This window comes from Staurois parvus, unplaced genomic scaffold (assembly GCF_062004578.1).
Source record: "Staurois parvus isolate SC_StPar_1 unplaced genomic scaffold, SC_StPar_1.0 ptg001134l, whole genome shotgun sequence".
NCBI classification, from domain to species: Eukaryota; Metazoa; Chordata; class Amphibia; order Anura; family Ranidae; genus Staurois; species Staurois parvus.
Window position 1 is genome coordinate 1255314 of NW_028318930.1, and position 72089 is coordinate 1327402.

The 72089-nt window shown below is 42.8% G+C and overlaps 1 protein-coding gene across 1 annotated transcript; it reads left to right on the forward strand.

The window, feature by feature from the left end:
• The first annotated feature begins 2397 nt into the window (after positions 1 to 2397).
• Positions 2398 to 31421, forward strand: CUNH3orf85 (chromosome unknown C3orf85 homolog). The gene is made up of 4 exons (XM_089659173.1): positions 2398 to 2595; positions 3095 to 3228; positions 9146 to 9237; positions 29694 to 31421. The coding sequence occupies exons 1-4, from the start codon at positions 2547 to 2549 to the stop codon at positions 29752 to 29754; spliced, it is 336 nt and encodes a 111-aa protein (XP_089515299.1). The 5' UTR covers positions 2398 to 2546; the 3' UTR covers positions 29755 to 31421.
• The last annotated feature ends 40668 nt before the right edge of the window (positions 31422 to 72089 follow it).

The window sequence follows — 72089 nt, forward strand, 5'->3', positions numbered from 1 at the left end:
CTGCTCCTATGTTCAGATTGTTAGACTCATGGGACACCTTTCTAACTGTCATTAGCAGCTCGAGCTACTCCACTCTGTACTCCTACAGCACGCACTAGGGCTTACTGTCAACATGGTTGAATTTGCACTCTGCCCAGACTGATTCTTGGCAATCATCACACCAACAAAGATTGAGTATAAGCAAAAGAAGGTAAAAGTCCAACTGCAAATGGAAGTTGGAAGGGAAAAGTCCCTTCCTTACACTCTCCAATTGCCAGCACTGAATTATTTGACTTGTGCACACTCTTTTTTAATCAGTAGCATGACTTTTTCATACTATTAAGCTTACCATACATTATATAATTTTCTTATTCAATTTCCTTTAGATTTACCTTCAACTACGTAGTGCAGGGGCCTGTCCGACTGCATACAAATTGAAAATATTTAGGTTTGACCTCATATTATACGGTTTTGGTAAATCTAAAGGAAAATTGTGCAGTGTATTGCCAGTCTTAGTGGGGTGAGGCAAGGATGAGTCTTAGGACCCTAACGTTCTTCTTCAGTCTGACATACTGTAGCTATGGTATTAACCCCTTCATGCCTAAGGGTAAAACAAATCTTAAAGCCTATGTAAAAGTTTACAAATTTGACATGTGTTAGTAAAACCGTACATATCATCACAACTACTTTGTACATCCAGGTGAATTATACCATATTTTTTTCAGGACAAATTAGGCTTTCATTTGGTGGTAAATGGTAATGGATGTCTCCTGATTTTTTTTTTTTAACCAAAGCAAAACTAGCCCAAAATAGTAAAAAAAAATATATATTTTTTAAATTTAGCTGTGTGTTTCTTGTTACTACCATAACCTACCACCAAGGAACAACCAAAAATAAATTTTCCAGCTCTTGACGATCGCAGAGATACCACATATGTGTATATTTGTTGTTTGTACCTGTACTACAGTCCAGAAACAATAGTACACATATTGTTTTTTTTGTTTTTTTTTTTACTTAAAACACACTGACACTGACACTAACTGACACTGATACCAATTTAACCTCTTGGCGCTGACCACACGCAAATGTGCAGTCTCCCGGTGTCTGGGCCTTGACGCTGAGTGGACGCACATTTGTGTGCAATTAAGAAAAACATATGTGCTGATAGCGCGCACCTGCGTGCTCTCAGTACACATGTCCAGTACTCATGGAAAGGTCCCGATCTCCTTTTGCAATCGGGACTTTTCCCGATCATGTGACCGCCGTGACAGCAAATCACGGCTGTCACATGACCCTAAAACCCTGCTCGCCTCCCTGCTTCTGAAACCCTTAAAAGGCAGGGAGGTGCCGTAGCCAAGTGGTTAAAAAACAACAACTGACCTTCGACCCTGACCTTTGACCTTGACTCAAACACTAACCCTGACACTGAACTAGATCAAACCTTGATCTAGGTATTTTTTCTTTATTTTGTTCTTTTATTTTTTAATATTTCTTTATCTTTTTTTTTTTTTTTTTTTACAAACAGTTGTTTTTTTTTTCTCTGCAAGGAGAGAGAGATACAATGTAACTCTCTATTCCATTCAGAGAGAAAACAACCAAGGGGGGTGGGCTTCATAGTGACTGATCACTGTGATAGCCAATCAGAGGCTATCACAGCAATCATGTGACCCAGGAGTCCCAGGTCCCGATTGTTAGAACGGGACCTAGGGCTCTCAGTAACACCGCGGTCCCAGCACAAAGAGCAGAAAAGGACAGACTAGGGTTTGCATTCATTATTATGAGTTTGAATGCTGTTGAATACATGAATATTATTCCCCGGGTTAATTAGAAATTGCAAAGCTTTAATGTTGTCTGAAATTGTCACAAACATTGTGCAAACTGCAGTAACAGGGAAGATGGCTTTTCCCCCTTATGATATAATGCTATTAATCTCATTATGCTACACCAATATTTCTGAATTACACTTGACATCTTCCCTAAAACTGTACAGATAAAGGGGGGGATTTACTAAAACTGGAGAGTGCAAAATCTGGTACAGCTCTGCATGGCAGCCAATCAGCTTCTAGCTTCAACTTTGTTCAATTAAGCTTTGACAAAAAACCTGGAAACTGATTGGTTTCTATGCACAGCTGCACCAGATTTTGCACTCTCCAGTTTTATAAATCAACCCCAAAGTTTCTACAGTATACTCAGCATTGATTCTAGAAACAATTCTCTTAAAATACCAAAGTACAGATTAGAATTGCAAATTTCCATTACTTCCTAGATGTAAGTGTATTTGTTTGGCTCTTGACGTCCTTTTTATCTGCTTTATTTTTTTCTGTGATCGTCCAGCGTGGCATCTCTATAATCTCTGGTGTAAAGTACAAAAAAGGCTTGGCAGTTTCAGCATATATAACGTGAACACACATTCGTGTTATTCAGTACATAGGCACAGCGTCACAGGATCAAAGTTTACAGAAAGTGAGTTAAGGACAGTGAGTAATCCTAACAAACGCTAGGACTTCAGTTCATTGAATACATATTTATTGAAATTGTAATTTGGAGAAAAAAAACTTTGGATCATTATGGGACATGCAGTAATTATGCTTCTACAGTTTTATATTTTAATACAAGGTAAGACAATATGTAATATTATTTTTAATTGTAAATTTAATAAATGTTATTCAATTTTTAAAATCAATTTAATTAATTATAATCACAAACAAAAGTTACTAGTACAGTAAAGTGTAAATGTATAATTGTCCAGCAGTATTAATGGAATATATCAGTCTTGAACTAATATTTATGTATATGGCTACAATTATCACAACTAAAAAAACTATTACTGGTAATTTAAACCAGCCACGTGTGGCTTTTTGAAATGTTAAATCCCATAAAAATAGTATTCAGCATATTATATTTTATACTTGAATGTACCAGTATGAAATTTTACAATATTTAGAAATATTTGACTATGCAAACTTAATGATATTATCAGTATGTGCAAATGTTATAACACAAAACATTAAAAAAAAATTTATTTTGATTTTGTCTTCTGTCTTTTTTCAGTATTTTTTTATTTACATAGATTAAATCTAGTTTTAAGTAATTTTTTTTTCTATTTACTTATTAGGTAGTCTAGGATATTCATTTTTTTCAGAAGAAGCGCAAAATCAGTTTTTGAAACTTAAAAGACAGGCGTTTTCTAAGCACTTTTGGGAACCCAATCACTCAGAGATTTCATGGAGTTCAAAAATTACAGAAAAGGTAACATATTATCAAGCAAAAACTGGAAATGTAAAATTATTTTTATGTGTTTTTTGTTAGCTTTTGTTGTCCTTTTATTACCTTTAAAAATCTGACAGAAATACTTAAGTTTGCTATTTATTATAAGTAACATGTTTTGCCAAGTCTGTCAAGGCCTGGATCGATGTTAATACAAAATTCTCAGTGCTGAATAATTCTATATAGCATCCTGGCACAGAGGAGTGTCAAACGTTCTTACTCTGCAAATTCTACATCAGCAAAAATGTCAGAGATTTAAATAAAAACACTGATGTTCTAGGTTTGATTATTTAGCAATGATACCATTAATTTAAAAAGTAAACAGAATTTATTCTCTGCCTATTCTGCACTACAGTCAGAGACTGGCTTTTCTTTATTTGATTTTGAATTTCTTACCATCTAACTTTCCTATAAACATGTATGAAGGTTATTATCCCACATTTGAATTATTTATAAATTTAAAGTATATAAGTGTGCTGTTAAAATTCCACAAAATCTAAGAAAAGCTCATCCAGCCATATTTCACTAAGTCTCTTAACATTTATGCAGTAAAAACTGTAAGCATAATAAAATAAATGCCAGATTTTAAGTTAAATCTACTTGTCAGATCAGTACACTTGTTAGCTGTTAGAATTGCATCAGACGGAATATTTGAATGCCATTGTAATCTATTTAAAATGCACAAATGATGGCTTGCTTTTACAGTGCTAAGTTTTTATTCATGGTCCTGAAATCGACCTTTCAAATATGTATGACCAGATATCGATACATCATGTTAAAATAAAAAGAGCACTTTCAAAAATAAGTTTATGATAGTTCCTCCTTTACTCTTTTGAGGACAGTTATTTTACCTACTGCACAGCCTAGATACAGACATGCTTGGACAAAATGTGAATATATATTCAGCAATCTATGTCTCTTGACCTTTTGATCAATGTTTCATGTTGCTTTAAAAAAGGTGTAATCTGCTTGTGTATTGTTCTGCCATGTGTTTTAGCTGGAATTGCTTATGATTGTAATTATTTTATTCAAAGCGATACTAACATTTATTTTGTAAAATAACAAACATGATATACTTACCTGCTGTGTGTAGTGAGTTTGCACAGAGCAGCCTGGATCATCCTCTTCTCGGGTCCCCCGCAGGCTCTCCTGGCCCCTCCCTCCTGTCGGATGCCCCCACAGCAAGCAGCTTGCTATGGGGGCACTTGCTGCTCCGTGTGTCCATGCACACATGGAGCCATGGCTTGGCTCCTTCCCCTATCTCTCCTCATTGGCTGTGACCAATGGTTCCCGCTTGCTGTCTCAGGCAATGAGGAGGCAGAGACCCAGGATAGCCGAGCCTGTCATTCACATCGTGGATCGTGATGAGGCTCAGGAAAGTATTGAGGGGGCTGGGGGCACTGCAGGTTTTTTACCTTCATGCATAGAATGGATGAAGGTAAAAAAAACCTTGAGCTTTTACAACTGCTTTAAATAATTGTTGTATAGTCACACATTTGCCTAATAGACAGTATCTAGATTTTCATTGCAGATTGTTGAATAAAGTAAGAAGTAAGATCAAGGACATCTAAAGTTGCCAAAAAAATGCTAAGGGGTCTACATCTCTTGTAACAAAAAACACCTTCCATGTTTAGTGCTTGAGCATTAATTCATTTCAATGGCCAGAATAAACTGACGACTGTAAACTTGCCTAAACACTTGGAAAAGCAGTAAACGCTTTTACAAGTGTCAGGTGTTTTTTCTGCCAAAATACTGCTGCCAAGAAGAGGAGCGTTTTTAAAATGTTCTATTTGCAAAAGGCCTTTTTTCTGATATTGTTATTGCAGAATAAATGTAATGTGCTTAAATGGGTTTTTTTTCAAGTAATGTGAGCACAACAGTGCATAGGGCATAGAACACAATGACTTTGATTTACTAAAGGAGTAGAGCATGTTCACTTTGCAAAGCAAAGTTTCAATTAGCTTTGTGAATTTGGGAAAGCTGTGCTGCCAGCAATCATTCAATAGTAAGCAATATTCTTTTTATTTTCTTTGCATGTGATCCCTTGTAATCTTGAAGCCTCTCCCTGGGTTGACCCCATACATAGGAGTAAACTACCTTAGCTCCAGGGGTGGCGCCAAGAGGTGCTTGCACCCCCAAAATTTGCCATAGCAATAGCATCCCCGTAGCACCCTCATCAGCAGCTGCCCTGGACACTGGGCACTTTGGAGTCCAGACAGGATCTTATGCTTGTCAGTTCTGACACTTGGCCCCAGTGATGTGCACGGCAGGGGTGTGGTAGCTTTGGCACCAGAAGGGCTTTTCTTTTAGCTGGCAAGTTCTGCCACCTCCGGCACTGCTTCCTTTTTCTCTCTGCTTACTACTTTCACTTGTAAATACAGAAGTGCTGCTTACATATTGTGACAGTGCTACTCTTCCAACGTCCATACAGAACCCCCCTGCACATCTCTAAAGGACAGCAGAGGAGGGAGGGGGTGGGGAATCAGCAAGGGCCGCAACCGTTGTCAGCCCTCCTTCTGATACCAGTGGCAGCAGCCTGCATAGATATGCTTCAAGTTGTTGCTGCTCCTTTGCAGCAGCCCTACTGTTTCATGAATTCTGGGGAGAGGATTTGTGGGGAACAGAGCTCTGTACTGGAAAGGGGGGGTCAGCTCTGTACTGGGGGAGAACTCAGAAGTACACAGCACACCCCTCAACACTGGACTCAGTACATAAAGAACCCCTCAACACTGGACTTAGTACATAAAGCACCCCTCAACACTGGACTCAGTACATAAAGCACCCCTCAACACAACACTGAGTAAATAGCGCACCCCTCAACACTGCACTCAGTACATAAAGCACCCCTCAACTCTGCACTCAGTACATAAAGCACCCCTCAACACAACACTCAGTACATAAAGCACCTCCTAACACTACACTCAGTACATAGCGCACCCCTCAACACTGCACTCAGTACATAAAGCACCCCTCAAAACAACACTCAGTACATAAAGCACCTCCTAACACTACACTCAGTACATAGCGCACCCCTCAACACTGCACTCAGTACATAAAGCACCTCTTAACACTACACTCAGTATATAGCGCACCCCTCAACACTGCACTCAGTACATAAAGCACCTCTTAACACTACACTCAGTACATAGCGCACCCCTCAACACTGCACTCAGTACATAAAGCACCTCCTAACACTACACTCAGTAAATAGCGCACCCCTCAACACTGCACTCAGTACATAAAGTCCCCCTCAACACTGCACTCAGTACATAAAGCACCCCTCAAAACAACACTCAGTACATAAAGCACCTCCTAACACTACACTCAGTACATAGCGCACCCCTCAACACTGCACTCAGTACATAAAGCACCTCTTAACACTACACTCAGTATATAGCGCACCCCTCAACACTGCACTCAGTACATAAAGCACCTCTTAACACTACACTCAGTACATAGCGCACCCCTCAACACTGCACTCAGTACATAAAGCACCTCCTAACACTACACTCAGTAAATAGCGCACCCCTCAACACTGCACTCAGTACATAAAGTCCCCCTCAACACTACACTCAGTACATAAAGCACCTCTTAACACTGCACTCAGTACATAGCACATTCCTCAACACCACACTCAGTACATAAAGCACCCCTCAACACTGCACTCAGTACATAAAGCACCCCTCAACACTGCACTCAGTACATAAAGCACCCCTCAACACTGCACTCAGTACATAAAGCACCTCTTAACACTACACTCAGTACATAGCACACCCCTCAACACTGCACTCAGTACATAAAGCACCCCTCAACACTGCACTCAGTACATAGCACATTCCTCAACATTGCACTCAGTACATAAAGCACCCCTCAACCCTGCACTCAGTACATAGTGAACCCCTCAATACTGCACTCTGTACATAGCACATCCCTCAACACTGCATTCAGTACATAAAGCACGCCTCAACCCTGCACTCTGTATGTAGCGCACTCCTCAACTCTGCACTTTGGCTGTAGCATGCTCCTCAATGCTATATTCTGTATGTAAATGATAATAGTGGTGCAGCATCTAATCCAACATATACAATGTGCTCTCACATCACCAAAAAAATATGCATAAAATAAATGTGCCACTAAGAATAGTCCCAATAGGAACATTAGCACCAGAGCCTCAGTGCTGTAAATATATATGTCCTTTTAAACAATACATTTCATGCAAAACATAAATTATTGTGACGTAAAAACATATGCCATCCTATATCCCAAATACTTAAAATCTTAAACATATGAAACACAAAAAAGACCACATTCAAAAATTATGAGAATAATTCCACAATATCATCAAGACCTATTTAGTCTATACAAAGGGAGAAAGCTGGCACACTACGATCTATAGCCTGGGAAGAAACACGTCTTTAGGCCACGCCCATATTGGGACACACCCACATTTTCACCTCGCTGGGTGCGCAAAGCAGCATGGTGCGCTACACGTACTGCATCAGCTCCCCCACTTATGCTTCCAGCACCTGCACAGCACCCCCTGCTTATCTCCCTTTCTTACACACCAATTACTTCCCTTATAGGACAAAACTGTCTCTATTTTTTGGGAACCCAGACATCCCCCCTGCTTTGATGGAATTAAATTTCAGGCCTGGGAAAAGACCCCCCCCCCCCCCCACAGGTTGTCCTAGATTCTATGACACAAACTCTGTCCTTCCAGACCAACCTACCATGCAAATTCCTGACCACATTGCAATGACTGGCATACCAGCAGGTTGCCTTTTATATAAACTCCTTTTCCTACAAATGAGAACTGTCCTCCTACCTCCATTAAAGTGTTTCATCCTTCAAGAATTCCAGTCACACTGATTTGTTAACCTATGCTATCCTCCACTCCTGCACCCACCCCTCAAAGATCCGTGGTCTATTGAACTTAACATATCTTTTTCATCTGAAGATGGGGACAAAGCTTTTATCCTCACGCACTATCGTTAGCAAATATGGCTCAGAATAACAGCTTTAAAATGCTCTCCTTCTGGTACTGATGATACATTCCATCAAATCTACCCGTCAGTATCAGATCGATGTTGGAGATGTCAAAATCACCCAGGAATCATTTTACACATCTGATGATCCTATACCCCTATCAAAAATGCTGAAAAGGCCATTCTTCAGCATTTCCTTATTGCAGCCCGAACTGTGATCCCTTTTCATTTGCGCTCAACACAGACACCAAGAACTTTAGACTAGTTGTATGAACTAGATCTAATTTCTAGAATGAAGCTTTGCCTGGCAAAAAAATTACTATCTTTTAATTTAATTGACCATTTACCTAATACTCTTTCCGGGGAGATACTTGGGAGACAGCCCCTAATCCCTGCTCCCCCTTCTTGACCCTATTATATTTTGTCCCTCATCCTTCCCCCTTCTTTCCTCTTTTCCCCCCCTCTCTTCTTCCCCTTCCTACCCACTTCCCGTATTCCCCTGGTACACTTTTGTTATTTACATGTACTACCTTTTTTCTCTTAGGAACCACCCCTTTTATAATATATGTCATGCATGCAATCCCTCCGTTAGTCTGATCTGTACAAACTGAAAATACATTCACCCCTTTTATTTGGCAACCACACTATTTTCTGGTGACAAAATGGGGACCTTTCTGTATGTATTTCTCTGTTGATGATGTACAGTATACCTACTTAATATATCTACCCCTCTCCCTCTTTATATGTTTACCCAACTTTTTTCCTTTCTTCATGTTGAAAATCAATAAATTCAGATTGAAAACAAAATGAAAATTCAAATGAACATGCTAAATTCCTAAATCAGGGTCATTGTCACAAAATGATGCATAGACAATTGATGAATTATTAATACATTTGATAATATTTTTTTTAAGGCAAGTGATACATGGAGGTCTTTGGTAAACTTGGCGCGGTATTACCTGAATATGGAATCAACCTATTCATCCCACTATCCTTCTAGCATTGGGTAAGTGTGGTATTCATATTTTTTATTTCTTCATCCCCTTCCAACAACTTCTACATATAGTATTTGCAGCTTTACAAAATAGATACAAGGAAAAAATATGAATATTATCTGTTTATTTTTAAAATGCCATCTTCAATTGACAGAGATATGTTTTTAGGTAGAAAAACTAGCCAGGTTTGCAGTGTTTCAAAAACCATATTATTAGGATACCACAAGCTCAGGCTGGATTCAAAATTAAATAAAAAAAAAAACGATGTTGAGCAAACAACATAGATGAGAAACAACCTAAGCACAGCATACTATATAACACCATTGAACAAACATGCAAAGTACAGCTCATATAACTATCAAACTTTATACAAACTATATACAAAGAGAAAGTGAGGTAAAACAGGGGGGTACAAGGAGTAGTGGGTAAAGCAGGTCAGGAACATTGCCAGAATTGGAATTAGGCTCACAGGGAGCAGGGACAGATGTAAGAATTAATATCAAGAGTTTTACAGGGAGAAGGTACAAATGGCAGGATAAGGATCACAAGATGCAAGAAACAACAAGTAGAAAGCATAGGCACACAGGTAAGATACAGAAGCACTGAGAGATTCTTGAGCTGGAGCCAAATACCCTCCCAGCAGCCAGTATCAGATGAAGACTTCCTAGGACATGCTGACAGCTGGACACACCCATTGGTGGACATTGGAACTGTATTCTTGAGGTTCATGAACCACAGGGCAACTATCAGTTGTTCTAGCAACATACAATGCCCCACTAGATAGAGTGGGTAGGAAAAAACAGTTTGGCTTTGGATACTGGATCTGTTCTGCTGGTTATCAGCTAACGTTCAGGTTGTTTTGTTGACAGAAAAGTCAAAGGACCACAGTGCCACCAGCAGGTGCTCCAGCTCCTAACTCACATGTTTGGATATCAGCTTAACCACTTAAAAGCCACCCCATAGCAGATATACTAGTACAGGGCTGCTCCACTATGCAAATGCACGTAAAAATATGTGATTTCGCATTTCCAGGTAGCGGGCACATGCGCCGCACTACCTGCGCTGCTATTTACTGCTATGTCAATACTGCTATGTTATATGTCAATCACTGGGTCCCGGCCGGCTATTGCCTGCCAGGACTTGGTGATCGATGGCAGGGCTGATAGGGGAGAGATCTGTGTGTAAATAACACATATCTCAATCCTGTTAGCACAGATATGCTGCTCTGTATCTCTCTGCACAGCAGAGAGATACAAAGCAGCATGTATACCAAGTAAAACACACACAGCACACTGTTAACCCTTTGAACCCTTTGATCCTTTTTATTAGCACTGATCACTGTATTAGTGTCACTGGAGATGTCAGTGGCAGTTAGTCAGTTACCACCCAGTGTCAGAATGCCCATAGTCCTGCTATAAGTCGCTGCTCGCCACCATTATTAGTACAAATAAAAATACAAATTGCAGTATATATACCGCCATTTGTAGACACTACAACTTTCACGTAAACCAATTAATATACACTTTTTGAGATTTTTTTTTTAGCAAAGACGTGTAGCAGAATACATTTTGGCCTAAATTTATGAAAAAATGTATTGCTGTATATGTTTTATAGCAAAAAGTAAAAAACTATAGTTTTTTTACAAAATTGTTGGACATTTTTGTTTATAGCGCAAACAATAAAAAATGCAGAGGTGATCAAATACCACCAAATGAAAGCTCTATTTGTGGGAGAAAAAGGACATAAATTCCATTTGGGCACAGCATTGCATGACCGTGCAATTGTCAGTTAAAATAACGCAGCATCGTATCGCAAAAAATGGCCTGGTCAGGAAGGGGGGTGAATCTTTTGGAGGGCAAGTGGCTAAAGTAGAACTGTGCTCACCTTCTATCCAGTGGTGCAGTGTCCCTGAGCTCCCTGCTGGCCACTGACATCTTTATCCGGTCTGCTTCTGGGTATTGATCTCTGGCCAATTGTATTAGCCAGACCCAGATGATATCACTTCTTCACCTCAGCATTGCCAAAACTGTACAATGCTCAGAAGAGGTAAGAAACTTTAACGCAGAAATTCATTGTGGCGTTGATCTATTAAATTGGAGAGTGCAAAATCTGGTGAAGCCGTGCATGGTAGCCAATCAGCTTCTAACATCAGCTTGTTCAATTAAGCTTTGACAAAAAAAACTGGAAGCTGATTGGTTTCTTTGCAGAGCTGCTCTACATTTTGCACTCTAGATTTAGCAAATAAATGCCAGTATTTCTCTAATGCATTAAAAATGTGGACTTTTATCAACTAAAGTTCCATTTTAACTACCCAGTTTATGGTGTAAATGTCACATATGTTTTTTCAAAAGGAAAAATGTTCCCTATTGAATTCTCACATACCTCACCTCTCTGTGACTTTAACATACATCTATAAATGTTACTTTTACTAATGCCATTAGCGTAAATTCATTTTTTTCTTTATAGTTAACAGCATAAGCATCATTACAGACCAAGCAGGGAGACTGATGATGAAAATAGAGATAAGGAAATGATGATGGTCTATATAAAATATGACCTGTCAAATTATGGAAACATCAAGTGACAGTGAATGTCGATACAAATGATGCTGTAGACCATGTGGCTCACTGCTCATGCATCTACCAAGTGACAATGGCAAACAAATAGCTCGAAACATTTGATAATCGCTGGAGCTGCTGGACATTTGAGAATGAGTAATTACTAATAAAATGATGTGGATGAAGAATAGAGTAAGGTTGCTGGTGGCCACTGGGCTGAAATATAACAGTAGAGTGCAGCTGGGTAAAGATTTGTACATCATCTGCCCAGGGGCGGACTGACAACTCATGGGGCCCCCGGGCAATAGGGGATCACGGGGCCCGTGTCCTTGCCCACACTCAAACCACACCCAAAAAAGCCTATGAAATGTACCAGGGGCATCTCATGGGGCCCCCTGCTGACCCTGGGCCCTCGGGCAGTGCCCGAGTTCCCGAATGGTCAGTCCGCCCCTGCATCTGCCTTGCTACAACATAGTCTGTATCTACAAACATTGCCTTTATACCATTTGCAAATGACAATCCATATAGCACTGCACGCAGAACTCTTGAGAGTGAAACCACAAGCAGTAGTATTGCTGCTAGAGTCCCAGAGTCTTAAGGTGGGAATACACAATTAGAAAATCGACCGATCCGTCATCTGACGACTGAGAGGAGTTCATTCGTTGGTCGAAATCGTGGCCCACATTAACCAATCTAGAAAAATCGTTTGTTGGGCAATACGTAGTGGAAGTGATGCAGTGTGCGTGTGACCTTGTAGCCACGCCCTTCCAGCCAGAACAAGCGATATACACAACAATTAACAGCAATGAGTATAATATAGTTTATTACATTACCTATATACATAAATAGTGATACATAAAATATAATCTGCATCATTCTGGTTTCATAATCTCATTAGGCCAATCTACTTTTAACATTTCGGTTTTTCTTTCGTGTTTACGAAGATTCCTTGGACATATATATCCGGGTCATCTTCTGTTTCCGCTCATGCGTGATAGCGCTTGATAGATTTTTTTTGTACGACCGTCATACCACCACATAGGAAATCGGTCATTCGTATGCGAAACAACAACATTTTTCACTGTTGTTCAACCGGATTTTTTCATTCACAATATCGTATTCAAAACATCCTGCTTATCAACGAAGAGAAAATCGTTTGATCAGTGGTTCCGCAAAATTTTTCATTCGATTTTCTTATCGTGTGTACAGGGCATTAGTCCTCATGCACACTTGACACTTTTACAGCTGCTATTTTTGGCTTTGATGATTTTTTCTACAGCTAGTAAACCCCCCATCATGTTATCCTATGTGTCCATACACACATAGACTGTAATCAGCGTTTTTTGGCAGGGACATTTTTTGGCTGGAAAAAAAACCCAGGACTAGTGGGTTTCTAGAGGAGTTTTTTAGCTGTAAAAATGATCTAATGCTGAAAAACGTGAGAAAACGTCGCAAAACTCTGCTAAACTCTAATGTAAAAACGCTAAAAAAAAGATGAAAAACTCACGTTTTTAACGTGACTTTACACAGCTAATGTTACCAGCATTATATGAAATGTCCCGTATGCATGAAGATATTACGGACAATGTCATCTGTTCCCTAATATGGCATGGCTGGTCAGCCCCAGCTACCATATACTCTATCTCTTCTCAACAGCAGCGTGACTTATGAACCCAAATCATTATTTGACCCACAGATGAACACACCATAGTTAGTATCAAAATATAGATTGTGAAACTGTTTATTTACTTTTTTCTACATCCACTATCTGCAAAAAGTAACACACTGCATGGTTGGAAATGGTATGTTAACCACTTGCCCTCCAGAGGATTTACCCCCTCCCCTTCCTGACCAGGCCATCGTTTGCATTACGGCTCAACATTATTTTAACTGACAATTGCGCAGTCATACAATGCTGCACCCAAATGAAATTTACGTCCTTTTTTCCCCCACGAATAGAGCTTTCTTTTGGTGGTATTTGATCACCTGTGCAGTTTTTATTTTTTGCACTGTAAAAAAAAAGGTTGACAATTTTGAGAAAAAAACAATATTTTTGACTTATAAAGGTAAATATATATGCTCATGCAAGCTGCTAACACCTTTTCCTTATACCAAAGGATGCACAATTATATTTGAGATGATGGTGAAGCGCTATGCATATAAAACAATTAATTTAATAAATAAACCGTGATTAAATAATTATATTATATTCTACTAAAAATATATAACCATACATATGCATAAATTAATAAATCAATTCACAGTGATTATTGCTAAAAACACACTTAAAATCTCTGGTGATTATGTGCAAAACCCCAGGTCACACAATGACCTAAACTGTGCCAAAAGGAACCCCCCAATTCCGATTGGGAGATATAAATATGGTGTGTCTCTCAATATCCTCAATATAAAGTGACTGGTGCTCAAAACAATACATATAAACATATATCAATATGGCAGAAAAAAGATATATAAAAGGGATATGTCACTCAATATAATCCATTCAAAGTGACTAGTGCTCAAAACAATGGATATATACACATATCAAAATAACAGAAAAAATAAAAGTAAAATAAAGTCCACAATGTAGTGCAAACCAATATGTGCAAAAATTGGTGTGCAAATATAAAGTGCTTCACTTGTTCACTACAACCATATGTGCTCGTGCAACACTCTGGTGTATCTCAATCCTAAAATGGCTAGAGTGCCTCCTCACCTCCTTAACTCGACCCCTAGGGGACACAACTCTTTAATCAGCAGGTACTCCACAGCATAAGCAGGTACTCCACACCATAATGACAAACAGCTGGCTCCAATGGCTCCCCTTAGTCTCCACTGACAGATCAGGTTCCCCCTCAAATACTGGTCCCCGTAGTCCAGCTCAAGGATGCATAATATAAAACTGGGCCATAAAGGAGTAGACAAAAAAGCCCTCCATAGTGTGATACTATTTATTTAAATAGTAACAGAAATAGCCAAATGAACACTCATTGTTAGGCAGGTACAAACTAGCGGTTTCCAATGTGCTATGGGTGTACTGTGGGACACTGAGTGTACTAAAATGGCGTCTACCGGAAGTACGTCAACCGGAAATGCGTCACTGCGCTCTACGCATTACTCTGCGATTATCACGTGGCTTCTTTAGGTGGAGTAACACGTAGAGCGCAGTGACGCATTACCGGTTGACGTACATTCGGTAGACGCCATTTTAGTACACTCAGTGTCCCACAGCACACCCATAACACATTGGAAACTGCTAGTTTGTACCTGCCTAACCGCGAGTGTTCATTTGGCTATTTCTGTTACCATTTAAATAAATAGTATCACACTATGGAGGGCTTTTTTGTCTACTCCTTTATGGCCCAGTTTTATATTATGCATCCTTGAGTTGGACTACGGGGACCAGTATTTGAGGGGGAACCTGATCTCTCAATAGATTATATTGAGTGACATTATCACTTTTATATATCTGTTATATTGATATATGTTTATATGTATTGTTTTGAGCACCAGTCACTTTATAGTGAGGATATTGAGAGACACACCATATTTATATCTCCCAATCGGAATTGGGGGGTTCCTTTTGGCACAGTTTAGGTCATTGTGTGACCTGGGGTTTTGCACATAATCACCAGAGATTTTAAGTGTGTTTTTAGCACTAATCACTGTGAATTGATTTATTAATTTATGCATATTTATGGTTATATATTTTTAGTAGAATATAATATAATTCTTTAATCACTGTTTATTTATTAAATTAATTGTTTTATATGCATAGCACTTCACCATCATCTCAAATATAATATTTTTTGCTTTTTGCTATTAAACATGTCCAGTAGAGGACAAACGGCGGTCCCATCACGCTAAGCTTCTTATCTTGCCTTCTGTTTTATTGTAAAAAAGAGATCTTGATTAAGTGGACTTCCCTGGCCGCTGCGGAGTTATCGGCTTGGGAGGTGCGGGTGGACGCCGCCAGGGGCGGACTGACAACTCATGGGGACCCGGGCAATAGGGGATCATGGGGCCCCTGTGTCCTTGCCCACACTCAAAAAAAGCCTATAAAAGGTACCAGGGGCATTTCATGGGGCCCCATACTGACCCTGGGCCCTCGGGCAGTGCCTGAGTGCTCGAATGGTCAGACCGCCCCTGGACACCGCTTTATCCATGTATAGACTTACGTATATTAATCGGGGTTGTCCTTGGAAGTATGACAAGGTGTGGGCTCGATTGTTAGCTGGGTAGTGCCTTTTCTCCTCTTCCTCTGTATCCCCCCTTCCCTCCTCTTTATCCTTTTTCCCTTTTTTTCTTCTCTCTCACTCCCCCCCACCCTTCTTTTCTTTTCTTTTTTTTTCTTTCTCTCCCCTTTTTTTTTTGTTGGGATTTGCCATTGCTTTTGGTTGTTGTATGTGTTCTCTACAATGCTCATGTGTGACATCCTACTCGCGTGTGCCTCCTTCCCGTAAATGCGAAGTGATTTTGCACACCCATTCCGCCCTGTAGCAGTACTTCTACTATAGGGTGGACAGAAGGCGGTTAAACTACTAGTACTTGTAAATGGGATTTTTTTTAAAACTGAGACCATGGATTATCAACACAATCAAAGAAATATGGGGGGAAATTAAGCGAGATGCAAGGTTGCTAAAATCTGTAAACTACTTGACATAAACCATCAAATGTTTTAATATATAAGCATTGCATTCATTTCTGTGATTCAGGTTTAATTCTGTTTTTTAGATCAGATCACTATGCATTTAGTTTTAAATAGAAAGTAATAAGGAAGTAAAGCTGATCCAGGGAATATCTGATTGCCTCTTGGGGGATCAGAAAGGGATTTTTTTCTCCTGCAGGAGCAAATTGGATCATGTTTTGCTGGAGTTTTTTTTGCCTTCCTCTGGATGAATTGTAGGTAAAGGATTATAACTTGTTTTTCTTTTTTTTGGTTGAACTAGGTGGATTTTTGTCTTTTTTCAGCCAGACTATGTAACTATGTAAGGATACCATTGCTACTGTGAAACCTTTGGACAGCTCTGGTGTCCATTAGGGCCCTCTTAATTAATTTTTCATTTCATTGCCTTTCTCAACTATTTTCTTCACTTGTCCTAATATATCTTTGTGTTTGACTGACACTTTACAAGTTCCCCCAATTATACGTGTAGCTGTAACAGGGACAATAGATTGTAAGCTCACTTGGTGCAAGGTGCAATTTGAATTGTCCGTTTTATAATAACATTCAGAAAACATTATACATGTGACCTATATATGAAAATACATTTGATAGAAGTCCTTCCTTTCCCTTTATTGAGTTAAATCAGCAAAATATATTTGACTTACAATTTTAAAAATAGATTTAATCATTAGAAGGAAGCCTGGTAGTTTAAATACTTCATAAGCCATTTTAATTATTTGCCTTGTTGGAAAATATCAATTATTTACAAGAGTTATCAGTTCCTATGAGCGAAGTGCATAAAATATGTAGAGGCTTTTTAATTTTCCTTCAGAACTTCAACATGCAGTTACACTTTGATTTAGAATATATGCCTGACTCATGGTAAATAAGCAAGTGATGTATACAATTAATTTATTAATACTTTGGACAATATTTTACAATTCAACTTGATCCCTAATGGTTTTTGAAAATTGAACTATCAATTTCGATTCATATTTAAGATCACTTTTTAAGAAACATAAGCAAATGTACTGCAATTACATGTAGTAACATATGGGTACATCTTAAAAAAGCTGTCTTTATAAAAAAAAAAAAAAGGAATAGTATATGCAGTGTATGCTATGTATTTGCAACAATAAACTTGCATCGGTTGTTTCTGGAATGTTAATGTAAGACCCTTCTATTTGCAATCCATATTCTAATGAACTCTGTAGCAGCTGCTCACTTTGAATATAAATGAAGAGAATTGATCACAGTTTGCAGAAAAATATGCTTAGTTTCATTCTGAAAGCTGCCATGTTAAGAGACATGGTAGACAGCTTAACATACACCCCAAATATGTGATAGGATTACATTATTACAACTAAAGCAGCAGTGTTGCTGAATTTCATTGTGTTCTGAAAGCATTTCTAAAATATATTTAATGCCGACTACACATCAGAGTGTTTTCAGCAAGTTTTAATATTATGAGTTATTTTCTGAAAATAAAAGTGCAACTGGGTCACATAAATATAGTGGGGGGACAATAATAAGTATTAAGACTTTATTCTCAGAGAGGTGAGCAATGGCAGTCTTTAGGGTTTCCTTAACCGCTTGACCCCTGGAAGGTTTTACCCCCTTCATGACCAGGGCATTTTTTTTTGCTATTCAGCACTGTGCTACTTTAACTGGCAATTGCTCGGTCATTCAAAACTGTATCCAAATGAAATGTATATCTATTTTCACACAAATAGAGCTTTCGTTTTGGTGTTTTTTGATCACCACTGAATTTTTCATTTTTTATTATATAAATGAAAAAAGACTGAAAAATGTGAACAAAACAATATTTGTAAAATCATCATAAACAGCGCAAATAATAAAAACAAATAAAGAGATAAATAGTCCCACTCCAAAAATCATGTAAAATAAAGTGTCACAAAAAAAAAAAAAAAAAAAAAAATATATATATATATATATATATATATATATATATATATATATGTATATAATTAAAACAAAACACACCAAAAGAAAGTCTTTGTTCAAAAGAAGTGTGCTTCCACCACGAACCAGTGCTCCAACCAACATATATGTATATGTATATGGTATACCGCACTCACCAGATTCTGGTGAAGTGAACGCCTTTTAGGTATTTTAGGGATCCTAGACCTTTCTTTTCAGCCTTCAGAACTCCACTCTACCTCATGAGACCTTTAATCCACCTTCTAATATCTCAAAACTTCCCCTCCCAAACAGGCTCCAAATTAGTGTAGGAAAACACCCAACATGCAATAATGTCAAAGCACCAGGCCATTCACATTTGATAGAATAAAAACCAGCATTATTTATTGCCTCCAAAAGGCTATCACAGCTTTCAATACATCCAGGACAGCATCAGAAATCCCACAGCTTGGCAGAAGATGACAGATTGTCTATCCACAGACCTGCAATTCCTTCACATTATGTAGCACCAAACATGTATCCCAAAACCAATTACTACAGACATTAATTCTATAGGAAATTTGGGCCACAGTGTCATATTTCAAAAATCTGATTGGTGCAAAACAATGATTATATCCCCAGACTATATAGACAATTTGAGAAACATGCCAATTACTCCCCCATAACCCTCAATAAAATTCTTTATTAGAATAAAACGTAATATATATTAAACCCAAAATAAAAAATAAAAGTAAAAATAAAAATAGAAACAGAAAAATATAAATGCAAAATATATATATATAAAATAAAAAATATAAATAAAAATATAAAAAATAATAAAAATAAAAATGTATAAAGTTCCAAAATTTGCACTCAGATAAGCTGTGGGATTTCTGATCTGTCCTGGATGTATTGAAAGCTGTGATAGCCTTTTGGGGGCAATAAATAATGCTGGTTTTTTTTTTATCAAATGTGAGTGGCCTGGTGCTTTGACATTATTGCATGTTGGGTGTTGCAGTATTACACTATAAGTGTTTATATTTTTTTCCTACACTAATTTGGAGCCTGTTTGGGAGGAGAAGTTTGGAGATATTAGAAGGTGGATTAAAGGTCTCATGAGCTGGAGTGGAATTCTGGAGGCTGAAAAGAAGGGTCTAGGATCCCTGAAATACCTAAAAGGCGTTCACTTCACCAGAATCGGGTGAGTGCGGTATATGTTGGTTGGAACACTGGTTTGTGGTGGAAGCACACTTCTTTTGAACAAAGACTTTCTTTTTGGTGCTTTTTGTTTTTATTATATATATTTTTTGTTTTTTTTATATATTTTACATGATTTTTGGAGTGGGACTATTTATTTGTTTTTATTATTTGCGTTGTTTATGATAATTTAAAATTTTTTTGTGTTTATCACACTTGTGTACAGCAGCATTTAATTTATTTATTAATTGGGTATGCACAATATTTTGGCGCCAGGGATTTATGGTTATAAAACAATATTTGCTACTTTCTGTTATAAAACATATCCAATTAAAAAAAATCAAATTTCTTTATAAATTTAGGCCAAACTTTATTCTTTTATGTATCTCTTGTAAAAAAAAAATCCCAATACGTTTATATTAATTGGTTTGTGTGAAAGTTATAGCTTTTACAAACTATGGTATATATACTGGAATTAATGCAGCTATACTGTAGATGCTATAATAGTAATGGCGGTGATCAGCGAATTATATTGGGACTGTGATAGTAGGGTGGGCAATCTGAATTGGAGGGACACTAATGCTTGGTTCACACTGAATGCGATTTAAAATCATGCATTTTGTTTCCGATTTCACCGCGTTTTCTGAAGATTTCCCAATGATTTCTTACATTTCTCATTGTGTTTTGCAGTGCGATGTCTATTGTAGTCTAGATGTGAAATCACAACAAACTGCAGAAAAAGTAATACAAGAACTACTTTTGAAATCACAGTGCAGCAAATCACTTATGTTAAGACATTCACATTCATTAGATCCAATTTCAGGTACGATGTCAATTCCCGAATCGCACCTTAAATCGCGACGGTGTAAACCAGGGTTAACTGACACTTATATGTCAGTGATAATACTGTGCACTGTACACCGTAATAAAAACACTGGCTGGGAAGGGGTCATCATCTAGGGGCAATCAAGGGTTTCAGGGCTCATGTACACGGGACATTTGGAAAACACTTCTGAATGATGGAAACTGACTGCTGGAAAACGTAGGTTAAAAAACGTCTGTTTAGCCGCGTTTGCATACCGCATTTATGCACTTTTGCGTTTAGAAGCGTTTTTTACAGATAATATCAGGAGACCTTCCAAAATGCCCAGAATGCACTGAAAAACAGTAAAAAATTAACTATTTCAGACATTTTGAGAGAAATAGAGCAGAAGCAGAGAGAGCAGTATGTGTTGAGATGACCTGTCTTTTCTGGTTGTATTCACTATGGATCCCATCATGAGCATAATGCAGCATGTTCTACCATTTTTTCACGAAACCTGGAACTGACTGCGCTGGTGTGCTAGGTCCATTTGAATACATGGAAACCGCTTTGCATGCTTTTCCGATGATGAAAAAAGGACAGCATTTGGATATGGAACAGTTAAAAAACACTTCTAAACACAAACGCTTATAAACGCGGTTAGCATTTGGCATTTGAAACGCTGGTAAAATCTACTCCTGAACGCCAGTTTGGTGCGTTCAACAAAAGACTGTAAACTCAACTGCCTGTATACGGCTGTAAACGACATAGTGTACATGGACACATAGGAAAACATTAGGGAGAGTTCAGGGGCTGCTGAAAAAAATGCAGAAAAACGTTTATCAGCTGCCGTGTACATGGAGCCCTAACTCTGTGCCTAACAAGTGTGATGTGTGCTGATTTTACTAACACAGCAGGCTGTTTTTTCTCCCTGCTTTTCAGGGAGAGAAAACAGCCACATAGCTATTCTGTTTACACAGAGTTTTGTGTGTATGTAAACACAGAACTCTCTGGGCTGTGATTGGACACAGCCAATCAGCAGGTTTCAGACAAAATCATGTGTCTAATCACAATATGGGTAAGCAGGGGGCACACACATGCATGCCCAAAACCCAGAAGTCTGGTGGCGATGTACCCATACGTCACCTGGCCTGGCTGTCCCCTCACATAGTTAACCCTTTGATTGTTTCCTAAAGTTAACCCCTTCCTCCACAGTGCCATTATTACAGTGTCAGTGGTTTTTTTTGCACTGATCACTGTATTGGTGTCACTGGGGATGTCAGTGACCCCAAGTCAGTTCCCCCCCAGTGTCAAAATGTCGGCCGCAATCCCGTAGTCCCGCCATAAGTCACTGATTGCCGCCATAAATCGCTGATCGTCACTATTATTAGTATAAACAAAATGTAAAATCCAGTATCTTTACCGCCATTTGTAAATGCTATAACTTTCACATAAACCAATTAATTTACACGTATTGGGATTTTTTTTTAGCAAAGACATGTCGCAGAATACATTTTGGCCGAAATTTATGACGAAATTTGATTTTTACATTTTTTTACTGAACATGATTAATAGCAAAAAGTCCAAAATATTGGTTTTTTTCTCAAAATTGTCTGTCTTTTTTTTTATAGCGCAAAAAAATAAAAACTGCACCTGCGTTTAGCCCCTACTCTTACCCCCCCTTCTCCCCCAGCAAGTGCAGTGCCAGTAGGTCACTGTAACTTTATCTGTTGCACTCAAAACCGCAGTGTTCACAGAATCAGGCCTGATTCTGTTAGCACTTGCCGGAAAATTTTGATGACTCTCATATGCAGCAGAGTGCCAGTACTAGTGCCATGCTACCTATTACAAATAATTGGCCAATATATTGTGTTTTCGTGCATTAAAATTAAAAAAAGTGTATTTTTGGTAAAAAACTATGTGACATAAAAAATTGCAGCACCCACCATTTTGTTCACTAGGGTGTTTGCTTTAAAAATATATATATAATGTTTGGGGTTTAAATTAATTTCCTAGCAAAAAATACTGATTTTTTTCATGTGAACAAAAAGAAAAGGCTTGGTCTTCAGGTGTTTAGAAGAGTGAACGATGTGTGGCATAAAATGCCCCCACCCCCAAAACAACCCCTTTTTGGAAAGTAGACACCCCAAACTATTTGCTGAGAAGCATGTTGAATCAATAGAAGAATTTATTTTTTTACCACAAGCTTTTGGAAAATGGCAAACAAAAAAAATTTTTTTTTTTACACAAAATTGTCACTTGGAATTTGATCAGAAGCATGGTGAGTATTTTGCAGATCTCGTTTGTTGCCACAAGTTTTTTGAAAATGAAGAAAAAAAACAAACATTTTTTCTTTTCCTTTTTTATATTTCAAAACCTTGTGAGAAAAAATGAGATCTGCAAAATACTCACCATGCCTCTTTTTAAATTCCATGGGGTGTCTATTTTCCAAAAAGGGGTCATTTGGGGGGGTGCTATCCTGGCATTTCAAGGCCTTCAAAACTGTCATAGGTAGTGAGGAAGTGAAATGAGGAAGTTTTTCAGATTTCAGGCTCCTGTATGTGGCTAGGCTCCCAAAAAGTCTCACATGTGGTATCCTCATGCTCGGAAGAAGTAGCAGAATGTGTATTGTTGTGTAATTCCGCATATGCCCATGGCTTGTGCGAGAAATATATAATTTAAATGACAACTTTGTGTAAAAAAAAAAAAGTTTTTGTCATTTTCCAGAAACTTGTAGAAAAAAAATCAATCTTCCATGGACTCAATATGCCTCTCAGCAGATATCTTAGGGTGTCTACTTTCTGAAAAGGGTCATTTGGTGGTGTTTGTACTATCCTGGTATTTTAGCACCTCAAGAAATGTGATGAGCAGTCAGAATGTAAAAGCTGTGTAAATTCCATTATCTATACCATAGTTTGTAGATGCTATAACTTTCACACAAAGCAATAAATATACACTTATTGGGATTTTTTTAACCAAAAACATGTACCAGAATACATTTTGGCCTAAATTTATGATGAAATTTTAGGGGTTTTTTTGGATATTTTTTATGACGGAAATGACTGTTTTAAGAAAAAAAAACAAAATTCTCAAAACTTTTTTGTTTATAGCGCCAAAAATAAAAAGCGCACCGGTGATCAAATACCACCAAAAGAAAGCTCTCTTTGTGTGAAAAAAGGACATCAATTTCATTTATGTACCATATTCCATGACTGCACAATTGTCCGTTAAACTAGTGCAGCGCTGTATAGCAAAAAAATGGCGTAAATTCCAATATCTATACCATAGTTTGTAGGCGCTATAACTTTCACAAAAAGCAATCAATGTACACTTATTGGGATTTTTTTTCCAAAAAAATGTATAACTAACTTTAAGTTTACTATATATTTTTTATAGCCGAAAGTAAAAAAAATTGTTTTTCTTCCAAATTTTCAGTCTTTTTTTGTTTATAGCGTGAAAAATAAAAATTATACAGGTGATCAAATACCACCCAAAGAAAGCTCTATTTGTGTGAAAAAAAGGACGTACATTTTGTTTGGGTGCAGCATTGCATGACAGCACAATTATCAGTTAGTTATCAGTTAGTGTAGCACCGAGTAGCAAAAAGAGGCCTGGTCATTAAGGGGGGTAAATCCGCTAGAGGGCAAGTGGTTAACGGATCTAAATAGCTGATCATACGTTTACATCCACTAGTCCATAGACATACATGGGTGTCCATTTTCCATCTGTAACCGGACAGATGAAAAACAGACATATGGAATGCCCGTGTGAAAGGGGCCTTAGACTAGTCATACATTGAGACAAAATTGGCCAGTCCAGGAGGGACTAGATTAATTTCGATCAGTTTGCAGCCTCACCCAATTGACAGAAGTCTTGATATGTAGGAACATTTTTTGACATTTGGTGTCACAGCCACTGATTAGCAAATTCAGGCAGCAGCAGATGCCACAACAGTAAAATCAGTCTGTATATGCAGGAAAGCATGCTTGTTATACTCACTGTGGAACCTAATGTATTAATCCTCTGCACTGTGTAAAAAGGATGTTTGATTCTGTCTTCTCTGATCCTCCCCTTCTTCCAGTGCACCCCTCTTATCTCTTGATAAGAAATATCGTGTGGAGACAGTCTGCACATGCTCAGTTTGGTGTGTATTGCTAGAGAGGTTTTTTTTTTCCTTTAAAAGGTGCATCTGGTCAGCACAACGGCCAATCAGCACTGTCCAGACAGAGGTCAGGGGTTCTGCATCCTCCTAGAGCAGAATGAAAACTCCTCCTACAAGCTTTACCTGTGCTCGGCTGGACATTGATAGAAGTCACAACTGCTTTAACTGCTGATGAGAAAAGGAATGTAGCTGTTTATATTTACTAAAATAATTGCATTCCATGTTGTGTGTACTGCAGGAGAACAGATATAGTGGATGTAGGGTCCTTGGTTTAGTAACACTTTAAAAAACATTAGGACCACTAGATGGAGCTGATAATCATAGAAAAAAAACCTAGTAGGCAAAATACAGGGCATCCTGCAAATCTACAATTTTAGAAATTAATCAAGACCCTTTAATGTTGTTTTTTGTAGCAGCTATAATTCCTTTCTGTGGGTTACAATGTATTTATTTTGTAAAACTAAAGTAATATTTCAAACAAACTTAGTACAACATTTGCACATTTTAAATTTATTTTATTATTAATCTTTATTTCCTAGCACATTACAATTGTAACAAACATATAAGCGTGCTGCAAAAATTAATAGAACTTGTACAGAAAAAAAAAAATCAATTTTGTATTCTGCAAAGAGACCACTTATAATGAATGCAGGGTCCTGGGTTTAGTAACACTTTAAGCCCGCTGGCCAAATGAAAAAAAACTGTCTATGGCCATCCTTAGACTCAAACACAGCATGCTTTCAGCCACATTAAAGAAGAAAAGGTTGGTGTTTGGATGAGTTTTAAATACTTTTAGAATAAATTTAAGTTGTATTCATATTACCTTGAATGGAAACAAAACAAACAATACACTGGGGTTGATAAAAGAAAAGAGTAGAGCACGTTCACTCTTTAACCACTTAAGCTATGAAAGATTTTACCCCCTTTCATAGCGATGCAATTTTTTGCTATTTGGCACTGAGCTGCTTTGACTGGCAATCACGTGGTCATGCAACAATGTATGCAAATGAAATTTGTATATTTTTGTTTCACACAAATACAAATTTGATCACCATTGGGTTTTTTGTATTTTTTGCAATATAAACTAAAAAAGTTTTTTTTTAAAATTAAATTTTCTATTTTGTGTCATAAAACATATCCAATTAAAAATAAAAAAATCTAATTTCTTCATACATATAGGCTAAAATGTACTCTGCTACATGTCTTTGGTAAAAAAAAATCCCAATAAGTGTATATTAGTTGGTTTGTACAAAAGCTATATACAAACTATTGTATATATACTGAAGTTCACCTAGTTCACTAAGGGGAGCTAGACTCCTGATTGATAGAAAGGAGGGCTGAGTGGCAGACTGGGTATAATAGCCAGAAAGACAAATTGTGGTCAAGAGCTGAGAGGCTTTGCAGACCAGCCCCTCTGGAACTTCCCCCTGCTTAAGGGCTTTGGAGGAAGACCTAGAGGCAGGGGGTATATCTGAGGAGTGGCTGGCTTGCACTCTTGAGGGATCCTAACCAATCCTCAACAGAAGGCTTGTCAGGGGGCTGGGCGTCCTTAAAAATGTTGGAGTCTACTCAGCTGGAGGAGAGTTCAGGTGGAAGACAGTTAGGAAGATGTGAGGCTGAAGGCAGGAGGCTGCAAGGAGGCCCAGTGGGATGGGGTCTACCTGCAGACCTGGAGCTCCAAAGGAGGAAAGCTCAGAATTTCACTGGCCCCCAGAGCAAGGACCACCTGTATGGCAGGGAAGGAGTGGCCCAGCTGATAGGCCTGGTAGCAGCCACCAACCCACCAGTGGTACAGGTGAGAATCTGAGTGAGTACCCCTGCACCCCCTGGGCGGATAGGGGAAGGAGAACTCTGATGGGAAACCAGATTCGCTGCCTATTTGGGACTTTCCACTGTTAAAGTAACAGACACAATATCCCCTATTCAAGGATACCTTCAGATTGCTGGGCGAGGAAGAGGAGTCCATCTAGGGTATGGGGTGGTAAATTAAGGAGATGCTGGCTAGCTCTCCAACACAGACTGTGCTGAAGGGAAGGCTTGTAAATAGTTCCATGAAGTTGACCTCAGTTTATTAGTTTCCTTGGGAATCCTGTATACCTCTAACCCTATCTCAGTTCAAATCCCCTAAATAAAAACAACAAAACCAAAGATCAAGGACTGATGTCTGACTCTGGATGCAAGCCTGTGTGGAGATGCGTGTTGCCTGGCTGTGCAGGACTATAGGGGGACTCAAATCTTCAAGTGACTCCTAAGGGGGTAGTGCTACATAGCTATAGACACTATACTGTAATGGTGGTGATCAGTAACTTACAGTGTGACCATGAAAGGGTGGTGGGCAAACTAACGCTAACAGACACTATCTGGGAGGGTCACTAACTGACACTGACATCACTAGTGACACTAATACAGTGATCAGTGATAATTCTGTATACTGACACTGTACTAATGATACTGGCTGGGAAGGGGTTAACATCTAGGGGCAATCAAGGGGTTAATTATGTGCCTAACGATGTGTAATGTGTGCTGCTTTATTTTTCTATCTAGCACTTTTTTTTCTCCCTGATTTTCAGAAAAAAGAAACATCCGGTTTGCTGATCAATGGATGGTTAGGTAGGAAGGTTAGGATGGACCCCTCAGTATAAGTGTTTTTTTTAAGTGTGTGGGGCTCCCCTTAAAAGCCATACCAGGCCCTTTAGGCCTGCTCAGACTTAAGGGGAATCCCACCTCCTAAAAATCGGGGGGGAGGGGGGAGTGCGTAGGGTTCCCCCTAAAAGCCATACCAGGCCCTTAGGCCTGGCATGATTTTAAGGGGACCCCCAAAAAATGGGGGGGGAGTGTGGGGTCCCCTTACATTCCTACCAGACCCTTGATTTGAGCACAGGCCTGGCAGGCCAGGAAAGGGGGAAGATGATTGAGTGCCCACCCTCCCTGTGGCTTACCAGGTCACGTGCCCTTGGCATGGAGGTGGTGTCCCCTTACCCGGTGGTTGTGGGGGTCTGAGGGCAGAGGGGCTCATTAGTATCAGGGTACCCCTTTAAATAAGTGGGCCTGATGCTGCCCCCCTTTGTGAATGAGTAAGGGGTACGGGTGCCCCATAGTAAACTGCTTGCTCTGGGGGCACTCAGCAGGAGTAAGGGGCCAGGATCGCAAGCGGGGGACCCAAGAAGAGGAGGATTGGGGCTGCTCTGTGCAAAACCACTGCACACAGCAGGTAAGTATAGACATGTTTGTTATTTTTTCTTATTCAAAATAAAATTGCCTTTAAAATCACTTGAACCTCTGACAAGGGCAGCCTAGCCACACTCTGAAAACCAATCCGCCATGGATCACTTTTCAGAGCAATGACATTGTGTGAACCTACCCTAAATGTGTGGAGATCTTTGCAAAGTCAGTTTACAAACTTCAGAATAATAGGAGCAGAGTGGGAATGACTGAAATCCAGTGTGGAAATCAACGTATGCTTTGAGGCCAGACCACAGAAGCCAAGAGTTACCCCACAGAGATGAAGGCAGCGCCCCCCATCAGGGCCCCCCTTACCTGCACTCAGTCAGGCCCAGTACACTCCATGCAGACAGGTGACCTGCCGCCAATCCCATGCCCTGTCCACTGACACTCACCCTGTCACTGCTGTTGTCGTGCTCGGGCTCCCCCGGAGCTCAGACATGTCGCTGTGTGTGGGGATGAGGGCTCCGGATTAGCAGCAGGTAAGTAGATGGAGGGATCATTGGGGAGGGTGCAGGTCCTGGCACTCCCAGAAGAAGTGCAGGCTCCTCTACTCCCAGCCCATTACCAAGGGACACCAAGGGCTTCACTGCTAGCGCAGGCTGTCCTGGAGGTGACAGTGAGCTGCACCTTCCCCTCCTATCCCCTCTGACAGCACGGCGGGGCGAGCTCAGTGAGGAAGGGCCACTGTCCATTCACATCGTACTGGGAGTGGCTGTGTGCGGACCGCACCCCCAGCACCTGCCTTGGGACGCCACTGCTCACCTGCTTGCCACACAGTGATTTCCCCTCGCATTTGGCGAGCGAGCAAGCAGCTTTTTCAAGCCTTGTGCTAGACCATCTAACAGGGGCGGACTGATAACTCATGGGGCCCCTGGGCAATAGGGGATCATGGGGCCCCTGTGTCCTTGCCCAAACTACAAAAAGCCTATGAAAAAGGTACCAGGGGTATCTCATGGGGCCCCCTACTGACCCCGGGCCCTTGGGCAGTGCCCGAGTTTCCAAATGGTCAGTCCACCCCTGCCATCTAACACTCCCCTCCCCCCCAGACTGACGATTCTGCTGTCCAGATGTGCCCCCTAGTGCTCCCTCTTTCAGAGTGGGGGCACTCTAATACAGGAGGAGTGTTATTGGCCAAATCACCAGGTGAAAACAGAGGGGAAAAAAGGCCTAAAAAAAGATAACTAACCACACTGTATGATTGGTAAGCTGTAATATATTACATTTTTGGTTTTGGGTTTAATACTGCTTTATATCATTGCCGCATGGCAAATATGAGCACCAATTTAGGTGAAAATTGGCAATTATGCAGGAAAATCAAGTATGCCTGACAAACTAAACTACTCATCCCCTACAACTGACAAGCTGGTAAGATGGCTTAATACACAAGAGCATTCAATATTCCCTCCCTAAGTCATTTTTGTGCTTTCTAGATTTCCAGGGTCATCTACCAATTCTTCTTCTGCTTCAATGCACAATGGTTTATATACTTCTCTCACAAGCATTTACAGGATTTTTAACCCTCTGCCCTCCAGGCGTCCACAATTAGGTCCCCCTTAGAGTTCTCTATCCTGTATCTATAAGCAAGACAATCTGTCTCTCTGCCCATAGTTGATCAGGTTCTGCTTTGACTCCACTTTTTCTGCACAATGTATGATTACACTTGGCCAAATATTACGTAAACAGCTAAAATATTTTCTTCTTGGGCTGCAATGGATATCCGTATGTTATGAATCACTTTTGCAAAATACAAATACATTTGCCTAAAATGTAATTATGTTTAACTATGTTTCCATTCTACTGTGAAACCTATTACAGAAACTTCATTGTAATTTGTTTGGCAATGGCAATAAAGTATTTATCTATTATCTTAACAATGGGTAGTAAAAACAACAACAAAAAATCAAAAACCTAAGCTTTTTATTCTGTTTTTGCCACAGGAACCAAGTGAAAGATTACATGAGTGTGCTCTGGCCTTTTGAAAACAAGCATCGGGATTAGATACACAAACAGGATGAATCTGCTAAATATGAAAGATGCATGTGTTATCCATTGTGCTTTAATGGTGCTAAGTTATAATAAATAATAGCATTATGAGTGCATGTGTAAATTATTTGTATTGGGCACTGAACCCATTGTTGAGCCCTTAAAGGCTAAGTTCACCTTTAGCCTGGATTCACATATATGCGGTGCGGTATATTGCATGTGATTCGCACAGGAACCACATCGCATTCCTGTACAAATCACATGCGATTTGTGTGCAGTGCGATTGGAGCCATACATTTTATATAATTGGATTGGAGCCATATATTTTATAAACATGCAGGACCCTTTTTTGGGTCGCACTAGAATCAGATCGCATGGGTATTCACACCCATGCAACCTGATTCTGCAAATCGCACTGCGTTTTGCGGACTGCTTTCAGGGTGTTGTTAACATACACACCCACAGCGGTTCGCATGAACGAGGTGCAATTCTGATGCGGTGCAGAATTTGCACAGAAAACACTGCGAATTCCGCACCGCATCAGTGTGAACCAGGGCCTAAAAGAAATAATATGGGCACATGATTTTGAAGGTATAAAAAGTACATTAATGACTTTTTACACTGTAGATTGACACCTAAATACGAGTGTCAAATATATCAGATTACAGAATGTGAACTTATAATTTAATGCAGGTGAAAAAATGTGTTCAGTTCTTATGAAGATAGTGAAGTTTGTCCTTATATTTTTCTTTTCAATCGTTTTTATTATAGTTTAAATCAATATTGACAAGCATTCAAGCAAATGAACGGAGAAAGTACGTCATTTGATATTACAATCAGATCAGCACTGTATAGGTGTGTAGGGGCAGGTGTACGGTCCAGAACGCAGACTTTGCGCTTCAGGCTGCATCCACCATCCACATGCCTGTCAAACTCCCATGTGTAGCTTCTGTATTTCCATTTACTAACATAAACTGCCTGCACACACCTCCAAATGGGTCCAGACATGTAAACAAAAAACCCATTAATACTGTACTAGCCTCAGTGCCCGTGTGAATGAGGCCTTAAGATGGCAACACATAGGCCAAAATTTGTCAGAAAATAGCCACCTTGGCAGGAACCAGATGACTTTTGGCCCATGTGTGCAGCTTCCTGTCCAATCTCATGACCGGCTTCTGATAAAGGAGCATGCTGGAAAACCAGCATCCAATCAGCATTCATAGGCAATGGGAGCGCTGATCAGTGTGTTCTGCCGAGGGGGACAATGTCAAAACACAGTAGTTCGATGGGGGAGATCACTTAGTATGGTGACCTCTCAGCCCAGCCCATTGGCTTGAATGAATAAACACCTTTCTTTATGTGTACTCAGCATCAGTGTGTTGATTTACTAAATGAGCAGGAAATATGAATGAATACCTCCAACTGATCCTGAGTGTTTGCCTGCCACCCGAAGGTTTGTTCTGTTATTTACTGTATCCATGTGTATTGATGATTGTTATTTGCTGTACCTTTACCCTGGATCTCCTGCCTGTTCTAATGAAAATGTATATGATGCTTGTAGCTGAGAGTTTGCCTTTGTATAGATAGAGGAACTGTGGGGAGATCTTGTGCATGTGCTACAATTTATTGCTATGTCTTTATATGATGTTTCCTTACATAAATATAAGAAACTTGAAAAATTAGCTGCCTGGAGTTCTGCCTTTTATTTATTTAGACTCATTTACACTCCACCCCTCTTAAACCTGCTAAATAAAACAAATTTGTAGAGTATACAAAGGGCTCTGGCAGCATTTGAAAGATCCAACATGAGGTGTTGTCCTCATCTTCAGGCACCAGATAGTGAGTCGCATGATTTCACAGAGGGACCAAGGACCTGAAATGGTCCTGAATGGTATTAGCAGGGTCAGTAACTGAATGGTATCAGCAGGGTCTGAATAGTATCAGCAGGGTCAGTAACTTCTCCAGGGAGGTACTTGTAGAAGAACAAGAGGTAGAACCAATTGACTTTTGACAGTCAGCACACCTTTGGAGAGGTTGTGTATGACATCTCTCATCAGCCTCTGCAAGATTTTTGATGGGCTTGAGGAGCCTACGGTATAGGTGTCTCAGTTTGCTTTAAGCACCAGAAGTCATAGGCTGGTATGTCCAGAATAGATTGCTGTAAGGCGATTCCTGGGACTTCTTCCCACAGTGTCTGTAACTACCTGATGTGCACCTTTGCACCAATCTAGAAACCTATCACCAGAGTGCAGGTCAAAGTTCCATATTCCGGACCTGACTTGTTCCACCCATTACTGAACTTTTAACAATTTTTTGAACATCCGACAGACAGCATTTGTCCTCCTGAATCCAGAACTTCCAAGTGTGATCTACATATCCAGTGGGCACAATACCCAAAAGGATGGCCCCGGAGAGTATATTTGAACATGACAAGGTAGAGTGAGTGACCTGTCATGGAATACACTGTGTGCTTGTATTTCCAGGCCCCTAGATGTTCCTCGAAGTTGGTGGAGAATACATCATGTATATAAATCAGAATTAAAAACAAGCAAAATGAGTTAGCGCACAAAATCAAAACAAATAAGCCGCTAAGATAAAACCCCTTAATCCTCAAATAAACCATAAAACAAATATGTAGCGCTGTAAATAAAGTGACTTAGTGCAAAAGACGCAAAGAATTGACTGCGCAATAAAGTGAAATCCAAGAAATATTGTCAGCAAGGTGACGAGTGCAGATGTGAATGGATGAGTATAAAACAAATGAATCAGTGACAAAAGTAGGTAGTGATCAACAGTATGGTTATATACCATAAAATTGACTATAAAATGAATCAATATCCTGTGATTTAAAATAACATGTAAAATGATTGACTCAATAAAGTGCTCCAAATACAAGTCCAATGAATTTGTGAATGGATGGGGTCAGAAGATAAACAATATGTTGCTCCAAATCATTTCAGATTCAAATGCCTATGAAGCATGCAAAAACAGAGTGTGCCATTCTTCCTCTTCACTCTCTCTGTAAGAGAACTGGAGCCACCTGTGGGCTCTTATTCTCTTTCATCATCCCCTGTTGTATCATTTGTTTTATCATCTGCTTTACTGCTTGGTAGAGGTGAGAAGATATGCTTTGGTACCACTCCTGAATGGAAGAACACTCTCCTGTTGGTAGCTCATGTTTGATGGAGTTGCTACAGCCTAGGTGATGGTCGCTTTGTTAAAACACTTCTGACTCCTTATCCATTAATCACCTTAATGCCTTTAACTTAGTGATTGAAAGTTCCTTAGTGGTCAGTTGTAGGAACAGGAGTATGTGCATGCTGTGTACAGTAAGAAATCAGTTTCTGTTTTCAGCTTGTTTAGTTAAAGTGTTACTAAACCCACAACAGTAAAATCAGTCTGTATATGCAGTAAAGCATGCTTGTTATACTCACTGTGGAACCTAAGGGTCAATCCCCTGTATTGTGTAAAAAGGCTGCTTGATCCTGTCTTCTCTGATCCCCCCCTTCTTCTACTGTCCCCAATCCATCTGCCATAGTACAGAGCCCTAGGAGACCCTCTGCACATGTTCAGTTTAGTGTGTATTGCTAGAGTTTTTTTTCCTTTGAGAGGGTGCATGTGATCAGCACAGAGCCAATCAGCACTGTCCAGACAGAGGTCAGGGGCTATGAAGCCTCATAGGACAGTCAGAGAAGAATGAAAACTCCTCCTACAGAATTAACCAGTGCTCAGCTGGACACTGATAGAAGTCATAAGACTGCTATATACTGCTGATGAGAAAAGATATTTAGCAGTTTATATTTACTAAAATAATTTAATTTCCATGTTCTGTGTACTGTGAGAGACCATATATGGTGAATGCAGGGCCATGGTTTAGTAACACTTTAAACTTTGAAAATGAAAGATAGAAACTGACTGATTGACATGCATGGCTGGTTCAAGTTTGATAAATTCCCCTCTATGTTTACATTTGTTGTGGCTGCGGTCAAGAGCAGTTCTCCCTCACACAGCTGTAGCTGTCATTTTACTTTGCCTTTGTGGATGAAGCATACCATGATCCCAGTCTCATCTCTTCTTATTTTATATCTTCAGGGAAAAAAGGATCAATTACAAAGACTACATTTATTCATTTATTCAAGGGCCAATCACAGTGGTCCTTTACCATGTGATCACTGTCTAATCACCAGCAATCACAATGTAAACAAAGAGGGGTCATTGGGAGTTTAGAGCTCTCCTTCCCCCACACAGACACAGTGTGAGGGAAGGAGTCAGATTGATTCCAGCAAAGTGAAATTCTATATTTAATAATTCCCTACAGTTCTCATCAGTGCCCTATAGTGCTGCCTCATCACTGCAGCTTATCAGTACACATCAGTGCCACTACATCAGTACAGCCTCATCAGTGGATCCTCATCAGCGCCCATCAGTGCTGAATTATCAGTGCACATCAGTGTAGCCTCATCAGTGCAGCCTTGGTGCAGTGCATTAGTGCATGTCAATGCAACCTCATCAGTGCACATCAGTGCCCATCAATTCAGCCTGATCAGTGCCCATCAGCGCAGCGTCATCAATGCGCACATCAGAGCAGCATAATCAGCACCCATCAGAGCAGCCTCATCACCACCCATCAGTGCAGCCTCATCAGCAACCATCAGTGCAGCCTCATCACCACCCATCAGTGCAGCCTCATCAGAGCAGCTTCAGCAGCACCATCAGTGCAGCCTCATCAGCACCCATCAGTGTAGTCTCATTAACACCCATCATTGCAGCCTCACCAGCACCCATCAGTGCCAATCAATGCAGCCTCATCAGTGAATATCAGTGCAGCCTCATCAGAGCAGCCTCATCAGCACCCATCAGTGCAGCCTCATCAGAGCAGCCTCATCAGCAGCCTCATCAGTGCAGCCTCAATAGTGCACCTCAAGGCATTGTCATCAGAGCAGCCACATCTGTGCCAGTGTCCACATCACAGCAGTGTGTCACCATAGTCACCACTATGTCTAAAAAAGTCTTTAGCAGAGAGAAGACATACCAAATCCTCAGTATGACCGACAAGAGCAGCAGGGAGCTCTCTCTGTCTGATTCTGATTCGGAATACAAACCAATTTTAAGTAGTGGGACTGTAACAGAATCAGAGGAGGTGGAAAGTGTGCCCGCTAACTATTATTATTATTATTATACAGTATTTATAAAGCGCCAATAGTTCGCTCAGCGCTGTACATAACAGAGGGGGACAGAACATGTGACAGAACAATACTAATACAATGCAAAACATGAGGGGATTGAGGGCCCTGCTCTTTCGAGCTTACAATCTAGGAGGGAGGGGATGGTGGCACAGGAGAAGATACCTGTGGGGGATGGAGTGGTAGGAAGAGTGGAGGAGGTCAGCAAGTTAGCAGGGGGTGGGGCAGGCTTCCCTGAAGAGATGGGTTTTCAGGGTGCGCCTAAAGGAGAGGAGAGTAGGTGATAATCTGATGGGTTGGGGCAGGGAGTTCCAGAGGATGGGTGACACCCTGGAGAAGTCCTGGAGGCGGGCATGGGAGGAGGAGACCAGGGAACTAGAGAGAAGGAGGTCTTGTGAGGAGCGGAGTGTGCGTGCTGGGCGGTACTTGGATATTAGGTCAGTGATGTAGTTCGGGGCAGTATGGTGGACAGCTTTGTACGTCAGCGTTAGGATTTTGAATTTGATCCGTTGCGCAATCGGAAGCCAGTGGAGGGATTGGCAGAGGGGGGTGGCAGAGACAGAGCGGTTGGAAAGGTGAATGAGTCTGGCAGCCGTATTCAGGATCTGAAGCGGGGATAGCCAGCGGCGAGGCAGGCCAGTGAGGAGGGAGTTGCAGTAGTTGAGTCGTGATATGATGAGGGAGTGGATGAGCTGTTTAGTGGTTTCTGGGGTTAGGAATGTGCGGATTTTGGCGATGTTGCGGAGGTGGAGTCTGCACGAGTTTGTTAAAGATTGGACTTGGGGCTGAAAGGATAGGTTGGAGTCCAGAATGACATCAAGTACTCTGACTTGCAGGGCGGGTTTGATGGTAGCATTGTTCGATGTGATAGAGAAGTCAATGGGGGGTGGTGTCCGGGCTGGGGGGAAGACAAGAAACTCGGTTTTGGAGAGGTTCAGGTTAAGGAAGTGGAGCGACATCCAGTCTGATATGTCACTCAGCAGGTGTGTGATTCGGGCGGAGACCGAGGGGGTGAGGTGGGGGGTTGAGAGATAGATTTGTGTGTCGTCGGCATAGAGGTGGTAGTTGAAGCCGTGAGAGTGTTGAGTTGGCCAAGGGAGGAGGTGTAGATGGAGAAGAAAAGGGGCCCGAGGACAGAGCCTTGAGGAACCCCAACAGAGAGGGGGAGTGAGGGGGAGGTGGTAGCATTATAGGTAACGCTGAAAGAGCGTTGTGACAGGTAGGATGAGAGCAAGGAGAGAGCAGAATCTCTGAGGCCGAGGGAGTGTAGTTTTTTGAGGAGGAGGGGGTGGTCGACTGTGTCGAAGGCTGCAGAGAGGTCAAGGAGTAGGAGCACTGAATAGTGGCCATTAGCTTTGGCGGTTAGCAGGTCGTTGGAGAGTTTGAGTAAGGCAGTTTCGGTGGAGTGTTGGGGACGGAAGCCGGACTGTAGGGGATCAAGGAGGTTGTTGTCGTTGAGGTGAGAGCATAGGCGGGTGTAGACTAGGCGCTCGAGGAGTTTAGATGTAAAGGGGAGCAGGGAGATGGGTCTGAGGTTGTTCGGGTCATTGGGGTCCAGGGAGGGCTTTTTAAGTATGGGGGTGATGTGTGCATGTGTCAGAGGGGAGGGGAAAGTGCCAGAGGAAAGGGAGAGATTGAAGATGTGGGTGAGGGAGCGTAGGATGGAGGGGGAGGGAGGTCGTAGGAGTTGTGAGGGGATAGGGTCGAGGGAGCAGGTGGTGAGGCAGGCATCAGAGAGGATCTTGGAGACTTCCTCGATGGTAGTAAGGTCAAAGGTGCGGAGTGTTGGGGGAGCTTCAGTATGAGGAATATAGGGTGGGGTGGAAGAGGAGGTCAGAGCAGTGGTAGGGCCGTGGGAGAGGGGTGATGAGGGGGTAGCTGAGTGAGGGGGAAGGGGGTTGGAGAGAGTTTGAGCAGCGACGAAGTCCCTGTGGGTTATGTCGAGGGGGAGGGGGGATGAGGGGGTAGCTGTGTGAGAGGGGACGGGGTTGAGAGGGCGTGTGAGTTGCGGCAATGTCCTTGCGAATTGTGTCAGTCTTGTTTTTGAAGTGATTGGCAATCTCAAGGGCAGTGAGTGAGGTGCTGGGTGGAGGTGGGGGTGGCGAGAGTAGAGAGTTGAAGGCGGAGAAGAGTTGGCGAGGATTGGAGGAGAGGGCCTTGATGAGGGTCAGGAAGTAGGCTTGTTTGGCAGCATGGAGGGAGGAGGTGTAGGTGTGGAAGGCAGATTTGTAGCGGGTGAAGGCTTGTTGGGATTTTGTTTTGCGCCATAGTCGCTCCAGGGCACGCCTGTGTCGTTTGAGGGTTTTGGTGTGATCAGTCTGCCAGGGCTGGAGTGGTCGGGGTCTGATGTTGCGTGTGGTTAAAGGCGCTAGTGAGTCAAGGGCTGTTGAGAGCGCATTGTTGTAGGCGGTCAAAGCCAAGTTGGGGCAGGACAGGGGGAGGATGCTGTCATGGAGTTGATCAGCTGCAGAGTGGAGGGGGGCAGGGTTAAGGTTGCGGAGGTTACGGCTGGTAGTAGTTTGACATTTGGAGGGGTAGGCGTTGGAGGACGAGGAGATAGAGAAGGTAATCAGGTTGTGGTCAGAGAGAGGAAAGGGGGTGTTAGTGAGGTTGTGGGGAGCGCAGCGGTTGGAGAAGACAAGATCAAGGATATTACCGTCAGAGTGGGTGGTGGATTGTATGCACTGTGCAAGTGCAAAGGAGGAGGTTAAGTGGAGGAGACGGGCTGTGTCCGGGTTGTCGAGGTTGACAGGGATGTTGAAATCCAAAAGGATGATGGTGGGTAGCTCAGAGGAGAGGAGGAAGGGTAGCCAGGAGGAGAAGTCTTCCAGGAAGCGGGTTATGGATCCAGGAGGCCGGTATCTCACAGCAATCTTCAAGGGGGTTGGGGAGAATAGTCGGACGCAGTGGGCCTCGAAGGAGGAGAAGGATAGGGAGGGGGGGTTTGGGAGGACTCGAAAGGTGCTCTGCGGTGACAGGAGCAGACCAACCCCACCACCTTTACGACCGAAATAAAGACGTTCTGGCGAGGAACAGGCTACCACAAGTAGTGCAGTGGCAACTGCAATGTTCATGTGTACCTGGCACCCAAATAGCTGTGTGGGTAGCAGCCATTTTGTTCACATCACAAGTCTCGTTAGCCATTTTGTCATAAGAATGCATAGCACAGTGACCTTTTCCTCTCTCCCAGTCCCTCCTTCTTTCAGCTCATACAATCCACAAACTCTTAGCTGCCGCCAGAAAAACCCTTATCAATCTGTTATAGGTCTAGCAGGATTTAACCACCAATACACATCACCAGGCCCATAAAAATGTCTGACTTGTCACTACAGTGACTAGGAAGTTAAATAGACATTGGGTCATAAGTACGTATTAAGTTCGAAGTCGGCAGAATATACATTCCTAATAAAATGGTTATCAGCAAGACTCTAAAACTACAGCATATTTCATAACTCATGAAATAATGACAGCACAGCCAGAATATAGACATATTTACCTCCCTCAGTTATTGGGTAGCATTTTGAACCCAAACACCTTTATGCTAGGAGGTACCAGAATGGATTTGGCCTCCACATCCCTCCTATGAGAAATAGTTATCTGAGACCTGTCATATCTATGACCATTTCGAAGCTCATTTCATGCTGGACAATAATCTGCAGGTTAGCAGACAGTAGGTATTCAGAAATATGAATACTTACAGAAAACTGCATTTGGGACTTGGTCATAAATGAGGTGACCTCCCAGCAGCCACTCCTTACACCGAAGGATTGGTCAGATGGCCTCTGTCAACTCCCTTTGATACTACAGAAAAGGGGAATGCCAGGATCCTTTGACAGCCCTTGTTGTGACATCAAACCAGGGAACACCTAACAGGACTTGTGAGAGCCACTGTACCATTTTTGCTTATTCAGTGGACTCTGCTAAAATCAAGATTTGCAAGTATTCTTCCTTTTCAACTCCTTTTTATTTCTCTGTTGCTTTATTGTTTTTTTGTTTCCTTGCAATACCCTTTTTCTGTAAATATTTTATTTGCACCATTTTGACCTTTTCATTATTAAACCTTATTTTGAAAAGTTTTGAAATTGTCTCTAAATTGTCTGTAAACTAAAAGAATCCCTTTTTCTGGAAGAGTGCAACTGCATATGATAAATCTCTGAATATTCCTGTCCGTGGTGACAGTGGGGTTGATTTACTAAAGGCAGATAGACAGTTAATTTTGCAAGGAGATTTTTCCTAGAACTTAGTGAATGAGGTACAGCTCTGTTGACATGTATCATGGTCAAGCACAAATGCTGTTTTTTCCCTGCACATGATTGAGTATTCTTTGCAAAGTAAATTTTTTCCTCATAAAATTGTATAATTAATTAAGCTTCACTTTGAAAAGTGAACAGCCTAGTTGCCTTTGGTAAATCAACCCCATTGTGTGTACAGATGTTTATTTTTCATATTTGTTCTTGCTAATATTGTGAAGGGTTGATAGGCCCAAAGCTATCTGGTGGCAGTTTGGAGTTAAAAGGGTTAATTGCTTAGGTAACCCAGGGACAATCACTCTCAGGCTTCTGGCACCTAGATTGTGGTCCAGTGAGCTGGGAAATCTTTGTGCAGGGTGCAGCTGAGAGTGACATTGTTATGTGATAGCAGGATGTGGGATTCACCAGTCATTTGTTATGAGTTGGTGAGAAGAGCAGGGATCGGGCACCGCGTTCGGGCAACCACCAGTAGAGCAGTGGTAATCTCCAGAAACAGAGTACTTCTGCAAGAAAGTCCAGATACAGTGGGTTGTCACATCACCCCTAAGGGCTAGGGCCTGTCAGGAATGGACTTGCCAGTAATGGTGGGACTCACCTGCCTTGTAGGCTGCAGTACCAGGGCCGGCCAGCGGGTGCTCCCAGCAATCAGAGACTCAACCCTGCAGCCAGCCAAACACCTGAAGCTGATCATGCAGGTGTATTTAAGGGATGGCCAGACCTGCAGTCTCTGCCTTGGTGTGTGTTTTTCCTGGGCCCCTGTATCTTGTTACCTGCATTCCTGTTCCTGTTCCTGTCCGACTGATTCGTTGCCGACCCTGCCTGATCTGGACCTCTGCTGACTTCTCCTGTTTGATCCCTGGCTTGTGACCCCGACCATTCTCTGCCTGACCCTCTGTACCTACCTGCCCGTTAGTTGCTATACCCGGCTCATGACCTGACTACTCTCTGCCTGCTCCTCCTGTTCCTACCTGCCCGATTGTTATTAACCCGGCCTGCCTGATGACGCTTGCATTATATGTATTGTTATCTGTGGGTGGTTTGGTTTGGTTCGTTTGCACTGTGTTATGTTTTAGTATTGCACTGCGTTTATGTTTGTATTGTTAGTCTTTAATAAATTGTCTTATTGTTTATAACATATCTGAAGCCTGCGTTTCCCTGCGTCAGTTCACATACCTCTGGTCATACCCGGGAGCCCTGACAGGGCCCATGCCAGTCTACCATGTTCACTTCTAAACCTTCTATGGCTTCCCCCTAGCTCAGGAGCAGCTAATATCCCTCTTTTTACTGCACTTCCAGGTGTTAAGACCAACACAGAAAATTTTGCACCCATTGATTTTTTAAATCAATTTTCACTGATGACTTATTGCGTTCAGTTGTGGACCAGTGCACCCTTTTGCCCAACAATTTATGCTGTCCGTATGAAGGGAAACAGTTAACAGTGGAGGAATTTAAAATCTTTTTGGGCCTCACATTTAATATGGAACTCCCAAAAAAATTAATTATACTCTTACTGGTCCACCCACCCCATCCATCGCATGACTATTTATTCATCCATTGTGCCAAGAACAAAATATTTAATGATCATGCGGTTCCTTCATTTCAGTGATAACACACAGTGCCCTCTTCGAAATGACCCTGGATATGATAAACTTTATAAAATTTGACCACTTCTTAATTTTTTCTTTGAGAAATTTTCACAATTGTATATCCTGGACAAGAACCTCTGTGTGGATGAGTTGCTTATCCACTGCATTGGCAGGCTGGGCATCAAGCAGTTCATCCCTAGTAAAAAGGCCCATTAGGGGGTGAAATTGTACAAGATATGCGACAGAGCCACAGGGTACACGTATGCCTTTGGAGTGTACGAAGGAAAGGACACCTAGCTGCATCCCCCTGACTGCTTAGACTAAATTGGAACAAGTAATTTGGGACCTTGTATTCCTACTCTCCGAAAAGGGTTATCATCTATATGCTGATAACTATCATACCAGCCTGCCCCTTTTCCGCAACCTTTACCGAAAGAAAACACTAGCATGTGGCACAGTAAGAGCTAATAGGAAGGGCTTCCCACAAAGGCTGGTAAATACAAGACTACAAAGAGGGGGGTTGGTGAGTTTGCAGAACAAAGAAGTATTGGCTATGAAGTGGAAGGACAAACTATATATATATATAAATATATATATATATATATATATATATATATATATACACTGTATGTGCATGAGTACAATATGTTGGGGGGAATAGATTATTACGATCAGATGATCCAGCCCTATCTTGCAAAGAAATGAACCTACCATTGGTAAAGTCTACATTTATATTTTCAATTGGTAATTTATTTCTTCCTATGTAATCTACCGTAAATCCACAGAGAGACCCAAACACCATTTTCCAGATAAAGTCCCTCCCAAAGAACAAGGCCAAAGAAGTAAAAACAAATTCTGGGTGTGCTCCAGAGGGGGAGATAGACGAGACACCAATTATTATTGTCCCCAATGTCCTTCCCAACCAAGCCTCTGCATAGGTGACTGCTTCCGCCATTACCATACAATATTAGTAAAACAAAGTGATGGCGGAAGCAGTCACCTATGCAGAGGCTTGGCTGGGAAGGACACTGGGGACAATAATACTTGGTGTCAGTTTTATGTTCACCTTATTTCACTTATATTGTAATATTGTATCATTACAAAATTTGTGAAAAATGGTGAACATAACATGAATGTAATACTGACTTCCTGCTATTTGCATTCACACTCCTCATGCCTCTTACTGCTCCTGACCCTGGCCTGTTATTAGACCATGCCTCTGCCTGCCGCCTAAACTGTCCATACCTCTGCCTGCTCTGGAACTGACCCTGGCCTGTTTATATTGACGATGCCTCTGCTTGCACCCTTAAATATCGACCACGTCTCTGCCTTCCACCTGAACTGACCTTGGCCTGTTAACTGACCACATTTTTTGGCTGTTGCTTGGACTGATCTTTTGCCCTGCTACTGTAGTAGTGGGATTCAAGATAACACAGGGGGTCTCACATATGTGAGGGGCTCCAAAGTAGTTTTTCATAGTGGAAAAAACTAAGTTTTCGGTTTTCTCCGGGTTTTGTAATTCCTGGATTAGGGTCTTGAGACCGGAGGCTTTGAAGAGATTTGAGTGGGAAAAAGCCTCTATTCGCGTGCCTAGTTCTTATCTGACCAAAGCCCTAAGCCTGATATTTCTGCCTAATGTCAACTTACTCTGGCCTGTTAATTGATCATGCCTCTACATGCCACCTGAACTGACCACATCTCTGCCTGCTGCCTGGAGGAATGCTTTGGCTGCGCTGATAATATCTCTGCCTGCTGCCTGTACTGACTATGGACAGTATTTCTGCCTGCTGCCTGGATGATTCTTTTCACTGTCGCTGACCGCATTCCTGCCTGCTGCCTGGACCAATGCCCTCCTCCGTGGACAACTGCACTACTAAAACTACATGCAATCTTGTGTTTAGCCTTTGCTCAGATGTGTAATTATTGGCATGTACCTGCTATGTGTTAGAAATATTTTATAAATTGATAACTTTATATATAAAAAAAATGTTTTTATTTTCTTTCCACATTTTCCAAAAACTTGAGGAAAAAAATGATATGTTCAAAAGACTCATTGGCCCTGATTCACTAAGATGTGAGTGTAATAGCAGAGACTGACCATTCAGGCAGACTCCGGTCAATCAATCAGTCGTCTGACCAGCGTCTAGCAAGCTCATTGACGAGCGTCTATTGACTACTTTGCTATCACTGGCACATTTTTAGGTGCAATACCGGATATGTTCGCTAGATGGCGCACAAGCGCGGGCTTTATTAACATTGGCGTTTTCATGATGGCAAAAGAATTCGTAGAATGTAATAAATACACCTGTATTAGAATTTTCTATTTTCTTCTATTTATTTTCTTGCTGTGTCTCCAAAATGATCAGGAAACTAATGCATTTACTAATGAATGTCATACATTCTGTACTCAAATATTAAACATTTACACACTTATATCTCAAATAATTTATATACTTCTAATTTCCTAATATAATTATATATCTTCATTCTCTTTAATCACGTAACTATTCCATGGTAAAGACAAGTGCAGCGCTATAAATGCATGTGATCAATAATGAACGCATGTAAAAACCAAAAAGTGCAAAGAATTGCAACAATGATGTAATATTGTAAATGGTGCTAAAATAAGTTCATAGAATCATTCCTGAATAATGGAATGTCCTTTGTGTGAGAGTACCAACTCAGAGAGTGCCTATGAATGGCACGTGTGGTCTCTCCGTGACGGACAGTAGTGCATGAACTCGTGAAAGGTAAACCACCCTTGGGACTGGTCTACACTCACCAGAACAAAAGTATTAATGTGCATGGGTTATACACATCACACATCTGGGGGTGCAGCGGTATGCTGGCAGTTATGGGTTAGTCATCCAGCTCCATCCATCCATCCATCCATCCATCAGGGTGGGTGCCCAAATGGTCCTGGGGAGGAATTAGCTCAGCCACAGGAGCCAGAAAGGTGCTCAATAGTGTAGTACACTGTCACAGGGGTGGATGACCTTTCACGAGTTCATGCACTACTGTTCGTGGTTATATTTATCTTGTGTAATACCATTTTACTAGTCTATATCATTTGACCAGCGCTCGCTTTATCATTTTCAAACAATGGAACTATTCTACATTACAACTCAAACTGTGTCTCCCACAGTGGTTGAGTGGTTAGAGCTCAGAACTTACAGCACTTGGGTCATGGGTTCTAATCCCAGTCATGGCTACATCCTAAAAAATGGAGATCAATTTTCTGGGTTGTGTCAGGAATATTGATCAAACAATTATGATTTTGCCTAATGACTAGAAAGTGGATGAATGTACTCTTCTGCCAATTAGGAAATGTGCAAGTTTCATGCCGTGTATATTTCATTGTAACATTTTTCTCTTTTAAATCTGTCTCCTTATACAACTTGACCCCCTCCCCCACCCCGTCATCACCTGTCCCATATGCAAATCTATGGATCACCGCCCCACTCTTTAACTATCTATTTACTGATCAAGTGAATGTGTCTCATTTTCTATCAGCTACAGCTCAGATCTCACATTATTATACAATTGCTGATTGTATCTCACCACTAGTCTGATTGAATTCACAATTCCTGGTCAGTCCCGTTCCCTGACCTCTAATAAACTTTAGGGCCAGTTCACACTACATGTGTTTCAGTTGCTTTTTTCGGCATCACAAACGCACAGAAAGAAGGTTATGTGGTTGTCAATGTCATAGTTCACATCAGCGCTTGCATTTTCAGTGCATTGCAGGTGCTGTAAACAAAGTTGACCACGCTGCATTGTTTCTGCACAGAACTGTACTGGAACACATTGAAACGTCCTTGAATGTACTAAAACGCACATGTCCCTAACTACATTGAATACAAAGAAAATAGAAAAAAATAAGTGGAAGGGATATAAAAATGCAATGTAAACATGTCCAAAACGCATTCAAAATGTACTGGAACACACTAAACATGCATGCCAAAAGGGCATGAAAAAAACCCATCAGGAACACATCTAGGCTGTTTCTATAGTGTGAACCAGCCCTTGGGACTTGTTCACACCATTGGTGGTGCAGAAACGCATGCAAGAACACACATTTTCCAGCACAGCAAAGAAATGCAATGCCCTATGTAGATGTGCGCAGGTACCATGATGAAAACGTTGTTGCACCTACACACGTCTATTAAAAACAGCCCCATTCCCAGCCACAAATACGCATGGCACCACACTACTTTGCGGTTAGGTGCGACACACTTGGAAAATAACATAAAAATAAGCCAACATGGCTAAAACATATCTTGAAAATATGGGGACTCTGATATCCGGCGACAGTCCGTTCACGAACGAGAAGCAATTCTGCACCCCTAAAACCAACATAGAGGAAAAGGATGGTCAAACTGCTGTGCTGCTTCCAAACCACCTCTGGCATGCCAGGGTCATTATGCAGGTCCTCGATGCCAGTTCTTGCCTGGGGCCACAAAATATCCACTGGCCACGAGTGAAGGTGAGTGGAGGACGTGAAGGTGGATTTCTACCAGCTTCAACCGCAAGCAGTACCACTCCTGAAAAATGAGAGCAAATAATCATTGACACGTCATCATGACAGTCAATTCTCAGTGCAGGCTATCTAGAGGGTCTTTCCTTTTTAACCATTTCAAGAGTTCAAGGAAACATTCTTGGAGCATCTACTGTGTTTGGAAAGGCCAAAGGTCCCCCCCTCCCCCAGGCACACTAATGCTTATGCAGGCCATAGACGGGGAGAAAAACGGCCGATTTTTCTTTTAAAAAATGAAAAATTGGTTGTTCAAGCGGCCGACGTTACCAGCAATGGTAAAAAAAAAAATCGGCCGATTTTCATCCCGTCTACAGCCGGCAAAAAGTGTCTCTGCAGAGAGCTCCGCTATTTCTTTGACAGTTCCTTGACATTTACAGCGGTTGCAACAATGTATCTATTTGTATCCATTTAGGATACAGATGTTTTTATTTGGAAACAAATAGATACAATGTTGCAACCGCTGTAAATGTCAAGGAACTGTCAAAGAAATAGCGGAGCTCTCTGCAGGGACACTTTTTGCCATACTGGAATTCCTCTCATTTTTCATCCTTCTTCTTCTTCTTCATCATCATCCTCTTCTTCTTCTTCATCATCATCCTCTTCTTCTTCTTCATCATCATCCTCTTCTTCTTTTTCATCATCATCCTCTTCTTCTTCATCCTCTTCTTCATCATCTTCATCCTCTTCTTCTTCATCATCTTGATCATCATCATCCTCTTCTTCTTCTTCTTCATCATCATCCTCTTATTTTTCTTCATCATCATCCTCTTCTTCTTCTTCTTCATCATCATCTTCTTCTTCTTCATCTTCTTCTTCTTCTTCATCATCATCCTCTTCATCATCCTCTTCATCATCATCCTCTTCTTCATCATCTTCTTCTTCATCATCATCATCATCCTCTTCTTCATCATCTTCTTATTCTTCATCATCATCCTCCTCTTCATCATCATCCTCTTCTTCTTCATCATCATCCTCTTCATCATCATCATCATCCTCTTCTTCTTCTTCTTCTTCTTCTTCATCATCCTCTTCTTCTTCTTCATCATCATCATCCTCTTCTTCTTCTTCTTCATCATCATCATCCTCTTCTTCTTCATCATCATCATCATCTTCTTCATCCTCTTCTTCATCATCATCATCATCCTCTTCTTCTTCATCATCATCATCATCATCATCCTCTTCTTCTTCTTCATCATCATCCTCTTCTTCTTCTTCATCATCATCATCCTCTTCTTCTTCATCATCATCATCCTCTTCTTCTTCATCCTCTTCTTCATCATCTTCATCCTCTTCATCATCATCATCATCATCATCCTCTTCTTCATCATCATCATCCTCTTCTTCATCATCATCCTCTTCTTCATCCTCTTCTTCTTTTTCTTCTTTTTGTCTTCCTCTTGCAGGTCACTGCTCATGTGCAGATTTTTTATCAGTAAAAAATCGGCCAATTTGCCCATCATTGCCGCGAAAATCGGCCGATTGGCAAATTCGGCCGTTTTTTTTTCCAACTTTACCGAAAAAAAAATCTGCCAAAATACCGAAAAACGGCCGAACAAATAGCCCACTAACGATCCGAAAATCGGCCGATTTTATTTTCGGCCGAAAAATCGGCCAATTTTCGACCCATCTATGGCCTGCATAAGATATGGTGTGGCCCTAGGGTCAATGTGTGTTTAGAATACTTCCAAAATGCACATACAAAAACACTACATCCAAATGCATGTTGCATTTCTATAGCATGTTAAACAGAAGAAAAATGCACTTCCATAATGTTAACATACGCAAGCAAAAATAGACAAAATCCACATCCTTTTATTCTGGCTTCACATACATGCATTGTGGTCTAACACCGCACTCCTGGGCAAATCACATGCAATTTGTGTGCGTTGCAATTAGAGACAAACATTTTGCACACCTCAAATTGCACCGCATCCGGGCCAAAAATGTGCAGGACCCTTTTTCAGGGTATGCACATGTATTGTACTGTCCAAGGCATTGCACACTAACGCATTGCACACTAAAAATGTCAAATGCGTTAGTGTGTACAGTGCATGAGTGTAAAATGCTTTAGTGTGTACAGTGCATGAGTGTAAAATGCTTTAGTGTGTACAGTGCATGAGTGTAAAATGCTTTAGTGCACACTGCAGTGTACAACGCATTGCACACTGTAATACACTGTAATACCGTGTACACCCACACATTGTAGACTGTAATGCACTGTACACTGTCATGCAGGATAGAGCTACGCATTGCACACTGTGATACCGTGTACACCCACACATTGTAGACTGTAATGCACTGTACACTGTCATGCAGGATGGAGCAACGCATTGCACACTGTAATACCGTGTACACCCACACATTGTAGACTGTAATACACTGTACAATGTAATACCGTGTACACCCACACATTGTAGACTGTAATGCACTGTACACTGTCATGCAGGCTGGAGCTACGCATTGCACACTGTGATACGCTGTCCACTGTCATGCAGAATCCAGCAACGCATTGCACACTGTAATACCATGTACACCAACACATTGTAGAATGTAATGCATTATACGCAGTATACATGTCCAGATATTCAAAGATTAGCCATGAAGGCCTAGCTGGTTACCTATTGGGCGACCACAGATAGCCGAATAACGCTACACTGCATCCAGGCAGCTCTGGGAGGGCGTCATATGACATCCTGGCAGAACGCGCTCTCCGTGATTGCTGTGTCTTAAGGACACAGCTGATCACGTGATGTGGTAAAGGCCAATCACAGCGGCTTTTTACCATGTGATCAGCCATGTCCAATGACACGCTGATCACCGGGAAATGCATTTGCCGGGTCTTGGCTGCACTTTCATCACGCTATCAGAATGTGTGGAAAGTACTGCCGAGAACCAGCAGTTATCAAAGCAGGGGTCGGCCCCGATGATCAGTGCCCACCAGTGCCACCCAACAGTTCCGCCCACCTGTGGCCAGCAGTGCCACCCACCAGTGCTGCCTCATCAACGCACATCAGTGTTGCTAAATTACCAGTTTACCAAATGTTATAATATAAACAGACTTTTATTCATTATGAGCTATTTTGTGGTTTATCGAGCAAAAAGTAAAACTCACAGCAGCAAGTCAATACCACCCAAAGAAAGCTCTATTTGTCTGAAAAAAACTGATATAAATTTAAGATGGGTACAATGTGGCATGACCGCACAATTGTCATTCAAAGGGTAACAGTGCAGAAAGATGAAAATTGGCCAGGACAGGAAGGGGGTAGGAGTACCCAGTAGGCAAGTGGTTAATATCATTGACCCATCAATACCCAGGAGCTAATGTACAGATAAGTAGCATGTGCACCAAGTGAGATTCTGCTAGGCTCCACCCACAAAATTGCAATTACCTGTCCCTCACATGTTATAAACATGTTTGCAATGGCCACACTTACTTTACATATAAGGATCATCTCCTCAGTTGAGAACTGTGCTCTCGCCATGTCCAAATGCCAATAAAGTTATCAAAATTTTCAACCAACACAAAACCTCCAACCACTTGTCATCCACTTACACTCCCCACAACCACTTCCGGGTGCGCGCACGTGATGACGGACTTCCAGGATAGCCGTTCATGCGCCATGCGGACACCTGTTTGGTGCTTATTTGTTTGCAATCGCGCATTTTTATGTGCGGCTATGATAGCTTTCGCAAATGTGTGTTTCTTATTGATTTGTTTTTTTTAACCTTGGCTAATATTTGTTGCCAAAGGCCAAAAATCAACAAAGTGTGGACTATTTTATTACTGTAAATCGAATTGTAGAAAACCTGTAGCTGGCTGCACAGTGAATGTGACATATTCATTAGTACATAACAATATTGTGGTGCAAGTGGGTTTTTTTTTTTGGTTTTGAAAAAGCCAGTTTGCACCCACTTGCATATTCACGCTCTTACAAGATCATTTGAGCAGATTATATAAGTATACAAAGTAACTATTAAGGTTGTTCATATATTGAACATAAAATAAACACAAAAACATCGGTCAAATATTTATTGATCAAATATATCGTCATTTATTTGGTCAGCAGGAACAAGTAGGTACAGTCAATATCTTGGTGAGTCACAAAAATAGGATTGATGTGGCAAAAATAAAACACTCCTGCTCATAAGAGCTTACAATCTAAAGATACTTCTAGTGAACTGTGTGTGCTCAGGTTATAGCAGGAAACAAAGGGGAAGATGAATCAAGTAACATTTTCATGCACATAGGATTTACTTACACAATCACTTAGTATGAAGATCCATTCACAAAAAAAAGTCTTCAGATCAAAATATCAAGAAAACAAAGCATGTGAAAAAAAACCCTCCCACCTCTACAAATCCCCTCCCACCTCTACAAATCCCCTACACATACATTTGTCAGCAGGTTTGTCAGAAAAATGCATTGGAGTCTAAATAAGCAAGCAAAATTAAAACAAGGGCAGATTTTAAACAAAACGATTGACATGTGTGAGGCTTTCAATGCAAAGAGAAAAAACACAATCATTGTGCAATAACACACAAACACACTTTACAAGGCCAAAAATATGCAAACATTTCCAGCCCACTTCCAAACACAGCCTGAGTGGTGTCTGGGGCAATTCAGCACAAAATCTCTTCTTCCCCCAAACCACTACAAGCAAGGACTTAGTCACAAACCACCCGGCCTAGTAACAGGCCAAATCACTCCCTACTGCACATCTTTATATAAGCTAGGTTGTATTTGGAGCACGCCAAACAAGGCCCCACACCCAATGAAGCCACACCCACCACTGACCTTAATTTGGTCAGTGAAAGTGTTTTCACCTGATGAATCCGCTTCCTACCTGCATTAACCCTTGGTATACAGGCCCCACAAATCAGAACGATATATACAGTGAAATGTACGTGTGCAGCATACCACAGAACATTGAGCAGGGATGTGAAAGGGAACCCCAATTGGAACCGTTATTGCTACTATGGTCACAATTCCCTCCAGATTCTCGCATGAGTTAAGACAGTCACATGACCACATCTTGTATGCAATACTGAAAATGACAAATCGATTTGACTAGTATGGTGAATTTCCCATCAATTGGCAAAACACTCCAGAAATCAAACATCACCAAACATTACACTCTGGGCAAAGCTGATTTACAAATCCTGCGACTTCCAGTAAAGTTGACCATTTTAATGCAATTTTCAAGACATCTGACACAGATCTCTATGCAAATTGCCACTAAAGTAGTACATGTACTACTATAGAAATCAGTGTTTGAAACGCACCCATGTGGTCACTCTAATAGCAGACAATAGGGTGCGACTTTGCAGACGATTTACAACTTGCATGTTGTGCAAATCACATGCCAAGTCCCACTCAATGAGCACGCTATTGGAGCGTTCATATTGTTGTGGTTCAAACTTGGTTGGAGCCGCAAGTAATAATAGAGTAATGAATACACTACTTTTCATGCAATTTGCTGAGAGATCGGTGTTGATTGTCTTGCAAATTGCAGTTGAAATCACCATGTACCCTAACTTTGAAATCATGCAACTTCTATGCAAGTCACATGATGTGACTGTGGTGTCAATAACACCACTTAAAAATCTGCTTTAATGTGACCGGGTAGCCCCCAGTAACATTGTTTGCGATTGCCATGCAATTGGCATTACAGGCGACTTGCAAATTGTAGACCAAGTCGCACCCTATTGGCCACTGTAGGCTCTGTTCACATCCAATTGGATTGTGAACTCGTGCAACTTCACTGTAAGTTGGGCAATTGCCGCATCGGATTAGATGTGACAGTGGTGTTAGCCCCCAGTAACATTGGGTGCAATTTGCCATGCAAAGGGCAAGTTGCTGGCCATGCCAATCGCATGACAAGTCGCATCCAGGGTGTGCAATTTCAGGTGCGATTTGTGAATTGACATGGTACCTGATATTGGATATAATGAATGTGAATGTGAGTGTATTAACGTACGCCATTTGTTGCAGTGAGAGTTCAAAGGTATTTGAAGATTTTGGCCATTTATTAGCAATTTAACATCTAGACTCAAATAGAAATCGCAATGCTACACACAATTGAAAACACAACTAGTTAGTAATTCTCTAGAAAACACAGTAAAATTGGCAACTTAAACAGTAATTTTCAATTGCATATAGTGTGAACGAAGTAGGAAAATTAACAAAGGAAATAAATCTTTGAAGGCGTGCGGTCTGCTTTGCATTTGGTGGAAAAATCCATACCAGTATTTGTGACAAGTTTGATGTGTGGATTCACCAACCAAGTCTTTTCTCTCTCGCTCACTCTTCTTTGTCTCACTGGCTCGCTCTTCTGTATGTCTCTCTTTATCACTCTTCAGTATGTTTTTCTCGCTCACTCTTCTTCATCTCACTGGCTCGCTCTTCTCTCTCTCTGTCAGCTCTTTGCTTGCCAAATCCTTCACAAAAGTGGGTTGAGTGTAAACCATCATTATCAAATCTATTAGTGCTCCAGGCTCTTATCTTACCCCATTGTATGACATTCACATAAGGTGCAGCTTTGAAGGTGTTTCAACAGACAAGGCCTCATTCTAATTCACATTTTAGGGATCACTTAGACAGAAAGCAAAGATGTTGCCAGAACATCTATTTGAAGACAGCCACACACAGAGATCATACTACTTCCTTGCCGTGGTTGGGATTCAAACCGACAACCCTAGAGTTGTGAGGCAGCAGTGCTAACCACTAATCCACGGAGCTACATTGCTAACCCAGCCTGTATTTCTGTGCTGTGAATCAATCCTAGGTCCCTGGGCATGGTCAGTATAACTAGCCAGATATCTCCAATGTGACACAAATGTTGTGCTATGTTGCCAATTCAGATGTATGATGGTTCTATGTATCCCAATACAAAGGATTGCAATACTAATACAGGCGTACCTCGGTTTACCAATGCCTCAGGGAACGTCATATTTGGGGTACAAATGCCAAACCATTTCAGTTAATTGGTCTGTTTACAAATGTTTGAATAATTTGGTATGGGCATGTGGCCTGGTATGGTTCAGGAGGGGGGGAGGCGCTCGCTTGTCCCCCCCCCCTTTCCTGACCTGCTGGGCTGCATGCTCGGATAAGTATGTGTTATGGATTTTGGGGGGTACCCCATGCTGTTTTTTATTTAATTTCAGCGTGGAGTTACCCCTTAACATCCATACGAGACCCGAAGGGCTTAGTATGGATGGGAGGGGGGACCCCACGCCGGGTTTTTTACAAATTGTTTATAATTCCCTGCAATACTTTTACATCAACTGTCAGTGGGGAACTCCGCCGACAGCTGAAACATGAGCGCTGCATTGGTTTTCACTACTAAAATGCTGCATGAGTTGATAACATAACTCATGCGGGATTGTAGGAGCGACAGCCATGTGTTAATGTTTCAACTGTCAGCGGGGTTCCCCACTGACAGCTGAATGTAAAAAAAAAAAAAAAAAAGTGTGGGGTCCCCCCTCCCATCCATACCAAGCCCTTCGGATCTGGTATGGATATTAAGGTGGAACTCCACGCTGAAATAAAAAAAAACAGCTTGGGGATCCCCCCAAAACCCATACCAGACCCTTATGCGAGCATGCAGCCCGACAGGTCAGGAAAGGGGGGGGGACGAGCGAGCGCCCCCCCTCCTGAACTATACCAGGCCACCTGCCCTCAACATGGGGGGGTGCTTTGGGGAAGGGGGGCTCCCCCCCAAAGCACCTTGTCCCCATGTTAATGGGGACAAGGGCCTCTTCCGTTATTGGGATAATTGGTCAGCCATTTTTTGGGATTTTAGCATATTTTGTTTACCAGTAAAGTTGAAAATTTTTTGTTCCAAATTTACTGATAAAAAAAATGTGCCAAAATCCCGAAAAACAGCTGACCAATTAACCCACTAACAGCCCGAAAATCGTTCGATTTTCTTTTCGGCAGAAAAATCGGCCGATTTTAGACCCATCTATGGCCTGCTTTACATGGGTCTAAAATCGTCCGCAAAAAAAATTGGCTGATTTTCAGCCCGTTAGTGGGTTAATTGGTCAGCCATTTTTGGGAATTTTGCAACTTTTTTTAATTGGTAAATTTGGATAAAAATTGGCCGATTTTGCAGATCGGCCGATTTTAGCTGCAATGATCGGCAAATTGGCTTATCTTTTAACAGATAAATAATCTGCACATGAGCCATGACCTGCAAGAAAAAGAATAAAAAAAAAGAATAAGAAAAAGAAAAATGCAGGCCTTAGATGGGGCGAAAACTGACCGTTTTAAAAAAAAAAAATCGGTTGTTCAATGGGCCGACGTTACCACCAATGGTAAAAAAATTGTTCGATTTTCGCCCCATCTACAGCCTGCAAATATAATAGCGAAGTAATTACTTCTGTCCCTGCAGAGAGCTGCGCTATTATATTTGACATTAAAAAGTATAAAGGTTGCAACATTGTATCTATTTGTATCCGAATAAAAACATCTATATCCGGAATGGATACAAATGGATACAATGTTGCAGTCTCTATACTTTTTAATGTCAAATATAATAGTGGAGCTCTCTGCAGGGACAGAAGGAATGTTTCAGCTGTCATCGGGGTTTCCCACTGACAGCTGAATTTTAAATTATTTCCGTGAATTAAATAAATAATTAAAAAAACAGCGTGGGTCCCCCCTCTCATCCATACCAAGCCCTTCAGGTCTGGTATGGGTATTAAGGGGGAACTCCACGCTGAAATTTAAAAAAAAAACAGCGTGGGTCCCCCTCAATATCCATACCAGACCCTTATCCGAGCATGCAGCCCGGCAGGTCAGGAAAGGGGGGGGACGAGCGAGCGCCCCCCCCTCCTGAACCATACCAGGCCACATGCCCTCAACATGGGGGGGTGCTTTGAGGCAGGGGGGGCTCCCCCCCCCAAAGCACCTTGTCCCCATGTTGATGAGGACAAGGGCCTCTTCCCCACAACCCTGGCCGGTGGTTGTGGGGGTCTGCGGGCGGGGGGCTTATCAGAATCTGGAAGCCCCCTTTAACAAGGGGGCCCCCAGATCCCGGCCCCCCCCCTACGTGAACGAGTCTGCGGTACATGGTCCCGCAGACTCCTTCACAAAAAAACTAAGTGTGGTGTAAAAAAAACACAGTACAGGGTCTTTGACAAGTCCTTTATTAAAACAATGTCCCCCGAAGTAGATCCAACGTCAATCACGGCGGCGGCGGCAGGGACCCGAAAAAAGAAAAAAAAAAAAAGGTTCCGCTCCCGTCGGAGGCTTCCAGCCTAGTGAAGAAGAGGCTAGCTGACAGTTCTTATATAGGTATGGGGCGGGGCCAGCCGGTCACATCATCCCCGCCCCTTACCTATTTGAGAAATGTCACCCTGTCTCTCCACTGAGGCTAACTAGCTGAATGCAGGAGACAGTCTGACATTTCTTATATAGCTATGGGGCGGGGCCAGCCGGGAACAGCAAGCATGTGACATGGGGCGGGTCACTCGGATGATGTCCCCGGCTGGCCCCGCCCCATAGCTATTTAAGAAATGTCAGACTGTCTCCTGCATTCAGCTAGTTAGCCTCAGCGGAGAGACAGGGTGACATTTCTCAAATAGGTAAGGGGCGGGGATGATGTGCCCGGCTGGCCCCGCCCCATACCTATATAAGAACTGTCAGCTAGCCTCTTCACAAGGCTGGAAGCCTCCGACGGGAGCGGAACCTTTTTTTTTTTTTCTTTTTTCGGGTCCCTGCCGCCGCCGCCGTGATTGACGTTGGATCTACTTCGGGGGACATTGTTTTAATAAAGGACTTGTCAAAGACCCTGTACTGTGTTTTTTTTACACCACACTTTTTTTTTTTGTGAAGGAGTCTGCGGGAGCATCTACCGCAGACTCCTTCACGTAGGGGGGGGGCCGGGATCTGGGGGCCCCCTTGTTAAAGGGGGCTTCCAGATTCTGATAAGCCCCCCGCCCGCAGACCCCCACAACCACCGGCCAGGGTTGTGGGGAAGAGGCCCTTGTCCTCATCAACATGGGGACAAGGTGCTTTGGGGGGGGGGAGCCCCCCCTGCCTCAAAGCACCCCCCCATGTTGAGGGCATGTGGCCTGGTATGGTTCAGGAGGGGGGGGGGGCGCTCGCTCGTCCCCCCCCTTTCCTGACCTGCCGGGCTGCATGCTCGGATAAGGGTCTGGTATGGATATTGAGGGGGACCCACGCTGTTTTTTTTTTTAAATTTCAGCGTGGAGTTCCCCCTTAATATCCATACCAGACCTGAAGGGCTTGGTATGGATGAGAGGGGGGACCCACGCTGTTTTTTTTTTTTTTTTTTTTTATTGTGGACCTTTATTTTTACATTCAGCTGTCAAAATAAATATTATCTAGACCTTTGAAATAAGTAAAATCATTACAGAAATAATTATAAAGGATAAGAAACAAAAATAGAATCACTAGAACTAAGGAAATCTAGTTAGATTACATGAAGATATGCCTAGTGCTGTTTATTAAACACAGTAGTCGCGACCGAGTGCCGGCTCTCAGAGGATTCCACAATCAGATTCACTATTAGTCAGTGGCTAAAAAGCAAACGCCCATGGCAGAAGTCTAAAATGTGTTCTGCACATGCTCAGTTGTATCTGCCAAAGACACTGCACGGGCTTCTAGATTTTTACTGTGTCGATTTCCTTCAAAAAAACGATTTTTAACACATTTTTAATTTTTTTGGAAATAGCAGATATTGTTTAAAGTGAAGTCCTGATATTTGGCAAAGCAAATTTCTAAGTGAACATGTCTCTGCAGTGATTTTTCATGGTTTTAGACTTGCTTCTTAGCAAGTCTGTTTTGTGAGTCTGATTTCGGGCGTGTGTCCTTTTGTGAATTAGATTGGGCATCTGCTTATGGGCTCTGCTCAATAGTGAATTAGGTTGCAGGGTAAAAAATGACGGACGCCCATGAAAATTGGGCTTAAGCCCATAAATATGCGCCCACGCCCAATAGTGAATCAGGGCCATTATGTCTCCTAGAAAATATGTTGGGATGTTTGCTTTTCAAAATGGGGTTATTTTGTGGGTAATTCCATTGTCCTGGTGCTATTAAATGTAATAGGTAGTCAGGATATTAGCTGTTTAATTTTTTCTCACAGTGGCAGTGAGTAAAAGTATATTTGTAAATTTTCTATGGGAATAGGAATGGTAGTGTCCCACAACACATATAAGACAATGCATATGGTGTACTTGAAAGTGCATGATAGAAAATGTAAACTGTTAGTTCTAATATTTGATATACAGTTGTGCTAAAAGTTTGCATACCCTGGCAGAAATCATAACATTTTGGCATTGATATTGAAAATGTGACTAATCATGCCAGAAAATGTCCTTTATTTAGGGATAGTGATGATATGAAGCCAACCTCAGGAGAAATACAGGCTGTTCTGGAAAAAGACAGTGTGGTTGTGTCAAGGAGCACAGTACAATGACACTTGAACTAAAATGAGCTGCATGGTCGAGTTGCCAGAAAAAAGCCTTTTCTGCGCAATGCCATAAAAAAAAGCCTGGTTACAATATGTCCAACAGTTTTTTTCGTAAGGTTACCAATCGGTTGCTCTTTGGCAGTTGTACTTGACCTTGGCTTGGTATCAAGAGATCCCCGAATTCTCCACTTTTTAATAAGTGATTGAACAGTACTGACTGGCATATTCAGGCTTTGGTTATCTTTTTATGTCCTGTTCCATCTTTATAAAGTTACATTACCTTGTTATGCAGGTCTTTTGACAGTTATTTTCTGCTCCTCATGGCTCAGTATCTAGCCTGCTCAGTACATCCACGTGAGAGCTAGCAAACTCATTCACTATTTATACACAGACACTAATTACAATTTAAAAAGTCACAGATGAGGGAAATTAACCTTTAATTGTCATGTTAATCTGTGTGTGTCACCTTGTGTGTCTGTACCAAGGCCAAACATTCCAGGTTATGGAAACTTTTGATCATTTGGGGGATTTCTGTTATCATTATGATTTAAAAAAGGAGCCAAACAACTATGTAATAATAAATTACTTCATATCACTAGCCTTAAATATTAAATAAAAGACAGTTTTTTTGCATGATCTGTCATCTTTTCAATATCAATGCCAAAATGTCATGATTTCTGTCAGGGTATGCAAACTTTTGAGTACAACTGTAATACAGACTAACACTCATACAGCATATCTGCTATGGTCTTTTGGCTTGATAACGCACGTAACTATTAGTTTTTCATGGAATAAAGTGGCACAAATTACAAGGTTTATTGCTGCGAATGACAATAATTGCACAGCTTATACAGTATAATGTTGCTGATTACCCAGTAAGTATGAATTTAAAGGTTTATTTAATAATATATTTACCATTTTACAGACAAGTGTGTGACTTCCTTTTGTATGTTTCTTTTATTGTGATTTATCAGGAGAACAGTAGTATTTAATATGTCCAAGCTTGATTTATGATAGTCTTCCTCAGAAATGGCAAGGATTTTATATCAGATTATGACCACATTGTATTTGCTTGGTTGCTAATGAAAGGAATGTAAATCATTGTCATGATATATGACTTCTATGTATACATGCCTCAAACCCCTGGTGGTTATACAGCAGGGATAGTGACTAATACTGCCTTGTACTCTTGCCAAAAAAAATCTGCATAAGTTAAAAGGGAGGGCATGGCAGGAATATTGCACTGTTGCCTAAGGAGATACTTTTCACTATAGAAGCAAGTGGAGAATTTGCAGTAAATGTGCAGAACCTTAGAATATGGTATGCATCCAACAGGGACTTCTTTTCTTCCATGTGTATTTAAATAGGTACCTTGTAGGGAGTTAAGAGATCCAACTGTGAAACAAGGTTAATCTATAGACGTTAAGGAATAGGTCCATTATGCTGCACAAATCACTTGTGCCAAGAAAGCTTTCCTTCCTTTGTTCATTACACTTGTCAGACGATGATTGAGTGTAAGCACTGCTGTTCTAAATAGCTTTTCAAAATTAAAGACACAGGTTAAAATGCTTGTTAGAAATTCCTTAGCATGGTTTCTGAAAAAAAAAATGTTCAGAAATCTAAATCATTAAAATAAAGCTTATCAGCATGATTCACAGCTCATTTAAAGCACATTGATTATTCAAGTGACAGTTGCCAAAGTTTATATTTTTTATCTTTAGCGACAATATCACTGCAAGAACATTAAAAAAAGAAATACAATATGTGTTATCAGCACAACATCTGCTGGTCTCATCTTTTTTAATTGTGTCACATTTTATGGATGGGAACAGTGACAAATTATTAGGTTTGTCTTTGCAACTTGGCATTTAAGTGCTAAAATCCAACGGTTATGCATTATTTAAAAGTTTTCTTTTAGTAAATGACTGTCAAGCTATCACAACGCTGTCTTTAACAGCTAGTTAAAGAGCAAAGCACAAGGCCAAAACCAACCAATCAAAATAAAAGTTTTACTACAGTTTTGACTAATAAAGTTGAACTGAAGGCATTTATTTATTTTTAGATAGAGTTCTAACCCATGGCAGTTTTTGTTCTATCTGTGTCATATAGGGGAGATTTCACTTCACTTTTTGTACCATCGTCACAACAGGAAGTTGGAAGAAAACCCTCCAAAGTTATTTCTCACAAGCATCATTTGCATACTTACAATAACACCCCAATAAACATTGTGCTATGCCTCCCAAGTATGGGTACCTCATGTGTAGGACTTTATTCATAACCTACATGTATAAAGGGGCCCAAAATCCGAGGAGCACCTTTGGGCTTTCAAGTAGCATAAATTGCAAGTCTGCAAGTCTCATTTCCTGACTACCTATTAAATTTATTGAGTCCCTGAACTGCAAAGACAGACGAAATCTTCACAAAATGACCACATTTTGGAAAGCAAACACATCAAGGTATTTTCTGAAAGATGGTATAGTGAGTCTTTTAAAAATGTAATTTTTTTGCATTAAGACTGTAAAATGCAGAAAAGAAAAGAAAAATGTGATGTTTTTACTCAATGTTGTTAATTATAAGCTATTTCTAACACACAGTATAAGCATACTTAGAATTACATCTCAAAACACTTTCTGATACTCCTCCTGAGTATGGCCATACCACACTTGTGACACTTTTTCACAGCCTAGCCACATAGAGGGGCCCAAAATCCAAGAAGCTCCTTCAAGCATTCTAGAGGCATAAATTAGACATCTAATTTCCTGACTACCTATCACATTTTAAGAGGCCCTGGAGCACCAGGACAGTAGAGACACAAAATTTCCACATTTTAAAAAGCAAACAGCCTAAGGTATTTTCCTTAGCGAGTCTTTTAAGATTTAATTTTTTTTTTGCTTAAAGTTTCTAAAAACTGTGGAATGAAAATGCATTTCTTTACACAAAGCTTTCAATTAATAAAATATTTCTAACACACAGCAGAGGCATACTTTGAATTACAACAAACATTCTGTTACTCCTTCTGAGTATGGGGATACCGTATGTGCGAGACTTTTTCACAGCCTAACCACATAGAGAGGCCCAATATCCAAGGAGCACCTTCAGGCTTTCTAGGGGCATAAATTATAGATATTTCCTGACTACCTATATCATTTTTGGAGGCCCTGGAACAGCAGGACTGTAGAAGGATCCACAAAATGACCACATTTTTTAGAGTAAATATGCCAGCTTTTTTAAGAGGCACAGTGAGTCTTTTGAAGAATAATTTTTTTGTCACAAGTTTTTGGAAAATGTGGAAAGTTAAAATGTAATTTTTTAAAATGCTACACGTTATCAATTTAATAAGATAATTTTCACACACAGCATAAGCATACTTAGAATTGCACCCAAAAACTGCACTTATGTGATAATTAGAGATGAGCGAATCGAAGTATCCGAAGTGGAATTCGAGTCGAATATCGGAAAAATTTCGATTCGTGCCGAATCCGAAAAACAGCCTAATTCGGACGCGCGAATCGAAATTTTTCCGAAAATGGCGGCTGACATGTGCGGCGACGGAGCGGGGATGTCGGGGAAGGCGCGCAGACAAGGCGCGCTGCCCCATAATGCATTCCTCAACGACATGTGATCGCATCAGCCAATCAGCAGCCAGCCAGCCAGCACTGTGTAATGGTCGAGGTATATATAGCGGCCATTTTGGAAATCTTCATTTGCCTGCAGTCATTGAACAGAGGCAGACCGCTCTGTACTAGGGACAGGGACAGAGTTAGGGCCACAGAAACGAGAATTGGGGACAGAGAGAAGTTACTTAGGGACAGAGAACCATTACTCAGGGACACAGACTTGTTAATGAGGGCCACAGAATCGTTATTTAGGGACAAAGAAACGCTAGTTAGGGCCACAGAATTCATACTCAGGGACAGACAGAATTGTTACTCAGTGCCAGAGAATTGTTACTTAGGGCCACAGAAACGTTATTAGGGCCACAGAATTTTTACTCAGGGACAGACAGAATTGTTACTGAGTGCCAGAGAATTGTTACTCAGGGACAGACAGAATTGTTACTGAGTGCCAGAGAATTCTTACTCAGGGCCACAGAATTCATTCTCAGGGACAGACAGAATTGTTACTCAGGGACAGACAGAATTGTTACTGAGTGCCAGAGAATTGTTACTCAGGGACAGACAGAATTGTTACTGAGTGCCAGAGAATTGTTACTCAGGGACAGACAGAATTGTTACTGAGTGCCAGAGAATTGTTACTCAGGGACAGACAGAATTGTTACTGAGTGCCAGAGAATTGTTACTCTCACAGACACAAAATTGTTACTTGCACAGACACAGAATTGTTACTTGCACAGACACACAATTGTTACTCAGGGCCACTGAATTCATACTCAGGGACAGACAGAATTGTTACTGAGTGCCAGAGAATTCTTACTCAGGGCCACAGAATTCATACTCAGGGACAGACAGAATTGTTACTCAGGGACAGACAGAATTGTTACTGAGTGCCAGAGAATTGTTACTCAGGGACAGACAGAATTGTTACTGAGTGCCAGAGAATTGTTACTCAGGGACAGACAGAATTGTTACTGAGTGCCAGAGAATTGTTACTCTCACAGACACAAAATTGTTACTTGCACAGACACAGAATTGTTACTCGCACAGAGACAGAATTGTTACTCAGGGCCACAGAATTCATACTCAGGGACAGACAGAATTGTTACTGAGTGCCAGAGAATTGTTACTCAGGGACAGACAGAATTGTTACTGAGTGCCAGAGAATTGTTACTCTCACAGACACAAAATTGTTACTTGCACAGACACAGAATTGTTACTTGCACAGACACACAATTGTTACTCAGGGCCACAGAATTCATACTCAGGGACAGACAGAATTGTTACTGAGTGCCAGAGAATTCTTACTCAGGGCCACAGAATTCATACTCAGGGACAGACAGAATTGTTACTCAGGGACAGACAGAATTGTTACTGAGTGCCAGAGAATTGTTACTCAGGGACAGACAGAATTGTTACTGAGTGCCAGAGAATTGTTACTCTCACAGACACAAAATTGTTACTTGCACAGACACAGAATTGTTACTTGCACAGACACACAATTGTTACTCAGGGCCACAGAATTCATACTCAGGGACAGACAGAATTGTTACTGAGTGCCAGAGAATTGTTACTCAGGGACAGACAGAATTGTTACTGAGTGCCAGAGAATTCTTACTCAGGGCCACAGAATTCATTCTCAGGGACAGACAGAATTGTTACTCAGGGACAGACAGAATTGTTACTGAGTGCCAGAGAATTGTTACTCAGGGACAGACAGAATTGTTACTGAGTGCCAGAGAATTGTTACTCAGGGACAGACAGAATTGTTACTGAGTGCCAGAGAATTGTTACTCAGGGACAGACAGAATTGTGTGCCAGAGAATTGTTACTCTCACAGACACAAAATTGTTACTTGCACAGACACAGAATTGTTACTTGCACAGACACACAATTGTTACTCAGGGCCACAGAATTCATACTCAGGGACAGACAGAATTGTTACTGAGTGCCAGAGAATTCTTACTCAGGGCCACAGAATTCATACTCAGGGACAGACAGAATTGTTACTCAGGGACAGACAGAATTGTTACTGAGTGCCAGAGAATTGTTACTCAGGGACAGACAGAATTGTTACTGAGTGCCAGAGAATTCTTACTCAGGGACAGACAGAATTGTTACTGAGTGCCAGAGAATTGTTACTCTCACAGACACAAAATTGTTACTTGCACAGACACAGAATTGTTACTCGCACAGAGACAGAATTGTTACTCAGGGCCACAGAATTCATACTCAGGGACAGACAGAATTGTTACTGAGTGCCAGAGAATTGTTACTCAGGGACAGACAGAATTGTTACTGAGTGCCAGAGAATTGTTACTCTCACAGACACAAAATTGTTACTTGCACAGACACAGAATTGTTACTTGCACAGACACACAATTGTTACTCAGGGCCACAGAATTCATACTCAGGGACAGACAGAATTGTTACTGAGTGCCAGAGAATTCTTACTCAGGGCCACAGAATTCATACTCAGGGACAGACAGAATTGTTACTCAGGGACAGACAGAATTGTTACTGAGTGCCAGAGAATTGTTACTCAGGGACAGACAGAATTGTTACTGAGTGCCAGAGAATTGTTACTCTCACAGACACAAAATTGTTACTTGCACAGACACAGAATTGTTACTTGCACAGACACACAATTGTTACTCAGGGCCACAGAATTCATACTCAGGGACAGACAGAATTGTTACTGAGTGCCAGAGAATTGTTACTCAGGGACAGACAGAATTGTTACTGAGTGCCAGAGAATTGTTACTCTCACAGACACAAAATTGTTACTTGCACAGACACAGAATTGTTACTCGCACAGAGACAGAATTGTTACTCAGGGCCACAGAATTCATACTCAGGGACAGACAGAATTGTTACTGAGTGCCAGAGAATTGTTACTCAGGGAAGACAGAATTGTTACTGAGTGCCAGAGAATTGTTACTCAGGGACAGACAGAATTGTTACTGAGTGCCAGAGAATTGTTACTCTCACAGACACAAAATTGTTACTTGCACAGACACAGAATTGTTACTCGCACAGAGACAGAATTGTTACTCAGGGCCACAGAATTCATACTCAGGGACAGACAGAATTGTTACTGAGTGCCAGAGAATTGTTACTCAGGGACAGACAGAATTGTTACTGAGTGCCAGAGAATTGTTACTCTCACAGACACAAAATTGTTACTTGCACAGACACAGAATTGTTACTTGCACAGACACACAATTGTTACTGAGTGCCAGAGAATTGTTACTCAGGGACAGACAGAATTGTTACTGAGTGCCAGAGAATTGTTACTCAGGGACAGACAGAATTGTTACTGAGTGCCAGAGAATTGTTACTCAGGGACAGACAGAATTGTTACTGAGTGCCAGAGAATTGTTACTCGCACAGACACAAAATTGTTACTTGCACAGACACAAAATTGTTACTTGCACAGACACAGAATTGTTACTCGCGCAGACACAGAATTGTTACTCAGGGCCACAGAATTCATACTCAGGGACAGACAGAATTGTTACTGAGTGCCAGAGAATTGTTACTCAGGGACAGACAGAATTGTTACTGAGTGCCAGAGAATTGTTACTCAGGGACAGACAGAATTGTTACTGAGTGCCAGAGAATTGTTACTCAGGGACAGACAGAATTGTTACTGAGTGCCAGAGAATTGTTACTCGCACAGACACAAAATTGTTACTTGCACAGACACAGAATTGTTACTCGCACAGACACAGAATTGTTACTCGCACAGACACAGAATTGTTACTCAGGGCCACAGAATTCATACTCAGGGACAGACAGAATTGTTACTGAGTGCCAGAGAATTGTTACTCAGGGACACCTAATCGTTGAATTAAATAGTATGTCAGACAACATGCAGAGGAGTGGCAGAGGAGGCAATGTTTTAGGAGCGAGCAGACGTGGCAGCAGAGGAAGGGGTCGAGGCAGCAGTATTCGCAGCCAGAGGCCAGTGCTCCCGGTGTCATCCAGCGGTCGTGTCTCCACCGACAACCCTGCCGTCATTGATTGGTTGGCTCGGTCGTCTTCCTCTTCCCAGGTCACCTCTGACACCTACAGCCAACGGTCGGTGGGTACGTCAGACACAACCGTTAGTTGGCATGGCCCGGGACCAAGCCCACTGAAATCACGTGTCCTCTACCTGCCCCTGTCCTTTGCTGTTCCCTCACCAAGCGAAGTATCGCATGCTGTGGGCTCAGCCCCACTGTACAGTGAGGAAGAGCTAACAGAGGGCGGTCAGGAACGGGGGGAGACATCGGCCTTTTCAGCAGCCAAGCGAACAAGTACTGGCGAGGAGAGTGGCTCGGTAGCCGGTCTAGAGACAGGTCTGTCTCCTGACCCAGACGCAGCCGAGGGGGCTAGTAGTGAGGCGGAGACCCTACTTGATGATGAGGAGGTTGATCGCACTTGGCAGCCTCGTCGTCATCAGGCAATTTCTTCCGCATCATCAGGAGAAGAGGGTGGCAGCTTGGCAGCGAGCAAAACAGTCGGTGGGTTGCCCAGGAGACAGCAGCAGGGTCGCATCAGTGTCAGTGGAGCCAAACGTCCACGGAGTAGAGCACCAGCTCCACTGCAGCCTACCACCACGGCCAGTAGTGGTGCCGGTGCGCACGGAGGAAGTAGCAGTCAGCCAGTGAAGAGTAGCGGGGGCAAAGTTTCCTACTCGGTGGTGTGGCAATTTTTCCTCAAGCCGCCCGAGGAAGTAAATGTAGCCGTATGTCGACTATGTGGCCAGAAATGCAAGCGTGGCCAGGGGGCCCATGTTGGGACTACAGCGTTGCGTCAGCATATGCAGCGTCACCATTCGGTGGCCTGGGAAAACCGTGATAAACATACGGCGGTTCTGCCTGCCCCAGCCCCCGCTCCATCACCCGCTCCGTTACTTGCTCCGTCACCCGACGTCGTCAATCGCCCTCTATCAGCCAGTCAAGGCTCCAACACCTCTGCTGAGGGGAGTTGTCGCTCATTGGCATCTTCCGCTCGTTCAGATGCTCCTTCTCCTGCTACTCCTCTTCTCGGATTCCGTCAACAGTCTTTCTTGGAATCCGTATCCAAGAGACAACAGTTTGCGAGCACGCACCCGACGGTGCAAAAGCTGAACGTCCTCCTGTCCAAGTTGCTGGTGCTGCAGTCCCTCCCTTTCCAACTGGTGGACTCAGCACCTTTCCGAGAAATGATGGCTTGTGCCGCGCCGCGGTGGAGAGTGCCAAGCCGTCATTTCTTTGCCCAAAAGGCAGTGCCAGCCCTGCATTCACATGTAGAAGAGATGGTGGGCCAGTCTTTGAGCATGTCGGTCTCTGCCAAAGTGCACGGCAGCGCCGACGTGTGGAGCTGTAACTACGGTCAGGGACAGTACATGTCATTTACGGCCCACTGGGTGAACGTGGTGCCGGCACAGCCGCACCAGCAACTTGGACAGGTCACGACGCTTTTGCCTCCACGTTTGCACGTCCTTGGTCCAGCAAGCATGTCCGCCTCTACCACCTCTTTTTCCGCCGTGTCCTCAGCCGCCACCCCCGTGCCAAGTCCCATTACCCGACCGGCATATCACATGTGCAGGGCGCAACGGTGTCACGCTGTGCTGCACCTGGTATGCCTTGGCGAACGTAGTCACACAGGGGAGGAACTGCTGAGTGTAATGAACAGAGAAATCGACAGATGGCTGTCTCCGCGCAAACTAAAAATCGGAACCATGTTGACTGACAACGGAAAGAACATGGTGTCTGCTCTGCGTCAAGGAAGGTTGTGCCATGCGCCATGCATGGCTCACGTGTTCAATCTGGTTGTCAAGCGGTTCCTAAAATCCACCATCCCACTGCAAGACATCCTTAAAATGTCACGTAAACTGTGCATGCATTTCAGCCATTCCTACACCGCAAAGAACACCCTCATTGAGCTGCAGCGGCAGAACGGAATTCCACAGCATCGCCTGATCTGCGACGTTGCAACAAGGTGGAATTCAACCCTACACATGTTAGACCGCCTTTACGAGCAGCGAAAGGCCATCACCGATTTCCTGATGTTACAAGCGGATAAAGGTACTCCCCTGTGTAACTTAGATGTCAGCCATTGGCAGCTCATGCGTGACACCTGCCGCTTGCTCAGGCCCTTTGAGGAGGCCACGCTATTCGTGAGTCGGCAGGACTATGGGATGAACGACGTCATTCCTCTGTTGCACGTCCTGGAACAAATGCTGTTAACAATGGCTGGTCAGGGTGCGGTAGACGTGGCGCACAGATCTCAACGCCACATGACCCCTGTGGGGGCAGGACAGGAAGAAGAGGAGGAGGTAGAGGAGGACATTTGTGCTCAGGAATTATTGAGTGAAATGGGTGGTTTTTCCACTCAGCGGACAGGAGTGGAGGAGCAGGAGCATCTGGTAGAGGAGGAGGAGGAGGAGACAGAGGACCCAGACGCACCGTGGCAGTATGCTGTGGAGATGGAGGCAGGGAGTCCCTCGCATTCCTTGGCACAAATGGCCCATAGCATGCTCGGTTGCTTGCGTAGCGACAGCCGAATAATAACCATCAGACAGAGGGATGACTTTTGGCTGTCCACCTTGTTGGACCCTCGCTACCGGTCCAAAATGGTGGCCTTTTTCACACCTGCTGAGAGGGAGGCCAAAATTACGTACTATAAAAACCACCTATGTAGTCAGTTGGTCTCTGCCTTTGTGCGCCATCGTCCATCCTCAGACACTGTGGGCCCTGTGCGCTCGCGTTCCGCTGGCATGGCAGCAGGGGAGGGGTGGGGTGGTAGGAGCAGTGGCAGCTCCACCAGCAGCGGCTGCCTCAGTCTGCAGTCGATGATGAGTAGCTTTCTTCACCAGCGCAGTGAGGAAACTACTAACCAGCCGCAGCAGCAGCAGCAGCATCAGGTGGACCTGGAGCAGGAGCTCAAACAACAGGCTTGGGCCTACTTGGACAGCACCCTGCCAACCGAGGTAGACAATCCCCTTGACTACTGGGCAACGAAACTTGACCTTTGGCCCCAACTAGCTGAATTTGCCCTTGAAAGGCTGTCATGCCCGGCCAGTAGCGTGGCATCGGAGCGCGTGTTTAGTGCGGCAGGAGGTATTGTAACTCCGCGGAGGACACGACTGTCCACCCAAAGTGTGGAGAGACTCACGTTTGTGAAAATGAATCAGGCGTGGATTAGTCTGGATTTCAAACCACCAGTTCCTGACACAACTGACTAAATCCGCCATGAATCATGCCTCAAACATGTGCCACTTTCAGGTCTCCTCACACTGCTGGTGTGTTGAATTTTTTGACATAGGGTGCTGGCAGATTACGGGCCTCCTATAGCTGCTGCCAGGCCCCTAATCTGCCATAGGCCCCTATATACCACCTCCTCCTGCTGCTGCCAGGTCCAGAGTCTCTCATGGGTCCCTGTACGGCCTCCCATTGCTGCTGTCTCCATCGCCACACTCTGCTGCCATGTGCCACTTTCAGGTCTCTTCACACTGCTGGTGTGTTAAATTTTTTGACATAGGGTGCAGGCAGATTACGGGCCTCACATAGCTGCTGCCAGGCCCCTAATCTGCCATGGGCCCCTATATACCACCTCCTCCTGCTGCTGCCAGGTCCAGAGTCTCTCATGGGTCCCTGTACGGCCTCCCATTGCTGCTGTCTCCATCGCCACACTCTGCTGCCATGTGCCACTTTCAGGTCTCTTCACACTGCTGGTGTGTTAAATTTTTTGACATAGGGTGCTGCAAGATAACGGGCCTCACATAGCTGCTGCCAGGCCCCTAATCAGCCATGGGCCCCTATACCGCCTCCTCCTGCTGCTGCCAGGTCCAGAGTCTCTCATGCCATGTGCCACTTTCAGGTCTCTTCACACTGCTGGTGTGTTAAATTTTTTGACATAGGGTGCAGGCAGATTACGGGCCTCACATAGCTGCTGCCAGGCCCCTAATCTGCCATAGGCCCCTATATACCGCCTCCTCATGCTGCTGCCAGGTCCAGAGTCTCTCATGGGTCCCTGTACGGCCTCCCATTGCTGCTTTCTCCATCGCCACACTCTGCTGCCATGTGCCACTTTCAGGTCTCTTCACACTGCTGGTGTGTTAAATTTTTTGACATAGGGTGCAGGCAGATTACGGGCCTCACATAGCTGCTGCCAGGCCCCTAATCTGCCATGGGCCCCTATATACCGCCTCCTCATGCTGCTGCCAAGTCCAGAGTCTGTCATGGTCCCTGTACGGCCTCCCATTGCTGCTGTCTCCATCGCCACACTCTGCTGCCATGTGCCACTTTCAGGTCTCTTCACACTGCTGGTGTGTTAAATTTTTTGACATAGGGTGCAGGCAGATTACGGGCCTCACATAGCTGCTGCCAGGCCCCTAATCTGCCATGGGCCCCTATATACCGCCTCCTCATGCTGCTGCCAAGTCCAGAGTCTGTCATGGTCCCTGTACGGCCTCCCATTGCTGCTGTCTCCATCGCCACACTCTGCTGCCATGTGCCACTTTCAGGTCTCTTCACACTGCTGGTGTGTTTAATTTTTTGACATAGGGTGCAGGCAGATTACGGGCCTCACATAGCTGCTGCCAGGCCCCTAATCTGCCATGGGCCCCTATATACCGCCTCCTCATGCTGCTGCCAAGTCCAGAGTCTGTCATGGTCCCTGTACGGCCTCCCATTGCTGCTGTCTCCATCGCCACACTCTGCTGCCATGTGCCACTTTCAGGTCTCTTCACACTGCTGGTGTGTTAAATTTTTTGACATAGGGTGCAGGCAGATTACGGGCCTCACATAGCTGCTGCCAGGCCCCTAATCTGCCATGGGCCCCTATATACCGCCTCCTCATGCTGCTGCCAAGTCCAGAGTCTGTCATGGTCCCTGTACGGCCTCCCATTGCTGCTGTCTCCATCGCCACACTCTGCTGCCATGTGCCACTTTCAGGTCTCTTCACACTGCTGGTGTGTTAAATTTTTTGACATAGGGTGCAGGCAGATTACGGGCCTCACATAGCTGCTGCCAGGCCCCTAATCTGCCATGGGCCCCTATATACCGCCTCCTCATGCTGCTGCCAAGTCCAGAGTCTGTCATGGTCCCTGTACGGCCTCCCATTGCTGCTGTCTCCATCGCCACACTCTGCCATGTGCCACTTTCAGGTCTCTTCACACTGCTGGTGTGTTAAATTTTTTGACATAGGGTGCAGGCAGATTACGGGCCTCACATAGCTGCTGCCAGGCCCCTAATCTGCCATGGGCCCCTATATACCGCCTCCTCATGCTGCTGCCAAGTCCAGAGTCTGTCATGGTCCCTGTACGGCCTCCCATTGCTGCTGTCTCCATCGCCACACTCTGCTGCCATGTGCCACTTTCAGGTCTCTTCACACTGCTGGTGTGTTTAATTTTTTGACATAGGGTGCAGGCAGATTACGGGCCTCACATAGCTGCTGCCAGGCCCCTAATCTGCCATGGGCCCCTATATACCGCCTCCTCATGCTGCTGCCAAGTCCAGAGTCTGTCATGGTCCCTGTACGGCCTCCCATTGCTGCTGTCTCCATCGCCACACTCTGCTGCCATGTGCCACTTTCAGGTCTCTTCACACTGCTGGTGTGTTAAATTTTTTGACATAGGGTGCAGGCAGATTACGGGCCTCACATAGCTGCTGCCAGGCCCCTAATCTGCCATGGGCCCCTATATACCGCCTCCTCATGCTGCTGCCAAGTCCAGAGTCTGTCATGGTCCCTGTACGGCCTCCCATTGCTGCTGTCTCCATCGCCACACTCTGCTGCCATGTGCCACTTTCAGGTCTCTTCACACTGCTGGTGTGTTAAATTTTTTGACATAGGGTGCAGGCAGATTACGGGCCTCACATAGCTGCTGCCAGGCCCCTAATCTGCCATGGGCCCCTATATACCGCCTCCTCATGCTGCTGCCAAGTCCAGAGTCTGTCATGGTCCCTGTACGGCCTCCCATTGCTGCTGTCTCCATCGCCACACTCTGCCATGTGCCACTTTCAGGTCTCTTCACACTGCTGGTGTGTTTAATTTTTTGACATAGGGTGCAGGCAGATTACGGGCCTCACATAGCTGCTGCCAGGCCCCTAATCTGCCATGGGCCCCTATATACCGCCTCCTCATGCTGCTGCCAAGTCCAGAGTCTGTCATGGTCCCTGTACGGCCTCCCATTGCTGCTGTCTCCATCGCCACACTCTGCTGCCATGTGCCACTTTCAGGTCTCTTCACACTGCTGGTGTGTTAAATTTTTTGACATAGGGTGCAGGCAGATTACGGGCCTCACATAGCTGCTGCCAGGCCCCTAATCTGCCATGGGCCCCTATATACCACCTCCTCCTGCTGCTGCCAGGTCCAGAGTCTCTCATGGGTCCCTGTACGGCCTCCCATTGCTGCTGTCTCCATCGCCACACTCTGCTGCCATGTGCCACTTTCAGGTCTCTTCACACTGCTGGTGTGTTAAATTTTTTGACATAGGGTGCTGCAAGATAACGGGCCTCACATAGCTGCTGCCAGGCCCCTAATCAGCCATGGGCCCCTATACCGCCTCCTCCTGCTGCTGCCAGGTCCAGAGTCTCTCATGCCATGTGCCACTTTCAGGTCTCTTCACACTGCTGGTGTGTTAAATTTTTTGACATAGGGTGCAGGCAGATTACGGGCCTCACATAGCTGCTGCCAGGCCCCTAATCTGCCATGGGCCCCTATATACCGCCTCCTCATGCTGCTGCCAAGTCCAGAGTCTGTCATGGTCCCTGTACGGCCTCCCATTGCTGCTGTCTCCATCGCCACACTCTGCTGCCATGTGCCACTTTCAGGTCTCTTCACACTGCTGGTGTGTTAAATTTTTTGACATAGGGTGCAGGCAGATTACGGGCCTCACATAGCTGCTGCCAGGCCCCTAATCTGCCATAGGCCCCTATATACCGCCTCCTCATGCTGCTGCCAAGTCCAGAGTCTGTCATGGTCCCTGTACGGCCTCCCATTGCTGCTGTCTCCATCGCCACACTCTGCTGCCATGTGCCACTTTCAGGTCTCTTCACACTGCTGGTGTGTTAAATTTTTTGACATAGGGTGCAGGCAGATTACGGGCCTCACATAGCTGCTGCCAGGCCCCTAATCTGCCATGGGCCCCTATATACCACCTCCTCCTGCTGCTGCCAGGTCCAGAGTCTCTCATGGGTCCCTGTACGGCCTCCCATTGCTGCTGTCTCCATCGCCACACTCTGCTGCCATGTGCCACTTTCAGGTCTCTTCACACTGCTGGTGTGTTAAATTTTTTGACATAGGGTGCTGCAAGATAACGGGCCTCACATAGCTGCTGCCAGGCCCCTAATCAGCCATGGGCCCCTATACCGCCTCCTCCTGCTGCTGCCAGGTCCAGAGTCTCTCATGCCATGTGCCACTTTCAGGTCTCTTCACACTGCTGGTGTGTTTAATTTTTTGACATAGGGTGCAGGCAGATTACGGGCCTCACATAGCTGCTGCCAGGCCCCTAATCTGCCATGGGCCCCTATATACCGCCTCCTCATGCTGCTGCCAAGTCCAGAGTCTGTCATGGTCCCTGTACGGCCTCCCATTGCTGCTGTCTCCATCGCCACACTCTGCTGCCATGTGCCACTTTCAGGTCTCTTCACACTGCTGGTGTGTTAAATTTTTTGACATAGGGTGCAGGCAGATTACGGGCCTCACATAGCTGCTGCCAGGCCCCTAATCTGCCATGGGCCCCTATATACCGCCTCCTCATGCTGCTGC

Excerpts from the sequence above, each read along its gene's own strand:
- CUNH3orf85 (XM_089659173.1), top strand. The coding sequence starts at position 2,547 with ATGGGACATGCAGTAATTATGCTTCTACAGTTTTATATTTTAATACAA. Across the intron at positions 2,596-3,094 it reads GTTTTATATTTTAATACAAG|GTAGTCTAGGATATTCATTT; the intron begins GTAAGACAATAT and ends TTTACTTATTAG. Across the intron at positions 3,229-9,145 it reads GTTCAAAAATTACAGAAAAG|GCAAGTGATACATGGAGGTC; the intron begins GTAACATATTAT and ends ATTTTTTTTAAG.